Genomic DNA, 56,471 nt, shown 5'->3' with positions numbered 1-56,471 from the left:
TTAAACTGTAGCAGCAGCATGACACCTGTAAAACCTCACCATAATGCTGTACGAACAAGTAATACATGTTACATAGTTGACGTAAGTCTAACAATGCCAAACCAGTATGTTTTCTCCATTAATTTTTCATGTGTTTCTGCCTATGATGCTTATAGAAGCAACTTTGATGAACCATTTACACTGGAAAATCACAGTTTGAAAAGGTGCATGTATGGATATGTGCCTGTAGTTAACAAAAGCACTCCCAGATTAATAAGCTGCCTGTCTGAAAACCTATTCCAAAAACTGGGAGAAAAAAAAACCTCAGAGTTAAATTTACAAGATGACACAGCATTTCTGAATATTGTGGTCTTCCTAGAGTATTACATATAAACCACACAATCCTAGTGAGCACATCAAAAACAAAGTAGCTGCACTACACTCTTTTTCCAGTTGCATGTACACTGAAGTTGTGTTTTAAATACTAGTCAACATTAAACGTAATGATATCTTTGTAAATGACATTCTAGCTTCTTTTCATCTTGCAGTGAGTGACTGACCTGCTTTCTGGGGCTCCCAAACAAGGCAGCTAGAGCTACCATACTGAATCTGATAAAGTGCTTTTCCAACCTTACTGATTCTATGATTCTATGAAATTGTCACTCCTGTTGTTTCTCAAGCCTTTCCCTGGACTGCTGCACCACAGGGGTCTAGAACCAGTTCGAAGTCTAGTATCTCCTCAACGTGGTTATTGTTGCTTTCTTGGATGATGGTACTGCTTTCAGGTCCCAGCAGAGACCTGAGGCCACTGTACAAGGCACTGCACAAACATACAGTGAGCATCAGTTCCTGCTGGAGGAGTTTTCACTCTCAATAGAGGGGATGAACAATGGGGCTTTGTCGTTCTGGCTCTGAAGAAATAAGGAAAAGCAAAGCAAAGGGCTGGATCCGTGAAAGCCTTTGAGGATCTAGCTCCGCAATGCATTTAAGCAGTAACCAGAAAAGTACTTTTGTAGAGATAAATTATTTGCCCAAGCGCACAGGGAACTGGGGAACTGAATCTGAAGGCTACGCTATTGCCTTAGTTCTAGGGCTAGTCTTCCTGTAAACATCCATTAAAACAAAGGATCTCTAATGCCCTACAAACTGCAAGACAAGTTCACTTACTTTTTCCCTTTCAGTATCACCACAGAGACAAGCAGTTGCACAAGCAATAGAGTTAGTGAGACTTGTTTTCCTGAAGATTTGTGTCCAATGTCCCCAGAAACTTCTTTACAGCTGTGTAATCATAGAATCATAGACTAACCAGGTTGGAAGAGACCCACCGGATCATCAAGTCCAACCATTCCTATCAAACACTAAACCATGCCCCTTAGCACCTTGTCCACCCGTGCCTTAAACACCTCCAGGCAAGGTAAATCAACCACCTCCCTGGGCAGCCTGTTCCAGTGCCCAATGACCCTTTCTGTGAAGAATTTTTTCCTAATGTCCAGCCTAAACCTCCCCTAGTGGAGCTTGAGGCCATTCCCTCTTGTCCTGTCCCCTGTCACTTGGGAGAAGAGGCCAGCACCCTCCTCTCTACAACCTCCTTTCAGGTAGTTATAAAGAGCAATGAGGTCTCCCCTCAGCCTCCTCTTCTCCAGGCTAAACAACCCCGGAGAATGGCCACTCTTCCCCATCCATGAGGCCTTCAGCTCTTCCTCTTCCATGACTGCTTGTTTCCAGCTTGTGCATTTATTCAAAATCTCTTAAAGCTGCTCTTGTGATTGGGCCATGCTGCAGATGTGCTGGCTGCCTGACAGATGTGCGTGGGCTTGGTAAGAGCAATGTGGTGGGCCTCTCCCCTGTCCTGCTATTTTATTTCTCTTTTTATTTCAGAATCCACAATATTTCTGAGATCTTTTTTCTTTTACCTACTTTGTTTGGCGTTTCCCACAAAGGGTCTGACTGACAGACAAACAAATGGATGGTCCAGTTGCACGTGTCTTGTTCCCTTAGGAAACCAGGCTAGAAACAGAAACATCTTGGGTGGTTGGGTGAGATCTGTGGTTTCTAAGCATTCCCTCCACACACACTGGAGCTGTTGGTCATGCATTAGCTTACAATAGCTTCTTTATCTTGCAATGAAAGCTGCGTGTTTCAACCATGGCAGCATTTCAGTATGGTGGTTACAGTGTCAGCTAATTGCAAAGCAAAACAAGCCCATTAATTTCTACAGTCTGGATATGTCTGTTGATCCTGTTTTCTTGTTTCCTTATGTGCACATGTAAGATAGTGAAAAACTGATTACATATATAAACACACATTATCTATGCACTCTATTTTATGCACCACAGACTGCACTATGGGAATACGCATATGCAAATAAACACATACATATTCATGGACATGTTCAGATATGGTTTAATATATAATGTTATATACAACATTATATAAATGTAAGCATGTAATATTTCATATGTACCTATACATATGTGTGTATACATGTGTATTTGCAGATATGGTTGTATATAGGCATATACATATAGGTATATAAACACACACACATATATATGCTATTTTAAGATGAGCTAGAATGAGAACATAGGATTTCAAGTCATATTTACAGGATATGACTGAGAAAGAGGTCCAGTATGGCTTCTATACCAAGCACCTCATTAAAAAACATTTTCCCTTTTGGAAAACATTGTCACCTTCTTTGCCAAGGCCTCCTTTTCATGTATTCTCATGGACTTTTTTTTGCCAAGTCATGAAATTTAAAATGTAGTATGCAATACGCTCAGTCTTGCAAGTACTGAGGTCTCATCTGGGTGGAGGTATAAAGGTCAGATGTAACTTCTCCTGTTACATCATCCAGGCCAAAGGCAGTCCTAAGGCTGAATCTTCTAAAATGCTAGTGTCTTCAGGTTCATTATCAACAGAGGAACAAACAGGTGAGGAACTTTGCACCTGCTCTGGAGCATGCAGACAGGAATCACCCTTCCTTTCTGCCACTGGGGATTTCACGGAAGCTTCAAAAAACCCAAAAAACTGTCAAAGATTTGAATGACCTAGCTCTATAAAAAATCATGTGCCAAATACTTGTATACAAGAACAGATGCTGTTGAAGTTAACAGCTTTTAAGATCTACAACATTTCTCCTAGACGTGTTTACATAGGGACTGCATTATTTTCAGCTTGCTTGCATGAAGCTTTTATTTGTGAGAGCCAGAAAGATTTCTGCCTCCTGGGAACTAATCTAACTTCCTCTGGAATATCAAGATGAAGACAGATAATTCAACAGCTGGAACTAAAACAAAACAAACGACTGATTTTAAACGGTTGCATCACACGAATTCCAGTCATGTACTGGTCCAGTCACCAGAACATGTATTACTCAGTAGTTCTGGTACGCCAGCGGGGATTTTGGAAGTAGTTGCCCATGCAGAAATACATTTCTGCTCTCCCAGTTGAAGCAACAGCAAATGTGCTATGGTACATGGGTGCTGTACTAAACACTTGTTGGAGAAAACCTACCTCTGTCATCCCTCAATGATGATAAATTTATTGTCTGGAAAGGTAATGACAATTCTTTTCTTCTCTTAGCTGACACTTGCATGTGAAACCACTTCTGCAGAAAATGTTTACATTGATGTTTACTTTAAGTAGCAGCCCAGTTGCAAATGATACGCCAGAAGCTATGGCAAGGCCTGTCCTCTCCTTCTGCATCCATTCATGCACAGAGCTGATGGAGAACCTAAAACCTGTTTTCTCATTTAGCACGTGTCTCTTTCATTTACCCCAGCCAGTATATGTCACTGGCAAGCTGGCGGTGGGAAACACGACCTGCATGCTGGTAACACCACATGGAGGAGGAGGAGGAGGTGGTGACCCCCATGCACAGATCACATAATTTTTATCTGAATATAGTGTCACATGAGGTATTGTCATTTACCTCTCACCCGGCTCTCCATTTCATCCTTCAGCCCTGCAAAGCTAAGCTAGGAGCAGTATGTAGTCCATGGACAAGAAGATCCATTCTGAAAATGTGAGCTTTGGGGTGACCATTTTGGATTCAGAACATTCAGGCACAGAGGATCTCACAGAGGCAGTGAGACAAGGACTCCTTAAACAGTTATTTCAAGAGAAGCCATTCATTCTTCCCATGAATTTCACCACGGGATGGGATCTGATTGAGAACCACAAAGGAGGAGTTCTATAACTAATCTCAGTGTGACAGAGATCAGAGTCAAGTCCCCAGGGTCAGTTGCATCAAAGACTGAACTCTAATGTTGAAGAAAACATATATGCCGATGCTCATTCTCCAGCCTAGACCACATTATCTAAGAAATGACAGTAAAGTAATAGTGTCTGAAGCTCACGTCTAAGCTATTGACAGCCATACTTTTGCTGTCATACTAGCGTACCATTCTTTCTTTTGGGCAAATAAACAAATTGCTAGCCTAATATGTGGCAGCACCGACAAATCTGTCATTTAAGTTCTGGAATCTGTGCATAGAGTAATTTTTGTCTGTCATTAATGGATGGAGGTCTATTAGAGTTGAAAACCCTGGTTGTTCAAGACCTCTCCAAAAACAGTGTGGAAAAACAAGGAGATTTAACATCGTAACTGAGGAAAAAAACAAATTGTACATTGGCAGTGGATGAAAGATTCTCCTTTTATTTTAAATCCTCTGTAAAATCAGAGCAATGGGTCAATTTCTGCATTCAGCCAATGTAATTAGTGATCTCAGAGTAATCGTGGTAATGAGCCAAGTCGGCAAAGATTTCATTGGCATACTTGCAGTTCAGGTTGCAAAAACATTGCATACAATTATACTCTTTCTTTTCCAGCCTGCCAAGCTTGCTGAAGCTTTCAAATACTTCGTTCAGGGAATGGGATACAGTAGGTATTTTTTTTATGGAACTTTTCACCTGGCCACCAATGTTTGGGTATCAAAGCACCCAGAGTCTTATGATTCCAGATGTTTGATCTCTTCCCTGTTGCATATCAATTTGCTGGGGTTGGGGAGGGACCTGTGGTGTCTGGGCAAAGGGTTTTCAGAGAAGATATTACTAAATAGTAGAGAACATTCTAGGCTGCTTAGGCCCACAAATGCCTGTTTTGATATTTTTAATTTGGATATCTGTAACACCATCCCCTTAGGCATCAGGACATGATTCATGTGCTGCACACTTTTAAAACCTTATTAGTCAGGGACTTTAATTTGTATCTGTTTGTCCTTCATGTGTGTGCTTCTCACAGCTGCTGTTGTGTAGATGCATTGCTGGCCTGGGCTGTCAGCAAAGGTTCAACATTTGAAAGTAGTGGGAGGTCTAGTGGGTGTCTAGTTTTCCTCTGGCTCATTGCAGCCACAGCGCCACGCCATGAATCTCTTAGTCTGAGCCACCAATTTTGCCTTAATTTGGGCTTCTTAACAGTATGCCTGGAGCAGTAGTACTACTATTGCATGTGAAACCACCATGAAAAGTCTGAGTTACACCACTCGGTGCTAGAAGCTGTCCCTTGCCTAAAGCTGCACTCCTCTTGTGTAGATATGAGTCTGATACATGACTACTGTGTGTAAGAGTCGGTCAAAGGATTGATTTCTGTCTCAACATTTTCTCATTTTTAGCCTCAGAACTTGCCATAAATCACAAATGCAGGCCTCAGAAAAATGGCCAGAGCTGGTACAGAGCGAATGCTTTGTACCTAACTATCTGTACCTGCCTCCTTATCTCAAAAATGTTTTGCACCTGTCTTCAAGCCTCCCTGCTCCCTACCATTGTGAAAGATCCATGAAGCAAGGAGGAAAAGACAGGAAGATTAATGACGGGACTTAACACAGACCCATAGCCAACAGAGCATGCACGCAAGGTGATGATGACTACTGGCCTTCATCAGGAGACCCCAAGTCGACCACCGCCACCAGAAGGAGCACATGCACAAGGGGAGGAAACCTGCAGACACTCCTCTCTTGGCATGTGTGGCCTGCCAGGTGGAGACTGACACATCTCCACAGGCAAAGGCAGGTCACAGATATATTGACTAGCATAAAAGACAACTCCAGAGCAGCTGAAATAGAGTGGGTCTTTAGTTTTCTCTCCACTGTAGGAGTAGATTCACAGCAACCATGACCTGATCCATACTTACCGTCAGCATATTATTAATGATATGAATCAAACCAACCTTCATCTCTTTGTCAACTCTTACAACAGGTAAATACATTTACCTGATTTCTAACTGGAAACTGTTTTAAGAGGCTGTCCAGCTCTTAGAACCAGTATTGTGTGGTGGAGGTACTTGTGTTCCCCCAGTATAAAGTTCTGCTTGACAGTGCCTTAAGTCATCTCAAGTGATTAGCTAATGGGAAAAGGACCTTGTGCATTAGTGGGGAGAAAGATAGATAGTACAATGGGACTGAGCTAAGATATTGGTAATTCACTCTGAGAATGGTTCATCAGTTGTGGAGGCTAAAACATATATCAGAACAACTGGAGTATTTAGTGGGATAAACCAGACTACGGGCTTCTTGTTAACAACAGGGAATTTCTCAGCTGTACCATTTTTAAATACTGGAGGTGAGACTAAATGCTCAGTATTTCACTAACATATAATCAATTTGACTAGAGCTTTCAAAGTTGTTCTTGAGGTATTTGGAAAGCTTTAAAAAAGCCATCAGCAGAGTGGAAGTGCAAACCAACTCATTCTGTTCCTGTGCTTGCCTGCCCCTCAGCAGCAACATCAGATGAATATAGACAGCTGATCTATCAGCCAAAGTTTTGTCACCCTGCCTTTTATGTGGACACAGTTCCTGGGACATCTTACTGTTGGAAATTATTTTTTTCCCAAAAACTTGATAAAACGTGCTTCCAAACAGAAAAGGATGGTGCAATGGCTTTGGCTGGATACTTGACATAAAGGCTATGGGTGCAACCTTCAGCTCGTTGCTGATGAAATAAAATGCAATGAGTGTAATAGCATGCCACTAGTGAAACAAGTTTAGTCATTCTTCTGCTGGGAACTCCTTCTGTATCTCTTTATTGAACTGTAATAAACAATGATTTTTTTTTTTAAAGTGCTTTTTCTTCCTAATATGGAGGAGTTAAACTGCTGACCTACCACATAGACATGGCAGACTAAACTTAAGAAAAAACCTGACCCTATCTCAGATTCTCAATCAGTGGCCAGCCTTTGCTCAGTCTGGGGATAAGGCTGATGCTGGATCCTGCTACAGACCTGTTTTGCTGCTAACTAATCCTCGATAGGACTTGGGGTTTCCTGTAATTTACAGCTTGACTGTTTTCAGCTTGTAGTGTTCCTTGGAACAGGAGTGTTTTTGTTGGGTTGACTTTGAGGGGTGGAGTGGCAGGAAAAATGAAATGCTCTAAAAATATTGCATGCACTCAAGATAGCTCTTATAATTTGGCTTTCCCTGCTTCCCTTGGCAAGTCAGGTGGATTTGCCATCCACAATCTCAGCAAATCATTTTTTCCCTCTCACCTCTGATGTTTAGGTGTTTGTTCTCTCTCCTTTGTTTGTCATTCAGGTCAATATCGAGTAACACTATTGAAATTTAGAACTGAACTTGTAACTGGCTCTTATCGCCTTGTTTTTAAGAAGCTAGCAACCGCTGCCTAGCAAAAACATTTATTTGTAGCTCTAGCTGATGCTTTGCTGGAGGGTCAAGGCACTGGGTTTCTGGGGTGCAATCATAGCATTATAAACATTTAACTGCTTACTTTGATGCATTCATCTATGTGTACTTTATGCACATAACTAAAGGAAATGTTTTCCTGCCAGATGTCTAAAAAGGTCATTTTAATATATCCTGAGCATATATTATTTCCTCTGGCATTATGCTAACTGGCTGGTTCTACATATTTTTAGGTAGCCTCCTGATACCTTGGGTTACTTTGATGCTAGTGGCTCAATACCTTTCCACCAGACAGATTTTTCACAGCTGGTTGTTCTGAAGACAAATAAATTTGTAATTTGCAATGTCTGGTGTCTTCATGTTTTACCAAGGGTACAGTAGTCTTTCTTGGTGGGAGGATATTCTTGTCACTTTATATCAATGAAATCTTCTTCCTGTGCCTCATATTTCTGCCCTTCCTTACTTTTGTGCTAAATGTTTTGGTTTTTTTTCACTCTTGCCTGCTAATTCTAGTAAGAAAATCATAGAATGATAGAATCATAGAATGACCAGGTTGGAAAAGACCCACTGGATCATCGAGTCCAACCATTCCTATCAAACACCAAACCATGCCCCTAAGAACCTCGTCCACCTGTGCCTTAAACACCTCCAGGCAAGGTGACTCAACCACCTCCCTGGGTAGCCTGTTCCAGTTCCCAATGACCCTTTCTGTGAGAAAATTTTTCCTAATGTCCAGCCTAAACCTCCCCTGGTGGAGCTTGAGGCCATTGCCTCTTCTCCTGTCCCCTGTCACTTGGGAGAAGAGGCCAGCACCTTCCTCTCTACAACCTCCTTTCAGGTAGTTATAAAGAGCAATGAGGTCTCCCCTCAGCTTCCTCTTCTCAAGACTAAACAACCCCAGCTCTCTCAGCCGTTCCTCATAAGGCCTGTTCTCCAGCCCCCTCACCAGCTTTGTTGCTCTTCTCTGGACTCACTCCAGAGCCTCAACATCCTTCTTGTGGTGAGGGGCCCAGAACTGAACACAGGATTCGAGGAGCGGTCTCACCAGTGCCGAGTACAGAGGGAGGATAACCTCCCTGGACCTGCTGGTCACGCCGTTTCTGATCCAAGCCAAGATGCCATTGGCCTTCTTGGCCACCTGGGCACACTGCTGGCTTATGGTCAGTCTGCTGTCGACCAACACCCCCAGGTCCCTCTCTTCCAGGCAGTTTTCTAGACAGACTTCTCCTAGTCTGTAGCACTGCACAGGGTTGTTGTGCCCCAAGTGCAGGACCCGGCATTTGGCCTTGTTAAACCTCATGCCATTGATCTCTGCCCAGCAGTCCAGCCTGTTCAGATCCCTTTGCAGAGCCTCCCGACCCTCCAGCAGATCGACACTTCCACCCAGCTTAGTGTCGTCCGCAAACTTGCTAAGGGTGCACTCAATGCCTTCATCCAGGTCATTGATAAAGACATTGAACAGGGCTGGACCCAGCACTGAGCCCTGGGGAACCCCACTTGTCACTGGCCTCCAGCTGGATTTCACACCATTTCCCACCACTCTCTGGGCCCGGCCAGCCAACCAGTTTTCCACCCAGGAGAGTGTGCGCCTGTCCAGGCCAGAGGCTGACAGTTTCTCAAGCAGAATGCTGTGAGAAGCTGTGTCAAAGGCTTTACTGAAGTCCAGGAAGATACATCCACAGCCTTCCCCTCATCCAGCAGCCGAGTCACTTTGTCATAGAAGGTGATCAGGTTAGTCTGGCAAGACCTGCCTTTTGTGAACCCATGTTGACTGGGCCTGATCACCCGGTTCTCTTGCATGTGCTTCATGACAGCACTCAAGATCACCTGCTCCATGACTTTCCCTGGCACTGAGGTCAGACTGACTGGCCTGTAGTTTCCAGGATCCTCCCTGCGACCCTTTTTGTAGATGGGCACAACATCAGACAGCCTCCAGTCCAGTGGGACTTCCCCAGTCTTCCAGGACTGTTGGAAGATGATGGAAAGGGGTTTGGCCAGCACATCCACCAGCTCCTTCAATACCCTTGGGTGAATCCCATCCGGCCCCCATAGACCTGTGGGAGTCTAGTCGGGCTAGCAAGGCTCTGACCACCTCCTCTTGGATCACAGGAGCCTCTAAGTCCTGGGCTTGTACACAAAGCGAACAACTTTCTTTACAATTAAAGACTGAGGCAAAGAAGGCATTAAGTACCTCAGCCTTTTCCTCATCCTCTGTCACTGTTGTTCCTTCTGTGTCCAATAGGGACTGTGTGATCTCCCTAGTCCTCCTTTTATTATTCATATATTTATAGAAAGATTTTTTGTTATCTTTCACAGACTTTGCCAATCTGATTTCTAGCTGAGCCTTAGCCCTTCTGATTTTTTCTCTACACAATCTCACTTAACTCCTGCAGTCCACCCAAGAGGCCTGTCCCCTCTTGCAGAGCTCATAAACATTTCTTTTCTTGATATCACTCAAGATCTCTCTGTTCAACCAAACTGGTTATTTCCCCTGCCGGCTTTTTTTCCGGAACATGGGGATGGCTTTCTCCTGAGCTGCTAGGATTTCCTTTCTGAAGAGTTCCCAGCCCTCATGGGCTCCCTTGCCCTTAAGTACTGTCTCCCAGGAGACTTTGCCAGCCAGCCTTCTGAAGAGTTCAAAGTCTGCCCTCGGGAAATTTAATGCTACTGTCCTGCTAACCACCCTCTTCACTTCACCTAGAACAGAAAACCCTATCATCTCATGATCGCTTAGTCCTAGGCGTTCCCCTACTGCCACATCCCCCACAAGGCCTTCTCTGTTCACAAACAGCAGGTCCAGGAGGGCACCTTCCCTTGTTGGTTCATTCACCAGCTGTGCAAGGAAGTTGTCTTCCACGCACTCTAGGAGCCTCCTAGACTGCTTCCTTTCTGCTCTATTGTACTTCCAGCAGATATCAGGAAGATTGAAGTCTCCCACAAGAACAAGAGGCATTGATCTAGAGACTAATCCCAGGTGTTTATAGAAGAGCTCATCAGCTGCTTCTCCTTGGCTTGGTGGTCTGTAACAGACTCCCATCACAAAATCTATCTTCTTGTGGCCTCCTCTGATTTTAACCCACAGGCATTCAATCTCCTCATCGCCACACTCCATCTCAATGGTGTCCAAGTCCTCCCTTATAAAGAGGGCTACCCTGCCTCCTCTCCTACCCTTCCTATCCCGCCTGAAGAGTTTGTACCCCACCATAGCTGCACTCCAGTTATATGAGTCATCCCACCACATTTCTGTGATGGCAACAACATCATAGGCTCCTTACCCTACAGCAGCTTCCAGCTCTTCCTTCTTATTGCCCATGCTGTGTTCATTGGTGTAAATGCACTTCAGCTGAGCTGCTGAGCCTTCAGCCCTCTTAGAGGGAACAGAGTTCATTCCCAATTGCCTGGTAACTGGAGTAGCTAGCACCAGAGTGCCTGTATCTCCCTTAGCACTCCAGGGTGTGTTCACCCCCACTTTCTGTGTGGTGATGTACTGGTGGTCCTCTCCAGCACACCCTCTCCCAATCACCAGTGCCCCATGTCCAGGCTCACTCCTGTCTAGCCTAGTCTCAACCCCCTCCCCCTTCACATCTAGTTTAAAGCTCGATTTATGAGCTTAGCTAGGTTTCTAGCAAGGGCTTTAGCCCTTGTCTCCCTAGGAGACACACATGTCCCATCCTTAGTAACAAATTCTGGGGGTGTGTGAGCCACCCCATGATCCAAGAAGCCAAAGCCCCTCTCCTCACACCAGGCTCGGAGCCAGGCATTAATTGAATTCTTCTTCCTGACTTCCCGCTCCTCTCTATTACAGCATTGGGATGGAGCAGAATACTATTTGTGCCCCAGAGCCCTCCATCATTTTCCCAATGGCCCTGAAGTCTTTCTTGATGGCTTTGGTCTTTCTGTTTACTAGATCATCATTACCAGTTTGGACTACTATCAGAGGATAGTAGTCTGTCTCGTGGACCAGGGAAGGAAGTTTTCTAGCTACCTCCTTCCCTGATGCCCCCGGTAAGCAGCAGACCTCTCTGTGGAGCGGGTCCGGTCTGCAAGTGGGTCCCTCTGTTCCTTTTAGGAGGGAGTCCCTACAACAATCACCCTCCTCTTCTTCTTAAAGGAGGATGTTTTTATCTTTTTCTGAGGATGGTTCCGCCTAGGGAAAGATTCTAGGCTGTGGGAGCCAGCATCCTCATGCTCTCCGCCCCCTGCCTTCTCACCCTGCCCACTCAAACCACCGCTCTACCTGCCAGTGCTCCCAGGGCACTGTTTAAATCTCCCGCTATCCGCCGGGACCGCCCCCTCCCGTCAGGCCCCGCACGGACCAGCCTGTGGGGCTGTCAGGAGCCCCGCCCCCACCTGGGTTTTTCTGGGATTTTCCCGGCTCAGGGAAGCTCCCACCGCCTCAAAAAGTCCACCCCACCACAGAACTCATCATCCTGCTGTCAGGTGCTGCCGATAAGTGCAAAAAAATTGTATTAGATGTGACTGGCTATCCAAAGTACTAAAGGATAATTTGCTTTATCAGATGTGTAACAAAATTGGGGGCTTGATATAGAGTGTTATTTGTTTACTGTTTGACGTTTTCTTTTTCTCCCTTGGTACAGTAACTGTCTAGTGTGTATAGCTGTGGTCTGTACGCTGACTTCTTCCCTGGAGTTGGTGCCATGCTTGTTGCACTCTCTGTTCCAAACCTGATCTGTAAATCTGTTGATGTGCAATATGTTCCTCAACAACCTCTGGAGGTATCAGGGCCTCTTGCTTTTAAATTGCAGATGCCACTTTGAGTTTATAAAATCTGTTCTTCTTGGACCTTTTGCAACAAGTAACTTCAGTAAAGGAAGGAAAAGTTTAACCATTCACAAATACAATTTGAAAAGACCCTGCAAATACAAGGAGATGGATGCAAAGGAAGGACAAGTTTAACCTTTCACAAATACGATTTGAAAAGACCCTGCAAGTACAAGGAGAGGGATCTAAAGGGGCCAGCAAGAATTAAAACTTTCATTTCTGTCCTTAAAGCAGCATTACAGTTGTCCTTTTTCACCTTAAGCCTGTATTTATCTCAGTGGTTTAATGTTTTTGTAATGAGCAGTATCTGCCCTCCATGGGGAAGCATCCGTCTCCACGTTTAGAGGCTCCTTTCCTTGTGTTATGAGGGAGCTGGAACCACTGATGCTGTTCAGTGTGGGAAGCAGTGAGAAAATAACAAAGTTTGGTCACTAAACTGGCTCTGCTTTGCTCTCTGCATGGGACCTTAGTTAAGGAGATGATGCTCCTACCTAGTGACTGATGCAATATACTGGGGTTTTCAGGGAGGGCTGGGTTTATAGCTTTGCTGGAACTATTTTGGAGTGTTCCTTCCTCCTGTATGTCAAAAAAATCCTGTGATAGGAAGAGCCAAAAGCAAATATTTGGTGTGTCTGAGCTAGGCCTCTGCTAGATGTGCTGATTCAGCAGTCATGATTGGTCTGATACCAGCAGAGGGCTTAATTTGGTTAACCACAGCCCATGCCACTGCAAGTGGGAGGAACCTGTGCCAACTCATCTTACAAAAGAAGGACAAAGTTAAGTTCTTTGCTGAACTTTTCTGGGAATGGCTAATCATTCCTTTCACAAGGACACCATAGTGTGCCTGTCAAGCCTAGGCAGTTTATTTTTGTTTAACAGGGAGGAACGCATCCAAGTGTTCTTGCAGCACAAAGGGATCTGCAAGCACTTCTGAGCAGCGAGGGGAAGCTGCTAGGGCCACTATAAATGTCAGCTTTGCAACAAAACGTAATTATTTGGCAAGGAACGGTGTGTATCTGTACAGAAAAAGCTGGATGATAGTACAGAGAAGTGGTGTTTTACCTTTTATCGGGAGTTATGACTTCTCTTTCCCAGCAGAACTGGTCTGCTGACATCCTTCATTTGGTCTGTAACAGAAGAGATGCATGTGGCTTGCAGATTTATTAGAAAATTCTATAAAGCCTCTTCGTAGAGCTAGCAAATTCTGAGTTCTGCATTATTCCTTGAGACCGAGTTAGCCTGGGTATGGCAGTGTCATTAAGCCAGAAAAGATGAGATGAGGTTCCACCTTCTTCCCAAAGAACAAAAGGCATGGAGCAAGGAGCTCTTGTGGCTTAGAGGAGATTTGAACTGGATAAGGGGAAGTTTACAAAAAATAAACAGTTTCCCCTCACAGTGCTTTTGGCATGTTATAGGGTAGAGGAGGAGAATGGGCCCTCAGGGACCAGTGGGATTCCCGATTGCGTTAATGTATCTCTATAGCAAATATTTGCAGTAGTGGTGCTTTTCAAAACCATTAGTAAAAAGGATGTCATTGCTGAAATATGAGTTCATTCCACCTCTGCCTGGGCCTCAACATCTACTGTAAAAAATCTGGCAAAGCTTCAAGGCTGCTTTCCCTTTCTCTGTCCTTGCCCAGGAGGAGTAGGAGAGGGTGTGCCAATACCATGTCGTCACAGCGGGACTTTTGTGCTGAAGGATGCTCCCTTCCTCTTTAAAGATCTCTGACGACTAAAGAGCTGGAAACTTTAACCTAGATGTGTTTTACGGGTTTATGATTAATGTGTGTTGCAAGAAATAGACTGAGCTAGGGCGAAAACTGTTCATAGCAAAACTGTTTATTTTTTCTCTCTAGTGCTGGAATCCTCCTCCTGTCTGTTTTTGCATCTTAGGCAGAGTATCTGTTGCAATCCTCAATGTGCTAGTAACAAGGTCTGTTGTTTCTACCAACACAACGCAATGAGCAGTGGTTGGTACGCACAGCTTACAACCTGGTCCTCCCCCTTCTCACATGCTGTCTGCTTCATTCTTGCCCTATTTTGTATTTTTTGCCCTGTTTCACAGTCACTGGAAAGGAAAATCTCTGTGGGTCTGTATATAGGAACAGCTGTTTTGATGTGTGGATTTAGTGTTTCCACTGAGCCAAATACAGGCTTTATGTTGATGGCTGATCGCTGCTCTGCTTAATGTTTAAATAACTAAGAGGAAAAAATGTCAGGGTATTTTAAGAGATCAGCCCTTCTCCCCCAGTCCTTTGTAACAAACAGACACAGCCTCTCACTGTTTCTATCTATTGCTTTATTGAGACTTCCATTCATTTTATAAACAACACAGCTGCTGACCAGTGTTGAGGATAAAAAGAAGGAAGAAAAAAAAAAAAAGGCTTCTGATTACAACTGCCAAACAGCTCATTGTCTGTTCCCTGCAACCCAGGGTGGGGATTGTTTTCGCTCCCAGCACCTCCTGGGGGCTGGAGGGGAGTTGTCATTTGGATGTAATTAAAGCAGCAGCCCCTCATCCCATCTAACTGGTATATTTTTGCCACTGGTAGCTGTGGGAGGTACATAATGCGCTGAATGCAGACACCACTGGGCTTCTCTGGAAGAGTCCATAGGTTTGGAAAGGTGATAGTAGGCAGTTCTTCATTCCCAAGCAGCACCACCCTGGAGAGCTGTGACATGCAGCAGCACTGGAAAAAATATCCTTGGATGACCTGCCACTCTCTGAAATTGCTTATGGCTGAAGTGGATTATGGTATTCAGGTCAAGGCCACAGCACAAAGGGGACTGGGGGAGGGAAGGGCTGTTTGCTGAGTGGTTGCACTCGGGAAGGGTTAGGGCAGCTCCAGCTGAAGCCTCCATGAGCAGTGGCGCTCAGAAGAGAGCAAGAGCTGTCACCAGCCTGGAGTTTGCAGACCTTGGCTCTCAGTATGCGCATATGCGCAGGTTGCATGGAGGCTCAGCACTCTTCACACAGCAAGATAAGCAGCGAAGGTGTGGTTGCCAAGCTGTGGTTTCACCCCATGTTTAGGACCCAGTGTTGTCATGGGCCAGGACAAGGGCTTGGTGAGCCTGCCCTAAGCAGACATGCCAGCCCCTTGCACACTGGTGGGATGCATGCAGTTCAACCCCTTTGTCTTACCTCACACCTACACTTGCACTTCTCCAGCTGGGAAATTGTAGTTTATTGACTGATTGCAATGTGTTTTCACTTATTTTTCATCTTAACCAGTGACCAAAACAAAGAAGATGATAGCTCTTGACCACCAGCTGCTAATGTTGAACTTTGATTCTGTGGCGAGTCCTTCCATACCACTCATATAGGCTCAGTAAGGTGGGAGGTCTCGCAGGGATGGAGCCTAGCACACTTGCCACAAGGGCAGTACATCTCTTGGAAAGTTCAAAGTAGCCAGGAGATGATGGATTTCCCTGCCTAGTCCAAATGTGGTGGCTGAGAAAGCAGCCAGGAAGCCCTTCATGAAAGACAAGTGTGCTTAGTGGCTGCCACATGTGCAAGCAGAAAGCCAGATGAGATTTCTGGTGCCTGTAAACATAGCAGGGAAATGTGCTACTTTTGCTGAAAGCCATTGCCGAGAGGCATGGTTGGCTGGAATACCCTTAAAAATATGGATGACTTCCCAGAAGAAAGAACGCACCCTGAAGGAAGCAGCTGGGGAGAGGGTGCTTTCTTGCCTAATGCCCCAGTAGCCACAAGCAAGCCTAGAACACAGACCCATCACTGTGCAAGACAGGAGGCCACTAAAAGTATTCAAGTTCCTACTGGGGCCGGTAACCTACTTCAGACCTGAAGGTGAACCTCATTTGTGGGAAAATGCAAGCAACAGTTTGATGGATTTTTTTCCCTAGAATTAAATGGTAGAATACGTAACTGGGGTTAGCCTTGAGGATATGTAAATACAGGGTTATGGAATAACGGTTCTTTAATTTAAATGCTTTTCTACATGTTTGATAACTTTGAACAGTATCTGTATGGCTGTTGCAAACAGGTTACTCCAGCAGTGTTTCAAAAGAGGAGATAAAGAAGGCATGGTTATACAGATTGGGTAACACGCTTCACTTTGCTCAAAGACTGTAACAGTCTATCCCAAGTCCCATAAGAGTGTGAGGAAAGAAAAAACCCACCAAATGCAGAGCCAGAAACAGACCAGCAAACAAGGGTATGTGAGTTGGGGAACTGCTGACTTTTCCAAGCTGCCAAAATGTTCACACTGAAGGAAATGCTCTCAGAGCATCTTTGTTTTTTCTTACCACGTTACTGGCTTTTTCTTTTTATGTGTCTTCCAGTTCAGGGCTTTGTCACACATTGCAAATGCATGCTTGGACATTGGCCAGGTGAGAAGATTTGAAAAGGAAAAGAAATGTCAGTGGCAAACATATTTCACATTTTTTTGCTTGCCTAAGCTTCTAAATGAGGTGTCAGTCATAGAATCATTAATCATTTACCACTTAAGAGGTTATTTAATATATTTAAACTGTAGCAGCAGCATGACACCTGTAAAACCTCACCATAATGCTGTACGAACAAGTAATACATGTTACATAGTTGACGTAAGTCTAACAATGCCAAACCAGTATGTTTTCTCCATTAATTTTTCATGTGTTTCTGCCTATGATGCTTATAGAAGCAACTTTGATGAACCATTTACACTGGAAAATCACAGTTTGAAAAGGTGCATGTATGGATATGTGCCTGTAGTTAACAAAAGCACTCCCAGTTTAATAAGCTGCCTGTCTTAAAACCTATTCCAAAAACTGGGAGAAAAAAAACCTCAGAGTTAAATTTACAAGATGACACAGCATTTCTGAATATTGTGGTCTTCCTAGAGTATTACATATAAACCACACAATCCTAGTGAGCACATCAAAAACAAAGTAGCTGCACTACACTCTTTTTCCAGTTGCATGTACACTGAAGTTGTGTTTTAAATACTAGTCAACATTAAACGTAATGATATCTTTGTAAATGACATTCTAGCTTCTTTTCATCTTGCAGTGAGTGACTGACCTGCTTTCTGGGGCTCCCAAACAAGGCAGCTAGAGCTACCATACTGAATCTGATAAAGCTCCTACAGAAAGCTAATGGCTATGGTCAGTGGAGCTAGCTGGAGTCCTGCCATTCTTATCAGCATGAATTGAGCCTGAAAATTCCGTCCTCCACCCTTATACCAGACTACCAAACCAACAGGATGATTTGCATGAGCAAGATATGTGTCAAACTGTCTTGGCTTAGCCGGGACTGTGAAATCTGGACTCGATGATATGGTTGTGCCGGATGATAGGGTTGGGCTGGATGATCTTAGAGGGGTTTTCCAAACTTACTGATTCTATGATTCTATGAAATTGTCACTCCTATTGTTTCTCAAGCCTTTCCCTGGACTGCTGCACCACAGGCGTCTAGAACCAGTTTGAACCTAGTATCTCCTCAACGTGGTTATTGTTGCTTTCTTGGATGATGGTACTGCTTTCAGGTCCCAGCAGAGACCTGAGGCCACTGTACAAGGCACTGCACAAACATACAGTGAGCATCAGTTCCTGCTGGAGGAGTTTTCACACTCAGTAGAGGGGATGAACAATGGGGCTTTGTTGTTCTGGCTCTGAAGAAATAAGGAAAAGCAAAGCAAAGGGCTGGATCCGTGAAAGCCTTTGAGGATCTAGCTCCGCAATGCATTTAAGCAGTAACCAGAAAAGTACTTTTGTAGAGATAAATTATTTGCCCAAGCGCACAGGGAACTGGGGAACTGAATCTGAAGGCTACGCTATTGCCTTAGTTCTAGGGCTAGTCTTCCTGTAAACATCCATTAAAACAAAGGATCTCTAATGCCCTACAAACTGCAAGACAAGTTCACTTACTTTTTCCCTTTCAGTATCACCACAGAGACAAGCAGTTGCACAAGCAATAGAGTTAGTGAGACTTGTTTTCCTGAAGATTTGTGTCCAATGTCCCCAGAAACTTCTTTACAGCTGTGTAATGGCCGCTGTTCCCCATCCATGAGGCCTTCAGCTCTTCCTCTTCCATGACTGCTTGTTTCCAGCTCGTGCATGTATTCAAAATCTCTTAAAGCTGCTCTTGTGATTGGGCCATGCTGCAGATGTGCTGGCTGCCTGACAGATGTGCGTGGGCTTGGTAAGAGCAATGTGGTGGGCCTCTCCCCTGTCCTGCTATTTTATTTCGCTTTTTATTTCAGGATCCACAATATTTCTGAGATCTTTTTTCTTTTACCTACTTTGTTTGACGTTTCCCACAAAGGGTCTGACTGACAGACAAACAAATGGATGGTCCAGTTGCACGTGTCTTGTTCCCTTAGGAAACCAGGCTAGAAACAGAAACATCTTGGGTGGTTGGGTGAGATCTGTGGTTTCTAAGCATTCCCTTCACACACACTGGAGCTGTTGGTCATGCATTAGCTTACAATAGCTTCTTTATCTTGCAATGAAAGCTGCGTGTTTCAACCATGGCAGCATTTCAGTATGGTGGTTACAGTGTCAGCTAATTGCAAAGCAAAACAAGCCCATTAATTTCTAAAGTCTGGATATGTCTGTTGATCCTGTTTTCTTGTTTCCTTATGTGCACATGTAAGATAGTGAAAAACTGATTACATATATAAACACACATTATCTATGCACTCTATTTTATGCACCACAGACTGCACTATGGGAATACGCATATGCAAATAAACACATACATATTCATGGACATGTTCAGATATGGTTTAATATATAATGTTATATACAACATTATATAAATGTAAGCATGTAATATTTCATATCTATCTATACATATGTGTGTATACATATGTATTTGCATATATAGTTGTATATAGGCATATACATATAGGTATATAAACACACACACATATATATGCTATTTTAAGATGAGCTAGAATGAGAACATAGGATTTCAAGTCATATTTACAGGATATGACTGAGAAAGATGTCCAGTATGGCTTCTCTACCAAGCACCTCATTAAAAAACATTTTCCCTTTTGGAAAACATTGTCACCTTCTTTGCCAAGGCCTCCTTTTCATGTATTCTCATGGACTTTTTTTTGCCAAGTCATGAAATTTAAAATGTAGTATGCAATACGCTCAGTCTTGCAAGTACTGAGGTCTCATCTGGGTGGAGGTATAAAGGTCAGATGTGACTTCTCCTGTTACATCATCCAGGCCAAAGGCAGTCCTAAGGCTGAATCTTCTAAAATGCTAGTGTCTTCAGGTTCATTATCAACAGAGGAACAAACAGGTGAGGAACTTTGCACCTGCTCTGGAGCATGCAGATAGGAGTCACCCTTCCTTTCTGCCACTGGGGATTTCACGGAAGCTTCAAAAAACCCAAAAAACTGTCAAAGATTTGAATGACCTAGCTCTATGAAAAAATCATGTGCCAAATACTTGTATACAAGAACAGATGCTTTGAAGATCTACAGCATTTCTCCTAGACGTGTTTACATAGGGACTGCATTATTTTCAGCTTGCTTGCATGAAGCTTTTATTTGTGAGAGCCAGGAAGATTTCTGCCTCCTAGGAACTAATCTAACTTCCTCTGGAATATCAAGATGAAGACAGATAATTCAACAGCTGGAACTAAAACAAAACAAATGACTGATTTTAAACCGTTGCATCACACGAATTTCGGTCATGTACTGGTCCAGTCACCAGAACATGTATTACTCAGTAGTTCTGCTACGCCAGCAGGGATTTTGGAAGTAGTTGCCCATGCAGAAATACATTTCTGCTCTCCCAGTTGAAGCAACAGCAAATGTGCTATGGTACATGGGTGCTGTACTAAACACTTGTTGGAGAAAACCTACCTCTGTCATCCCTCAATGATGATAAATTTATTGTCTGGAAAGGTAATGACAATTCTTTTCTTCTCTTAGCTGACACTTGCATGTGAAACCACTTCTGCAGAAAATGTTTACATTGATGTTTACTTTAAGTAGCAGCCCAGTTGCAAATGATACGCCAGAAGCTATGGCAAGGCCTGTCCTCTCCTTCTGCATCCATTCATGCACAGAGCTGATGGAGAACCTAAAACCTGTTTTCTCATTTAGCATGTGTCTCTTTCATTTACCCCAGCCAGTATATGTCACTGGCAAGCTGGCGGTGGGAAACACGACCTCCATGCTGGTAACACCACATGGAGGAGGAGGAGGAGGTGGTGACCCCCATGCACAGATCACATAATTTTTATGTGAATATAGTGTCACATGAGGTATTGTCATTTACCTCTCACCCGACTCTCCATTTCATCCTTCAGCCCTGCAAAGCTAAGCTAGGAGCAGTATGCAGTCCATGGACAAGAAGATCCATTCTGAAAATGTGAGCTTTGGGGTGACCATTTTGGATTCAGAGCATTCGGGCGGCTCAAGATCAGAGCTGATTGAGAAAATGTGAAAATGTCCCTGGTGCAAGATATTCCAAGAGATCGATGGGAGTTCAAGGAGAGCAGGGCACAGAGGATCTCACAGAGGCAGTGAAACAAGGACTCCTTAAACAGTTATTTCAAGAGAAGCCATTCATTCTTCCCATGAATTTCACCATGGGGTGGGATCTGATTGAGAACCACAGAGGAGGAGTTCTATAACTAATCTCAGTGTGACAGAGATCAGAGTCAAGTCCCCAGGGTCAGTTGCATCAAAGACTGAACTCTAATGTTGAAGAAAACATATATGCCGATGCTCATTCTCCAGCCTAGACCACATTATCTAAGAAATGACAGTAAAGTAATAGTGTCTGAAGCTCACGTCTAAGCTATTGACAGCCATACTTTTGCTGTCATACTAGCGTACCATTCTTTCTTTTGGGCAAATAAACAAATTGCTAGCCTAATATGTGGCAGCACCGACAAATCTGTCATTTAAGTTGTGGAATCTGTGCATAGAGTAATTTCTGTCTGTCATTAATGGATGGAGGTCTATTAGAGTTGAAAACCCTGGTTGTTCAAGACCTCTCCAAAAACAGTGTGGAAAAACAAGGAGATTTAACATCCTAACTGAGGAAAAAAAACAAATTGTACATTGGCAGTGGATGAAAGATTCTCCTTTTATTTTAAATCCTCTGTAAAATCAGAGCAATGGGTCAATTCCAGCATTCAGCCAATTTAATTAGCGATCTCAGAGTAATCGTGATAATGAGCCAAGTCGGCAAAGATGTCATTGGGGTTCTTGCAGTTCAGGTTGCAAAAACAAGCATTGATCCACATGATTTTCCAGGAAAACTCAGTTCCATCTGGGCACTGAAACCTCACTTCAATAGTCTTGGACTTGTAGGGTGTGCAGCACCTATTGTCTGTGCAGATGCCACAGTACTTAGGTCTATATGGACTTTTGCTGACACATCCTGAGATGGTGTAGTTCATTGGTTCATTGGCCCTGTAGACAGCCAAGCACTTCTTCCCAGGCTAAATCAGAGAAGAGCAGAAAAAAATAGTCAGGTTAATATTCATGGTTTACACAGGTAGGACATGCAAACAACCTTCCCAACACACTGGGTTTTGAAGGCATTATGAGGAATTTTAGAGTCCTAATCTAGTGGGTGCGACAGATTAACACGTTTAGATCATAGAAGCCAGAAGCTGCAAGGAGGATACTTTCAAAATACATAGCCACAACAGTAGTGCACCACCACTTTTCCACTAGCTGAATGACAGCTCTTTCTGAACTTGCAGTAAGCACAGCAGGCTTGGTTTGTCTTTTTTGGCTGAAATTAAAGCTCTCGGGAAAGTTTTCATACTGGCATGTGGAAGCACAGGAAGCACACGTTTTTTCACCTTTCTGCCAGACAGAAAGTCCACATATACACTCTAATAGCCTCCAAGGTTAGAAGTGCAGCCCTCAGGGGCCTGAACACTGCCAAACAAAGGTTGACCCCATGTCCAGGCAAAGCTCAAGAGGCATGTGGAGAAATAGTCCTCACCTTAATGTGCTGGGTTATATCCACCTCACAGGGCCGCATGTTGCACAGGCGGCTTTCCTTCAGGAGCCGACACTGATCATTATCATTGGAAATCCTGGTGGAGATGCCCAGCCCACAGGTCTTTGAGCAGGGACTCCAGGATGAGGTGTGAACGATGCAGTTCTTCTGCCAGGCTTCATCCTCTCCCTCATAAGCTGCAGAGACCAGATTAACCCTCTATTATTATTCAGCCAGGGCAGCTTTCCATATTAAACACCCTCTCCCCAAGTCATTACACATTCAGGCCCCTAACCCAAATAATTAAACCATGGCAAAGTTGTTCAGCATTCCTTCAAGCCTTCTCATCCCATCCCCTTAGCTGCTGACCTACTTGTGTCAGACCCTCCAGCGTTGTGAGCACTTGGGGCCAGCACTCATTTCTTTATTTCCCTTTGCAGCTTCACACAAGGGGGTCCTTGTCTGGGGCCCCCAGGTGCTGCCTCAATACAAACACTTAATTACAGCAGCTTGTGCCAGCCTGTGCAGAAGAGGGAGGAGACATGATTCCACGGCCCCCGGCCCCCTCCAAGTTTTATTTCTGAGCCCATTCAATTGATTCCCTGTAGCAAAAAGCAGTTGACAGTCTTTGCTGGATGGCTGAGGAGCTTGGGAAGCAGCCACAGCCTTTCACTGGGAGGAAGAGCAGCTTGAATAGCTATCAGGGAGCTTGGCAGCCACTTGAAGAAAGGGTGGGCTCTGTTTTGAAAGCAGCCCACAGTGCCATTTCAGGTTCCTTCACAGCCCAGACCAAAGTCACTAGTTGTCTGCAGCTTACAGAGCATCCCACAGGCAAAACTCTGATAGAAACTCTGCTGCAGTGAGCTTGTTCACTATTATATTTGTTATTATACTAATTATTATATTAAATGTAATAAATTCTAGTCTCATTTCTGTAATATTTCTGCTTATAAGAGAAAAAGTCAGGAAAGGAAGGCTGTGTTAAGCCCATTTTGGGACACAAAGCATGAAGACACAAGGCCAATTTCTACTGCAGATGTGAATTTGAACCTACCTCACAGTTCAAAGCTACCAGCAACAGAAGCGAGGGCTAAACTCTGGTGATTTTAACCCAAAGAAAGGAAACTGCAACTTTGTTTTGTGCAGCAAAATTACAGACCAAGGACTGGGAAAAAACCTTTACCATCAAGGAACAACAATCCTGGTCTACAACAAGCAGCCTATTTCTCCTTGAGCTCTGTATTTGTGAGACAGTCTTTAAAATGGGACTAATGCAGGTAACATCTCTACATTACATCACAAGGTGTTAAGAGGATAAATTTAAGACATGTGGCAAGGCGAGCCCATCTTAAGTATTTGGAGCCATCTTTGTGGCAAACGGTACCCCTGCTGTGCAGTGGGATATATGATCCCCATTATGAATATGACTGTGAGGGAAGAAGACACCTGACGTGATAGATAAAATAGGTAGTTCAATATTGTCATCAGTCCAGAATTGTTAATACACTATACTAACACAAAGACAATTTAGTCCAATTGCCAGTGAAACTTCTACCACAATAACTGTTTTCAAAGTGTTACCTAGGTCTGGGACTAATAAGGTACAAGAACTTTAAAATCAGACTATTAAAGCAATATAACCCAGGTAGAAAGCCTCAGTCTCAAATTATACTGAGCCCATTCTGTTTTCCAGGGGGGCTAAACAGAAAAAAAAATAATATGTTGTGAAAAGTAAAAAGGACTTGTGGCATCTTAAAAGTGCCAGCAGATGTGTGCTTCAAAGGGGGCTTTGTCACACAAGCATGTTTGATGAATCTCATTTTGCTACTAAGGAGTTCAAGCACGTCACTGGTGTTTGCATGTCCTGTGCTTCCCTACACCGTGTATAGGAGTCTCTGTGCCTTGTTGAGAGACATATTAGATGCTTGCCAGACCTGGCAGTACAAGTGGATGCTTTGATTAAAGAGACTGATTTCAATTCCCTGACAATGAAGGAGAGGTCTACCTCACTCCCGCCATACCTGCAGAGGAGATGTGGCGTGGAGATGTCTTCCTGATTTTCTTGGAGTCATCACAAATCCACTGCTCACAGCACTTCCCTGCCATCTTAATCAGCTTTGGGTTTGGGCACCATACAAGGGGAGGGCGTGAATTTGTGCACATGGGAACACATCCCACAGCCCCGTTAATGCATGTGCAGTTATATTTGCAGTTGGGCTGAAATGTGTCCCCATTGTTGTACCTGACTCCATTGAGGACACATCCAACACCGACAATCTCTGAAAGAAAAGAAAAAGAGAGAAAGACACACAGAGCACCATTAAAATAATGCTGACAACAAACAGCACTGATATGTTTCTTTACCAAGCTGTTCCCTGGTCTAACGGAGCCAATGTGGAGACACAGATGGGCTGCAGGGCGTTGTATTTAACATGATGCTGAGCCAAATGTGGTTACACTGTCTGGGAAACTGTTTTCATTCTGAATCATGGCAAAAAAAAAATCTTTTAATGCTTCATGGAAAAAAAAAAAGAAGTTAGAAAATGAAACAAGTTTTATCCACAAATGCTCACTTTAAACTCAATTCATGGCATGCTAGTAAAATCTATTTCACAGTACATGCAAGCAAATTAATTAAAACAGATACTGAGTGAAATTCAAGGTTTCCAGTGAGAGAGCTACGTGGAACTGCAAATATGACACAGCTCTTCACAACACTGGTACCCATTTGAAACAGAAGGAGGAGCACAGCCAGGGTAGCAAAGGAGCATGTAAAATGGCATTGGATTCCTATATTTAGGCAACCAGGTCCCACTATTCAGTTTATCACAAAACAACTTTCTTGGAAAATGAAATAACACACTGTAAAACCATGAAACTCAGTATTTGATGTATATTTTTAAATAAAGTCACCAAAAAAATCAAGGGTTTTGATTGCCTGTGAATAGGAATCACATTAATTCAGGAAATATGATACAAGTTGTATAAAGCAGAAACTTTTTTTGTTTCGAAGTTATGGTCAGTTACTTGGAATCAGTAGCGGAAAACTTGGAATGGGATATTCAAACTTCAATTTCATGTTTGGTCACATGGAGGCAGTGCGCATGCACTGATCAGGTTGCTCAAGCTTTAAGTCCGGTCAGAAGTCAAAGTTACCATGTAGCTGCTTTGTTTCAGGGCCAATACAATTTGAAATGCTGATTGCAATTCCGCAAAAGCTTCCTAATGTTAGAATAGGCTGAATGAAAACATCAAACACAAATTCTTTCTGCACAGAAATGAGACTTATTGGAATTTTAAGCACAGATCTAGATCTCCAATTTGTTCTCAGTTCCAGTTTTCATAATGCTTTAGCCTACATGTTGAAGAGACATTGCTCAGTGCTGAGGCTGGAGCTGAGGATTCAGTTAAACTTCTAGATGTCCACAGGGATTATGAGAGTTTAAGAAAAAGCTGTATTTCCTGGTGTACCAACATGTCCCTCCTGGACTGTGGTAACTTAGCCTCCTGCAGCTCTCATGCACAAAGAGGTTCATCATGAGAACATCCTCAAACGTAGACAAAGGGGCTGTTGAATGCCTTCATGCAGAACCATGATGAATCTGCATCTAAGTCAGGTTATTTGGGAGCGTGTCACAGTTCCTGACCCCACATGCACAACACCTGCCTTCCCACCTGGGCACGAGGTCTGCACGTTGCTCTCCCTGCTTTGGTGCAGAGAAAAGCCAGCATCCAAAGGAGATCTGTAATGTCCCAGCAAGCTCCCATCTGACGTCCAAGGGACCAGATTCTGGGATATGTCTCAGCATGCCAATACAGATACAACCTGGATTTCCAATGGTTTCACTCCATTCTCTTTGTAAATAACAGTTCCTAGCTCTTTCAGGTTCTTTATTTTTCACAGATTATATTGATTCTTTAGTCCTGCACATACAGGATTCTCTAGATTCTTTCGGCATCCAGCTGCAAAGCAAATTCCTCGCAGCAGTTAGTCCCAAACACCTAGCACGGAAGATCCTCTCTTGCCTCCCCCCACCCTGTGGTCAGAGCAATAGCTGGTGTACTCAGAGTGGACTGATGCACCCCATATATTACCCAGCGCACAAGAAAGGACGTGTCTGCTGATCCTTGATGCTGAAAGCAAGGGGTGGAACGCAGCTTTCTATAGCAGCCAGAGACAAGCTGCTTCACTTCTGAACCATGGAAAGAGCTGTTTTTCATGGCTCTCAGCTGTGATCACCACAATGCCCCCTACCATATAACCATAAATGTCACGTAAGCGTGGATATGTTGTTGTGGCAGTACTCATGCAAAAATGCCCTGGATTGGGAATACTTCCAGATGTCACTGGGGAAGCTGGGGATCAATCTTCCTACATCACAGTGCTGTTGACACAGGCATATCAAATGCCTGTGATGTGTGGGAGGACTACAATAAAACAAAAAAAAATCAACTAAGAAAACAAACATTTAAGTAAATAAACATAAAGCAATGTGAAACTCTTTAAAGAGGCCTAGGAAGGCTGAGGTAGTTTGAGACATCATTTATATTGTTTTCCTTTCCCAACAGAGGGCTAGCTGTAACGACGTCATTCTTGACAGATATTTGTCTAATCTATTCTTACAGACCTCCCACGAATGCTCCACATACACTCCAGACAATACCATTGAATGATCTCATATCCTCTTTTGTTAACCTTGGATCTTTTTTTAATCTTGAAAAACACTGTTTAAGCTCCTTACAGATACCTCCTATTTTGCCCATATCCTACAAAAATCTGGTTAGACTGCAGTTTTTGCATGCTTATTTTTGTGACTGAGCTAATGCAAAGCCAAGTTCATTTCTTACTGCAATGCCCATCCTTCTGCTGATGAACAGCAAATCCTACTATCATTTCTGCGAAAAATTGCCATCTACCCTGAGCCTCTTTACTGCTCAGACTTGCCTCTTGTAAAATGTCTGCTGATTTTCTAAGTTTATTGAGGCTTACTGTTTGCAATCTTTCTTCTTTCCTGTAGATCAGTTATTCTGTCTATTCATCTCACAATCAGGTCACCTCCAGGTTTCCTTCCACCTTTACTATTTCTGTTGGTACTTCATATTCTAGCCTAGAAGATCCTCCATCTAAATGACTTTTTGTGATTTATGAATCTAAAGCCACAATTAATATGTTCTAATAACTTGATAGACAATGTCCTTTCTAATCAGCTATCTGCGTGGTTGCATTCATGATCCTTTCCTTTTTGCTCATTCCCAGAGTAATGATTTTCAATCATTTATGACATTTATGAGCAGATCAAACTCCTATCACATTCTGGATCTCAGAACAAGTGGATATATCCTTGACATACAAAACATTGCTTTATTTCTTTCTTGTCTTCTTCTGGAATAAAAACATTCCAGTCACATGAATTATCCCACCAAGAGTTTGTTATGTCAGGCAGGAAGAAATCCTTCTGCTTCATGGCAGCCAACAAAACAGAAACCACTGTAATATTAAGGCTCAGACCTCAATTTCTCTGAGAAACTTTGCTAGGAGATGACTCATCCATGGCCTTCTTGACAGGATACCAAGTGTTATCCTACCTAGAGATCCACTATTGGGAATAAAACAAAATCATCTCCTTATTGTCATGGTTTTCATGTAGATATCCATTTTGCTTGTCTTTAAAGCCAGCTGCATATCTGCTTCCTTCATCCTTATGCCACTGCAGCAGCTCCTCCTGTTATGGGGAATCATCTACCTGCAAATATAAAGACCTCCAAATGCTGGCTGATCCTTGCTCTTGGCTGCAGCCAGCTCAAAGACATGTCATTTCTCATCCAGCCGACTGCACTGAGAATAAAGACAGCTATAACGAAATGGAAGATGATGGATGGCAGAGTTGATGAGCGTACAATCAGGTATCTAACGAAATACCAGGCACTGTTCAAACTGAGGAGACCTACCCATGTGTATCTATGTCAAAAATATATGTACATCACTTACGTGCACATACTCCTATTTCGTACCTAGGTCTGTCTCCACTGTAGTCACAGTACAAGCCCCTGTGGAAATCGCAGGTGTCGGCCTCAGTGCAACTTTCTCCACGCTGTTTGGCACATGTCTTGCAGCAGTCGCAGCCGTCTGTGACCAAGCTGACGCCTACTGAGCACCGAGGTGGGAACTTCGGACACTCACACGGCCACTTACAGTACTGAGTCCGTGTGTAGGCCTCTGTCACGGCAGGGATGGTGGGGCTCATGGTGGTGGAGGTCTGGGCAATGGCCTACAAACAAAGAAACACAGCTTGGAGAGCATTCCAGAGACAAGGGGGCTGTGAACCCTGTGGGGATTAGCCCTCAGTAAATCCCCACTCACGTCTAAGGAGACTGCAAAGAAACCAAAGAATAAATGTCAAATAGCTATGGAAAGGGAGCAGTCACTGCTGTCTTGTAAACCCCTTCAGATACCAGCTGAAGGCAAATGTTCTGCAGCCTGGACTAGCACCTTTTTCAGACCTCTCATCACTTAACAGAGATCTTTCCCCATGTAGGAATAAAGACACATACGTCAAGACCCCTCTGATACATGAGAAGAAGGTGAGATATATCTTCAGTCTGTGTCACCCTGTGGTGCCTGGCTCTGGCACAGGATAGTTTGACCCCATAGCTGTCATACCCATTCACCGAGAGAGAGATGTCTGTAGGGCCTCTTGGATACTCAAAGGCTTCGTCAGGCAGCAGTCACTGCCTTTCAGGTCATCAAGCCAGACAAAAGTCATCATGTTGCAGTGTGAAAGCATGTGGCATGTGGCCCTGTTTAGCCTTGTCTTCCTCAGTTTTATCCATATTGGAGTAGATGTTGCAATCAAAACATGGGACCCCATAAATACATAAGGGCACTGGGAGCAAGCCATCCCCACAGACACTCAGTCATGAACCTCTGCATTGTGAGGATGAACTGAAACGCACAGCCCTAGCACACCATCATGGACTTCCTGAGGAAGTCTTGGACATTTTGCCTCTTCTTGCAGTGCACCAATACCACAGTAACTTCTGCCTTACAGTATTCCAGCCCCTCAACTTGAACAGAGATGAGATTAAAGACAGGAAAAGATAACCTCTGAACTCAAAATCTGCCTAATTATCCATGACTATTTTTAAGTAGAAGTTCACCCATTTCTGTTTGAAAAATTTTTTTATTGTCTCCACACCTACAACACAATACACATTCAGTTTAGCTCCCTGACAGTCCTAACCCTAAGCAACAAAGCTACACTGTGACTACAGCATTTTAAAAAATTAACAATAATAATAATAAATAAGCAAATTAAAAAGTCATGCATTTCCTATAAGCACTCTGACAAGTATCCTTATCCATCCTTTGCAGAGTCTGTACCATATTCAGCTGAAATGCACTCTGTGAATCTGAAAGTAGTCATGAGGTTCTTAAGTCTGTCTGTGATGGGCTCTTCCAGGTCTCACACTACAGTTCCCATGATGTTGCACTGGCTCACACAGCCAGACAATTAAGATATTTCTGCAGTCATTTTCCACTTACACTTTTTGGCACATGCATTTATCCTGCTTGGAGTCACCGTGGGACCTATAAGTTGGATGAGTGTAAATGAAGCTTCATAATTTTAGTATTTCTCCCATTAGTCATGCACAAGTATTTGCCAGCATGGTGAGCAAGGAAGGAAAATTCTTACAAGGAGGATATAGCCAAGTTTCCATTTCCTGATCTCCGTTTCCTTGGCAAATAAGAAAAAAACAAACTGGAAATTAATTAAATTTGACAATCAGATAATAAAATTGATCAAGGTAAATCAAGGTAGAAAAAGGATTTTGTTTAATGCATTAATGCTACTACGGTAGACACATTCAGATCACTATTACTGAGATAATGGAATGCTGCGGTACCCTAGCTCATAGAAAAACCCACGAAGGGCAGAGGTTCATTGACTTCTGAACCCTCCAGTCCCTGCAGAGCAAACTCTGGATGACTAGCTATGCTTATGGTGCAGGAAGGGTGCAAATCACCACGATTACAAAGCAAAGGTATGCATTTTCTACTAGGATCTCTGCACAGAAAACCTGAGCTGCACATGGAAGTCAAGCAGGGCACAGCAGCGCAGGCACAGAAACAAATGAGTTTATTTACAGGCTATCAACAGCAGCCAGAACATGACCCGGCTTGGGCACGTGTGATCCAGAAGCTCTTTCTGGTGACAAGATGTAAGGGCTGCAAAGATTAATTGTGTAAACCTACATAGTTCAGAGAAGGAAAGTCAAGGTCTAGTAATTACTAAGGCAATCCTATCCATTCTTGGGTACTTTGTACAGTGCTACATATTCCTCAGTATTTTGTCCTCTTTACAGTTTCAGATGTCTCAAACAAAAGGCTTTCCACCACCTGTCCATAAGAAAATGCCCCATCCCAAGGCTTTGTAGGGAGAAGCAACCCCAAGAACCGCAAAATCGCAGCTGATGAGCTATCCATCAGGATACCTCTGCAAAGCTCTTGTTTTATTGTCTTCTATAATTTCCATACCAGAAGACTTAGATTTTGTTAAAATACATTTGCAAACCTGCTGTTGCTGTATCTGAGGATGTATTTAAATACCGTGGTAATTAGTTACCCTGTATTTAGAACACTAAATTGTTACCACATTGCTAATCACTGCCAAATAGGCAATGTGTTTGCTCTGGGCACAATTCCCAATTCCATTAAGGCCCCCTTTACAAACAGTTGGCCTTAAAGTTGGCTTAAGATCACATTTAAACTCATGTTTAAACAAAAACATACCAATATAATTTACTCCCACTTTAAGACTCCTTGATGCTGCCAAAGTTGTTAAAAGAGGAACATTCAGATCAATGAAAAGCCCTGGTCTTTTAATAGTGGTGTTTTTCATTCCACTCACAATAATTTGAATAGGTGCAATAGTATTTCATTTCAGAAGACAGGTCTCTTCAAGTGCAATAAATCTGTTTACTTTGTTGATGATCATTAAAAAAGTGCTTAATAATCGAATCGAGATACATGGACAAAAGTCACACAGCTATTTAAAGAGCCCATTGCCATGGCCCAACCCTTTAAGTAAATCCCTTTACACTCCTTAGCTTCTATTGTCAGCATGAGCAAGCAAACAGCTTCTACCCTATGCAGATACAAAAGTGTCTGTGAATCAACATACAGCAAAGAACTTTTGTAAGAACTTCAAAATGAGAGTGAAGAGAAACTCTGCACCAAAAAGGACTGTGCTAGTGAATTGACAAGTTTATTTTAAAGTGTCAGAAAGACAAAAGACTGTGCCTGCTAGGACATCACTTTTCCCAGGTACTGGTAATTAACTCATTCTTTACAACTACTTTTCAACTTGGGGTCTTCAGGTTTGTTATCTTGGATGCAAATGTCAAAATATTCCACCAGAAGTTATTCACGAGCTCTGATTTTTCTACTTTTGGAGGTACAAACCCATTCTCATTAAATCAAGACAAAGCCTTTCTCATCCTGACATAGGTGTAAAATCTTTATTAAAGTTGCTTCTGATTTATGCTTGGCAAACTCCAAAAATACTTTCTTTTTTCATCTGCAAAGGATAATATTTCACTAGCAACAATTTTCAGCTAATTTTTGTGTTCACAATCAAGAAGAGATAAGTAGAAATTAAAAAAATTGCTCACTGTCTACCACAGCCACAAACTCAATATTTTTAATAGCCATGAGTTTTACTATCAAAGTCTCAAAGATATGAAGTGGATACCAGCATTTTAGCAGTGTGTTCTACCTACTGGCAAAGCATATTTTCAGTTTGGTAGAAAACACTGTAATTGTAAGGGGGGTTGAGTTTTGAAAACTGAGAAAACTAATCTACAGTGTTGAAATTAGTGCATAAAGTCCAAATTGCAAGCCAGATGGTAAAATAATAGAACTTTTATATGATGTATGAGGAAAAATCTACCTTTGCTTTCAAGCAGCAAAGCCCTAGATGCATTGCAATATATTCTTTTGCTTCTGGTTTTTACAGATGTCTAAAAATATATTAATGTGTATTTACTTCACTGTTTCTGTGCTGCAAGATTTTACTCTTAAAGCTTTTTTCTTTCAAGTATTTTTCCCATCACACTGAGCAGGGTGCTCTTCCCCTCCACTTTCCTGACAAGAAAATGTCCAGGAAAGATGTTGACTGCTAAATTCAATTCCTCTGCTACTGGTAGAGTTGGAGATCTGATTACGAGAAATTGGCAGATAGAGGTCTGCTCAAATCATAGTACCTTGTCACCTCCTGCTGTTCTGCTGTTTTATCCCTGATGGTAATTCAGTCTAAAAGAAGGACATTTGAGCTCACTCTCACCTGCACAAGCTGTATTTTGCAGGACACATGCCATTGAGCAGGCTCCTTTAAATTTCTCATGGTAGAGCACATTAAAGGAATACTTTTAACCTACATTTCTGATACTGCCTTTCTAAGCAAATGCCAGATGTCATTGATGGAGGGATACAACGTGATCTGGATTATCCTCTATCCTGCATCTTTGGCACATTCACAAGAGAAAACAGTCAGTGAGGAAATCTATTACAATGCCCTTCTTAGTACTATGTGATCAAATCAGCTGATTTGTAGACTGATAACAAACATCCTCCCTGGAGGATGTTCATGCACCAGTGTTCATGCCTGACAGCATCAGCCTGTCACTATTAGAAATAACTCCAGAATTTCAGTTTGTCTGTCCTGAACAGGGATACTGAAGGTAAAACCACAACTCTACTCCGACACCTAGGGATGCATCTCCCAGGAAAGGGCTAAGCAGTTACACTGTCCCTCTGCCAGATGACGCATCTGCTCTCTCCTGGTTCCACCTACTGGCTGAACTATTTAGACTGCACAAGCAGAAGCGTTTGTTGAACCAACTCCAACACCACGTACCCCCTGCTAAATGTTCCCATTAACCAGAATGATTTTTAAAAGCACCCCTGGAGGCTCATGTTCACAGTCACAGAGTTGCAAACATCCTAATACTAATCTGACATAGCACAATTTCCAGAGGAATGGAATATCTGGAGCTTAATAAAGAAGTAAATGCAAAAAGGCAAAATAAAAGATAAATAATAGATTAAATAAGGCCACATATCCTTCCATCCCTCAGCTGCATCTTTGGGCAAGGACAGACATTGCTTAGTTTCATAACAGAACAGACAGAAGTTAACAGCTCATAACGCATGTCAGAGAGATGGGCACATCAACAATGGAAAATAGAGCTTGGCTTACATCAGTGGGCTTAAATCACACCCTCAAGGTAGAAGTTTGTTTCTCGATCTCACTCAGTTTGAATATCTGAGCTGAACATGCCTGTATATTTGCACTGTTATTAAACCCTAAACTGATGGGTCAGCAAAGAGCCAGTTCTTACAGCAAGATCACCAGTAATCATGGTGCCATTGGGACTTCTGCACTGTTATACTCCTGCTACAAATCCCTAAGTCCCCATAAATGCTCATAAAATATCACAAGGTAGGACTAGTGACAAGTAGGCTAGCATCAGAACAGAGATACAAATCAGATTCCACAGGACACGTAATGTGAAGAGGAAAATATGGTTACTCAGGGCTCAGCTTCCCCAGAGCACACATGAGCTTCTAGATGCCTCATTAAAATTGATCCCAGAGATGAAATCTCCAGAACATATTGTAAAATAACTGACTCCAAACCCAGAAAATGTAAGACAGTTTCACAGATGTCAGACGCCAGTTGGATTTATTCTTACTGTGCACTGCAGGCTGAGCAGAAAAGAACATTCTGCATGAAGCATAACATTTTATAGCCTAAGAATATAAAATATTCACAGTGAATTAATCATTAAGATTTCTGTGTTTCTGTAAGTGATAAATAAACAACTTCCCATAACTTTATTTTGGGAAATATATCTGTGGGAAGAATGTAGGCAGATGTTTGGAATAGTCTTTTCTAACTCAGTTTAGACAAGTAAAGTTAGTTTAGAGTAAAGATTACATATATTCACATCTTTGCCAAAATATTGCTGACAAACTCAGTGTGGCTTCCCATTTTCTTCACATTTTTCCATGGAGTGCTCAGAGGAAAATAACTTCACCATTAAAAAGCAACCTGATGTTTCCTAAGTGTTGTCCCAGGAAAAGTAGAAGTTTCTTAGGATAGCGTAGCCTAAACATGTTCAGGCATTATTAACAAGTCGACACTGCCATCGCGGACTCTGCTAACCAGGTATTAAACACCATATTTGCTATTCTCTCATTTTGCTAGTGTTAAATAGTTTGTTTAGCCAGAATACAGACAAGAGTCTGGTCTTGGTGAAACCTTAATAGCTTAATTCACTGCCTGGACTAGAGTTTTGAGCCCTCACTTTAAACAGAATATCAAGGAATTGGCAGTCCAGAGGATGGCAACCAAGATGGTCAGAAACATGAAGATCATGACTAGGATAAGATGCTGAGGCTTCAAAGAGCTAAGCTTTGGCAAAAAGGCTAATGGGTAATCTAACATCAGTTAATTCTTCTCAGAGAGGGCAGCAGTCACAAACTGTAGCTGGGGAGGTTTAGTCTGAACACCAGGAAGGTGACATCTTCACTTGGAGAGAGGTGCAGCACTGGGACAAGACACCAATTCTCTGTCCTCAGCTGTTGGATTAAAGACCTCCAGAGGGCACTGACAACTAGCCTTTCTGTCAGCCTGTGACTGCATACTTTGCCGAAACCCCGTGTGGACTATGGCCATAAATCAAATGACCAACAAGATGTCTTCATCTGGTTAGTCCTATGTTTTGCCACCTAAAGTCTGGTTCTGGCACAGTGAAGCAAAACCCAATATTGTTCTATGGTGCATTTAATACAGACAAGAGGATCCTATTTTGCAGATGCATCCCGTCTTATACCATAAGGACAGACAAAAATGCTATTTGGCAACTAATTATTATTTTATCTGATAATAGAAAATATACCAGAAGTCTGGTTTTGTAGCTGGAAGATGTTTGAGATAATATAAGGAAAGAGAATCTGCTGCTATCGCTACTGCTACTGTAATTCCTCCTTTGGAAAATATGATATGTGTAGATTCATAAAAAAAATTCATAAATGCCATTTAATATATCATTGTATCATTATATCAAAAACACTTCAAGATTCTCCATGAAAGATGAGCAGTAAGACTGTATTACTACATCCATGTAGTTAAGTAAAAAAAAGATGAGCCGACAACTCTTAAAATAACCAACAGCAATTCCAGGTAGAGTCATGTCAGGAAAGAATATTTCTGCTCCAGGTGTGGCATTTTTGGGAAACTGTAGCTTAAGGTATTATATGAGATCTGCTATATGGAGAATACAGATGGAAGACGTGTAGGTCAGCAACATCCTTATAGGACCAACAGAGGACGCTGGAGCTTTGCACACTCTAGGAGGACCTGAAGCTAATTTAGGGCCTGATTACAGAGCATTAGGACTCAGCTTGAAGCAATATACTTTATGATATCTTACCCTTTGCCAGGCAAAATCATGGCAAAAGTCTCTTGGAGCATTGGAAGTGAGTTTGCTCTATGTGTGCAGAGAGATCAGTAAAGCAGCATTAGTACTTTTGAAGTAAAGGCACACCAACCCACAGCCTGGTCATCTGATCTGGGTATAGTCTGTTCATACTTTTTCAGGGAAAGCAGCTTTTCTCCACAGAATCATGGAATCCTAGTGTTCAACCAGAGCCTGACCAGTGCCTGAAGCTGTTGCTAGAAAACCAAATCAGGAACCCACTTAAATCCAGAAAATGGGTATCATCAGATTGGATCTGAGCAGTGGCAAAGAATAGTGGTAATACTGCAGTTCTAAGTACCAGCAATGCCAAACCCCATGCACATGATTCCTGTGCTGTTCTTTCAAAGGCAAATTCTACACCTCTATGTCCACCACTCTGTGCACCCAGCCTAGCTCTACTGCACTTCTGGCTCCATCCTCTCTTCCACTTCCCATTACAGAGCCAACCTAATTTCACTGAGAATGAGTACAGCTTCTCTGCTTCAGCAGTGAAGTTGTGCAACAATCAAATGTGACCCCTTCTTTCTTTCTCCTGGACTATGACACTTATTCCTCTTCCCAGCCAAGTGCCAAAGCAGATCTGCAGTACATAGAGTTTACAAATGATGGGAGAACATTGAAGATTTTTTGGTTCAAAAGAGAAGTATTATTACCAGGAAAGTGGGAGGAAGAAGTTGCAGGATTCACCACTGGATAAATTCTCCTTTGGTCAAGATCAAGTCTCATTCAAACCAGAGAGAACAGGAACAAGAGATCAAGTGAAGGATGAGAGATGGGGAATGAAAACCCCCTTACTGACCTTTGTTCAATATGTATAATAATATCAATAATATCACTATACTTGGAGACCTTATGATGCTTTCAGATCCGTATTGTGAAAAATTCAGCTGGTATGACCCACCATGAGATCCCATGAGAATAAACAGATAAAATTGCAGAGATCATGGACTGATGCTTACTGAGCTGAAATTTCCATCCACAGAAACATCTGTGCAAGAGGCTACTAAATCATCTGTGCTCACTGCACGCAGGTAGAAATGAGTACATGATGTACCAGACAGTGGAAAACAAGTTCCCGTGATTAGTACAGATGACATGGAGTTACTGATAACTTTATGGGGAATACAGAAAGCTTAGCTTTTTTATAAGGCCATGGCAGTATAAAAGAATCTTAACTGCTGTATATGAAAATCAGACCCTTTTTTTTAAAAAAAATGAGGGTCATTACATAAATTATTTTTATAAAAGTAATTTTGACAGACATAGGGAACACTGAAGAGATGGTAAAAGCTGCACCCCTCCTCATCAGTGACTGTGCACAGTGTGAAAAGTCTGACAGGACAAAACTCAAGGAGTTAAAAGGAAGTATTTATAGTGTTAAAAACTTAAGAGCTAGGAACAGTAGCATTTAGGGAAGGGAAACAGGACTTGAAGATGCATCCAGACAGCAAGAGGTTGTATATAGGTTCTGACCAAGTGCCAACCATCTGGAAATCTCTGAAAACAGGACTGTAGGGATACTAGGATTTATGGGAAGTGAATGCATGCTGTTAACACACTGAGGCTGCAGAGTCAAGAGTCTTACATAGTCAGGAGACAAACCACAAAACTTCCCTGCAAGTTAAAGTCATATAAAATGGTTAAGGGAGTGTGGTGGGGAAACACAAACACAAAATAAACTGAGTGCCCATGTTGTCAGAAAGAGGAAAAAGGAACTGAATGCCTTCTTCCTCCTCTCCCACCAAGTTCTAGTGACATCTCATCACATTAGCAACAGGACAGAAACAGTGCTATAGCGTATGCTATTGCCAGCAGTTAAGTTCTCTGTCTTCACTATATACGTGAGTCTAGAAAACATTCCCATTACATTTCTCTGAGTGCTATAAACTGATTCACACGAACAAGTGCATATCAAAATAATCTAATACAGGATCAGGGATCTGAAGATAAGGCATAAAACAATTCACAGCACAGAGCAGATGCTGCTTTGAATCACTTTCTCAAGAAATTCATTATTGAATTCCCTGGGAACACATTACCTTCTTAATCTGTTTTCTTCCTAAAGCTGATATCAAGCTTTTGGCCATATCACAGGATATCAATATAAAAAAAAAATGCCTCTTAAATGCCCCTTCAATGGATTTAATTACACATTTTGTCACTGTGTTTTAGTTTGTTCTGAAAAGAAACTCTAAAAGGAAATGTTAAGTTCTTTGCAACAGTAATACCCAATGTCTTGAAAGAGAAGCAAGCAGCAGAATGCTAAGCATCTACTTCTGAGCATTTTTTCTTCTGACTCAAATGCAAAAATCCACAGAATAAGAACACACATAAATATACTCACAGAGGAAGACTAAAGGCTTTTAAATAAAATCAGTAAATTCAATAGAAAAGTAGATGCAAGCTCTGGAGTTCAGACACATAGGACCACTCAGAACATGACTGGAAGGGACTCTATGCCTGTGCACATTGAGTAGACAACAAGCCAGAGACATGGTGACCCATAAGCTAGAGAAATAATGAATCACTGTAAGATCTTATTAAACATTAAAATGAGAACAAAGCAAAAAACGTTGCCAAATTTATGGTGAGATTACTTAGCAGGAGTGTGATGATTAGCTAGAGGCCTCCTTTTCCCAAGCTTTGCTGAGCTTATCTGCCCCAAATCCCTGGAACAAGGCCAGCCTAAGTGAAGGAATTTACTAGCTCAATATGTGGAGAAGAGACACTGCTTGCCAAAACATGTATGCAAAGACCCCTTACACAGATGATACTGGAAATCATGAGGGCTAAAACTATGGGGATAGAAGAAACCAGTAAACAAATATGGAATTTGTTTTCTAGGTGATAGTCAGGACCCTGAAGTAGATTGAAGTACAGGTTTTGTAAGCAGAAAGGAGGAGGCAATAAATTGAGTACATTCAATGTACTTGTCAGCAGATGTACTAGATCCAGGATACTCCTGTGCTGAGTTTTTTATGACCTGTTACAGGAGACAGGCCTTGCAAATAGTTTACAGTCTACCAAAAGGAGAATGAAGGAAAGAAGTATCCTCTTTCTTTGACATCTTGAAAGCTGAGAGTTAGTGATATTCTTACCCAGGTCCTCAGCTCAATCTCAGTGGAAGTCAGGTGTGCAATGCAGCACAATACCTGAGCCTAATAGATATGCAAAAGGACATTAGAAGTCCACAAACTGAATGCCAGCTAGCACGAAACTAATTTCTTAAAGCTGGCCCCAATCTGAGTACTTCATATGAAACTATAACATATCTAGGGAAAATAGACATGTTGAAAATAGACACCATCACTATCTCAAAGAGAACATCTAATAAAACATGGAAAACCATGAAATGTTTTTATATTAGTATTCATTTTCTGAATGCTGTAATTAATTTCACCTGAGCAACAGGCCCAACCAACCAACAAATTAACCTGCAATCTTTTTAAGAAAGGGGAAAAAAATCCTGCTTCCAGGACAAGTCTATCAAGAGGGCAATGTTTTGGAGTACGCAGACATTTGAGAGTCAATTCTTCCAATTAAAGAATCATAGAATCATAGAATAACCAGGTTGGAAGAGACCCACCGGATCATCGAGTCCAACCACTCCTATCAAACACTAAACCATGCCCCTTAGCACCTCTCCAGGCTAAACAACCCCAGCTCTCTCAGCCGTTCCTCATAAGACCTGCTCTCCAGCCCCCTCACCAGCTTCATTGCTCTTCTCTGGACTCGTTCCAGAGCCTCAACATCCTTCTTGTGGTGAGGGGCCCAGAACTGAACACAGGATTCGAGGAGCGGTCTCACCAGTGCCGAGTACAGAGGGAGAATAACCTCCCTGGACCTGCTGGTCACACTGGTCATGCAGAAGAACTTCTTTTTTCTCAGTGAATGTAGAAGCTACTAAGTTCTTACACAACCAAGAGGATATGTGATCAGCTTTCCCCTAGAAAATGCCAGAAATAGAAAAGCCCTGTCACAAGATATACACAGATTTATTTATCTAGGAATGTAGCTGGAGAGAGGAGGAGAGTGGGAGGAAATCAGTTTTTATTGGGATTTGGAGATGCCAACGCAGTAGGACATCGTTACAAATGAGACTACTAAAATGAGATGGTGTAAGAAGCTTGCTTCTAAGAGGAGTTGCTTAAGAGAAAGGAAGTTTCTTTCTAATACAGACTACATATCCATGCTGTTATTGCACATGGATGCACCTTGTGTGCTTCTCAAAGTCACTACAAAGGATAAATAGCATCCAGAACAGTTTGACTAAAATATGAATGCCGTAAAAGAACATTGAAGCTAATCAGTGTCAGATGATTTGCAGTCAAATTAATTCAGAGCCAGTCAACAAATAAAAACTACTGACAATCAAATGTATATTCACAAAGGCCCCAAAAATGTGCCTAAGCAAATCATCAGCTCACTGTCCAGTGTCATAAAAGATTGCAGGAAAAAGACAATGTTTCTCCATTTTCTTTACGTAAGGGGAACAGTTATCTGACAACAAGCATATTCCTCATCCTGGATATACTTGCAGCTCCACACACCACCAGCAGAGAAATTTCACTCAGGATGCCACAGCCAGATGCAGCCAGATCCCTATCGATGTGTGTGATGCCACCAATACCATCAATTAAATAGCTCCAGCAGAATGAAAACAGACACAGATATGATGAAGATTTAGGTCTGGTATGAAGAGCTGGAATACTCTTGGCATGTAATTTATCCCAAGAATTCCAGTAGACACTTTCTCATCTCATGCAATAAAAATTCTGTTTACAGAATTTTGGTACACTGGTCTTCTGCTGATGCCTTTGCTGGGGAATTTATTTGCTGAATTTTAACTGTTTTCAGTTACACTTTGAAGGTATTATTACTTTCTCCTTTAGGAACCCAATAGCAGAAAGTGTGGGCTGCAAAAGAGAGAAGTGTTTTCACCTAAAGCAAGAGGAAATCCTGTTCTTTCTGAATAAAGTGTTAAACCACAACAGGATGTGAAATATGTGGCGATGTGCAGAAAAGAAGGAGAGAAAAAAAAAAAGGCTGCTTTGGACAGAGACAAGAGGGGAAATTTTCTTTAAGGAGAGAAACCAGTGATGCTGAAACAACACAATTGCAAGATCTGAAGGGTTAAACTGTCTATTTACTGAGCCATCGAATAGGCAACACAGCTGTATCAACAGGAAAGTGGAATCTGGAGTCAGAAGTGCATTTTTTAACTTGTCCTTTTCATTCTCAAATCTACCAAAGAGATTAACAGTTGAGATTTAATACAAAAAAAAAGACCTTGACTGTGTAGGTTCTGCAGCAGTGAAGTACAGAGAGGGGAATGAGCAGGCTCCATTGTGCTGGCAGCTGAACAGCGCTTATCAGCAACAGCATCCACTTTCCAGGCCACCACGAAGACATAAAGCCTATTCAAGGTTGAAGTAAGTCTCGCATGATGGGAATTTACTGGCTTGAGGATGACTGCCAGGCTCTAAGGTCGAGCTAAGCCAGAAGCAGCCAAAACACTGTAGACCAGACCTCCTGTGACTGTCCATCTCTCAACATACACACCCACATTTTGCCTTATCTCTAGGTCACTTTTCTGCTCTCTGTACTACTCTCCTTGGCTATTTAACCTACAAAGTTGTAATTTCAATTTCCTATTTCTCCATTTTTTTTCAGCCAAGCTCACAGCTTCAGGAGTGTCTTAAGTCTCACTGGTTTCAATTTGGATTCAGACACAAAGCAGAGAAAAATAAAGAAATATCAGAACACATATGTGGATGTAGTCTGAGGATACTGACCCTATAAAGAGCTCCCATTAGCTTTCCAAGAAAACAGTTGAATTCAGGATTTTGATTGTAACACACAAGGGCTTTTCTCCCCACCCCTGCCCTCTCCACCTTTCTGTTACAGAAAATACCTGCTAATGTACTGTGAAAGCCTAGGATAACATGCATTTTCTGAAATCCCTCTAGCTCATCAGGACAATAGAAAAAGGCAGAGAATACATTTGGCTTTATCAGAAGATGAGTAAAAATATGTCAGTTTGGCTACTCACATGTCATTTGTGGGATCCTGCCTGCTCAGCCTCTATTACTGGGAAATACAAACACACAAGCAAGGAAACCTTTTATACAGAACCTGATGCAAAATGAGAACAAGCAACACTGATTTTCCAAATGCACTCATTTTTTTTTTAAGCCAACAACCAATAATTTCAAGCCTGCTATGAACTGCACTGTGAATGAGGGCAGTTTAGTGTTCACCCAGGGCTCTGAGGAGACCTTGCAGCAATCTTCTAGTACCAGAAGGGGGCTACAAGAAAGCAGGGGAGGGACTTTTTACAAAGGCTTGTAGCCATAGGATGGGGCCTTGGGCAGCCTGATCTAGTAGGAGATGTCCCTGCCTGTGGAAGGGGGGTTGAAACTAGATGATCTTTAAGGGCCCTTCCAACCCAAACTATTCCGATTCTATGACCCTTCAGGACCACTGTCTCACACCCCATATTCAAAGACGCCATAAAAATTAACCCTCCAAAAGAAGCCAACAGATACTGTCTGCCTTTTTAATGGCTTTTCAGAAGAGGATGCCTGGGGTTTACATTCATTCTGCTACATTTTTGTCTTATTTTTCATCTTTAAGACTGATTTAGAGCCAGATCCTGTATTTTTTCAGATCATTACCCAGTTCAGTGTATATGTTGATCTATCATTTCATGCAGTAGATCTTAAGCGTATCAGATAATCCACTCAGGTAGTAGTTTGAGGAAAAAAAAATGTGTGAAAACTGTAGGAAATATGCATAATTTAAACTTTAATAGCATTAAACGGAAATAATCACAAAATAGCATGAGATTAAAAGATACAAAAAAACACTGGGGTTTTCCCCAGGCACAGGCTGAAAATCCAAGGCAAGGCAGCAGGTGCGTTCATAACATTAAGATCATTCAGAATGATTACTAGTCAATATCTCATATTGATTTGCTTGACATTAGTTAGAAAGGAATAGAAGAATGGTTTTGTTCCACAACAGTGCTTCTTCAGAACAGAACATGGGGTTCGTGAATAAATTCCCATCCACCAATGCTCTGAGATCATACCTGCATGACCATTACATTGCAAAACAGTTTTGCAGCAGGCATTTGATCATCTCATACTCTGGAGACCCATATGAAGAGGAGAACATCTGAGTTTGTGGGTGCATGGGCAATGGGGTCACTGGTCCTGGTTGAACTGCCTTGGCCAGTCCCACCCACACTGTAGCCCCAAGAAACAATGTGCCCCTGATGCTGACAGGGTAACAACACGGGGTGCTCTCACCCATATTTTGGCTGCTCGTAGCAGTAGCTGAATAGAGCATCAAGGATGAGGAGCCAGCAGGATCACAGGGAGATACAGCCAAGGGGAGCCTGGAGAAAATACCACCCATGTAAGTCTCCCATGTGAGGCTTGAGAGGTGGGCTGATCCAAACAACTTTTCCAAAGGGCATTCACTTTTTTAGCAAGAATCACTACAGGGCAGCAGTCAGCAGAGTGATGGCTACAGACAGCATCTTTTCCCATATGTTCTGAAAATGAAGGAGGGGGTGGTGATGAGTCCCTGAAGAAGGGGAACAGGCTGTTCTGAAGAACTGGCCCAAAACCAGCAAAAGAGCAAACTCAGAAGAGGCCGGAGCTAGCTTTCAAGCCAACCTAAGGTTTGCACAATAAACACTACTCCAGACACACTTGAAGCCCAGATTCTGTTTTAATAAGCAACAGAAAGCCCCTAAAAGCATCTGTAACTTCCCTCCTATTCCCAACAAGAGCTGACCCATTGCAAATAAGGAAGGAAGAAAAAGAGAGAAGCCAGTGGATTTGCCTTCAGCTTTTACAAGTCTTTGGGAACAAAAGCACTGCTTTCAAATTAAATACAGTGGAAACTACAAGTTGGGAAACTAGAACACCTCCTGGCACAAAATCATGAAGAAAAAAGAAAAAGAGTGAAGTCATTAGTATAGGAAAATTATGTATTGTGCTGGAGAATGAATCCTCCTGCCCCTTAAGTCAGTGGAAACAGAACTGAAATAAAGGGCTTTGGTAAAAAAACTGCCAGAAAATGAACTTAAAATAACTGGTGCAAGCAGTAAATGTGAAGGTTTATATACTCAGAGGTATCAGCTCTCTGGATGGGAATGCACAAACAGCACTTGCAGGGGCAAGCAGACCATGTCACAGGCTGCTTCTAGGAGAGATTGCTCATGGTGGAAAGCAGTACCTTTTGTGACTAGGAAATTGTTGAATAACTCAATTCTAATGTGGGTCCCAAGGGCTGAAGTGACTGTCCCAAAGGCAGACAGGATGTCTGTGGCAGAGCCAAAAATAGCAGCTAGATTTCTTGTTCCTACACTGTAACCATACCATGATCCCTCCTCCTACACACAGCTAATAAATTACATTGTTTAGTTCTTACTGGATGCGAAAAAGAAATCGTTCCACTAAGCAGACTCTGTCAATTCAGGAAAGTCATGTAAATGTGAAACATTTTATCTTTCAGCCATCGCATTCACCTGATGCCTGCAAAAGGGCAAAACTCTTTCAGCAGTTCATAAAGTGATGCAACTGTGCAAAGTAATTAAGTGGGTTATGCTGTGGTACCTGCTGGGACACAGCTCTAAAACAAACAGATAACAAAACTCTTGTTTCTGATCCAGAGGTCTGCTGACACCATGAATAGCATGAAATACCAAAAACAAAACCCCAAACAACCAAACCCCAACCCCCTTGCTTAAGCCAAGGTATTGCTGCATCTCCACCAAAACCCACTGACACTGGGAGTCCTGGAGTGTGGCACTGAAACACTTCGGCAGGTTACAAGGAGAAAGTTGCTTAGACTTCATGCCCATCAGCACCCATATTGCCTCCCAAAAACTACATCATGCAAATGCTGTCACATTCTAAACAACCTAAACAACTCCAAAGTGGAAAGTGGCAGCATCTCAGCTTTTCAGCTGTCAACACTGCTGCTTTCATACACAAAGGAAGATATTGGCTATGTGCTTTGTCTCCAGGAGGATGAAGATGTATCATGTATGATACTTGGCTTGTATCAAAAATGGTGTGACCAGCAGGTCCAGGGAGGTTGTTCTCCCTCTGTACTTGTACTCACCTCTCTCACTCTGTACTCTCTCTCTCATTCGCTCCTCGAATACTGTGTTCAGTTCTGGGCCCCTCACCACAAGAAGGATGTTGAGGCTCTAGAGTGAGTCCAGAGAAGAGCAACAAAGCTGGTGAAGGGGCTGGAGAACAGGCCTTATGAGGAGCGGCTGAGAGAGCTGGGGTTGTTTAGCCTGGAGAAGAGGAGGCTGAGGGGAGACCTCATTGCTCTCTACAACTACCTGAAAGGAGGTTGTAGAGAGGAGGGTGCTGGCCTCCTCTCCCAAGTGACAGGGGACAGGACAAGAGGGAATGGCCTCAAGCTCCACCAGGGGAGATTTAGGCTGGACATTAGGAAAAAGTTTTTCACAGAAAGGGTCATTGGGCACTGCCCAGGGAGGTGGTTGGGTCACCTTCCCTGGAGGTGTTTAAGGCACGGGTGGACGAGGTGCTAAGGGGCATGGTTTAGTGTTTGATAGGAATGGTTGGACTCGATGATCCGGTGGGTCTCTTCCAACCTGATTATTCTATGATTCTATGATTCTATGAAGATAAATTTCTCATTACGTGGGTGCTGACATTTTTGCTTGTCTCTGCACAACTAGCGTTGGCTGCCTGGAGCCCACAATAAGCCAAGCAGAAGTGGGAGCTTTTCGCAGAGCTGAAACGCAGGCACAAGTTTGGTCTCTGAAGCCACCGACACGCGAGGGCAGTGTTGGTGCACAAATGACAAGGCTGTGGTGCTCCCTCGCAGCCCTGCACAGCACCCAGCTTCTGCAGAGCATCCCCACCTGGGCCAAGGCTGCTCCACAGGCACCATTTGTGCCAGAAAAAAAACACGTTTGGGAAGTGTATGCGGAGGGAGGTCTTAAGCCAGAATATTTATATTCACACAGCACCCACTGCAGAGGCAGTTTTTCTAAGAAAGGTTCCCTTTTATTTTACAAGGTGAACAATAAAACCAGGATCAACACATTTATGGTCATACAGTCACAAGGGAATGAGACAAATGCAGTTCTTTAATTACTCCTCTATAAAATGGTACAATCATCAAGGAGGCAGGGGTTTTAAAGGGATCTTAACTGTGCTCCTGTCACATACATTCATTCCTCTAAACAAATACTCTATCTTCTCAGATGATACTCTGGAAAGCATTTTAATATTGCTGGGAGGCTGGCGGGAAACAGTCAGAAATGTAGCATGAACATCTCCTCAAGTGCAAACAGACTGCCTGTATGATATGCATGGATCAACTGACACAAAACATAAAAATACAGGGGCAACATGGGCATATGTGAACATGCATTATATGTATGTCTATGTAAATCACACAGAATTAAGCATATGAACTAAAAGAAGCAGAAGGTTCTTATCTGAGCCTGAAACCAGGCATGTAATGCATTGTTCCACTGCAAACTCAGGAGCTCACCCACACCCAGGCAGCTTTGGTGGGTGAGGAATTCACCAGCCTGCACCGGCTCAATCACACCACCTCTTTGGGGAACCCCAGTGCACCGAGGAAGCTAAGTACAGTTTTTGACACAAAATCTGGAAAAATAAGTCAAGTGACCCTCAGAAATCCACTACCTCATAGACATCAGCTTGTAGCTTCTCTGACCCTTACATATTTTTAAATGTAATTTTAAATATATATGCTTGGCACTCTAATAAAAAAGTGAATATTAATAGCTACTGATCTCCATAAACGAAGTACAATGGTAGATAACAATGATGTAATCATATAAATGAACTACAGTAATTGCAATACCTAGGGCCGAATATGAAAGAATAAAAAGAAGCCAAGTGAATTTGCTTTCATTCTCATATAATACAGTATATCAGCCCACACACAGATGCTATAGGTATGACCTAGTCCTCCAAGACTAAGATCCAACAGGAAATATTGCCAGCAGTGCTTATAAATATATCACCTGCTGAATGGCCAGAATAGTTAATGGAATCTGGATATTTTCCTAATTAATTTTCCACCCTTTTTTTCTCATAAAACTGTAACCAAATAGTTTTATAGTGTAATCCACTTGCAGATTCTCAGCACTGGCTACAGTTTTTGTGGTTTGGTCCTTCCTTGCTAAACAGCTAAAAAGACCCAGCTGTTACTCTAAACCCAAGGAATTCATAGTCTGTGGGGAGCCAAGTACATTTACCAGCCATTCAGAGGAGCACTTAATTCCCCCCATATGGATTTTCATGTCTCTACCTTCTTATCAGTCCAGATACAGAAGGTTCCCTTTTTCATAGCAGATATAAGGTGGTGAACATGCATGTGAGTTGTAGTCTGCTTGATCATAATACACATCCAGGAATATTTTGGTGGGCTTTAAAATCCAGAAAGGAGATCCACAAGTCTAAAAAACAGAGATGCAGAGTGACCTTTTGCACTACAAATGCAAGAATGACAAAGACACCATTTATCAGGTATGGCAGTGAAAAGATCATAGAATCATAGAATCATCAGGTTGGAAAAGACCCATCAGATGCAAGTGTTCAGAGCACAGTCACAAAATGCTTTAAGATAGCAATGGCATTTTAGGGGGGAGTTACCAGTCTCTCTGCAGAGCTCTGGTGTATTAGTCATCTGCCTGGTGCAAGAAGGCTGGCCCCTTCATGGAGTAAAACAAATTCATCAGAGTCACTGCTTCAGGTGCTTAGTGTTGCCCCCAAATGGCACTAAACTGGTTTTCAGCAAAGCCATGCTACCTTTTTTTGCTCTATAATATTCCTTTCACAGGTCAAGTATGGCTTTACTGTGTTCTTTCCATTTTATATATCTACTACATATAGTAGTTCCATGCTTCTATGTCTAATGTAGCTACTAACTCTGTCAAGTTAGACAGCTGCATGCTAGAGATGTAATAATCAACATAACACTTTATATCCACTTGAAGCCTTTCACTGGAGATTTGGTCCAGAGAAAAGGAGGCTGAGGGGACACATCACTCTTTACAACTACATGAAAGGAGGTTGTAGCAAGGTGGGTGTTGATCTCTTCTCCCAGGTAACAACCAGTAGGACAAGAGGAAGTGCTCTCAAGTTGTGCCAAAGGAGGTTTAGATTGGATATTAGGAAAAATTATTACACTGAAAGCGTTGTCAAGCATTCAAACAGGCTGCCCAGGGAAGTGGTTTTGTCACCATCCCTGCAAGTATTTAAAAGATGTGTAGATGTCTGTGGAAAGGCTGTGGATGTAGTCTTCTTGGACTCCAGAAAAGCCTTTGACACAGTTTCTCACAGCGTTTTGCTTGAGAAACTGTCAGCCTCTGGGCTGGACAGGCGCACACTCTCCTGGGTGGAAAACTGGTTGGCTGGCCGGGCCCAGAGAGTGGTGGGAAATGGTGTGAAATCCAGCTGGAGGCCAGTGACAAGTGGGGTTCCCCAGGGCTCAGTGCTGGGTCCAGCCCTGTTCAATGTCTTTATCAATGACCTGGATGAAGGCATCGAGGGCACCCTTAGCAAGTTTGCGGACGACACAAAGCTGGGTGGAAGTGTGGATCTGCTGGAGGGAAGGGAGGCTCTGCAAAGGGATCTGGACAGGCTGGACTGCTGGGCAGAGTCCAATGGCATGAGGTTTAACAAGGCCAAGTGCTGGGTCCTGCACTTGGGGCACAACAACCCTATGCAGTGCTACAGACTAGGAGAAGTCTGTCTAGAAAGCTGCCTGGAGGAGAGGGACCTGGGGGTGTTGGTTGACAACCGACTGACCATGAGCCAGCAGTGTGCCCAGGTGGCCAAGAAGGCCAATGGCATCTTGGCTTGTATCAGAAACGGCGTGACCAGCAGGTCCAGGAATGTTATTCTCCCTCTGTACTCGGCACTGGTGCGAATACTGTGTTCAGTTCTGGGCCCATCACCACAAGAAGGATGTTGAGGCTCTGGAGCGAGTCCAGAAAAGAGCAGCAAAGCTGGTGGAGGAGCTGGAGTACAAGTCTTATGAGGAGCGGCTGAGAGAGCTGGGGTTGTTTAGCCTGGAGAAGAGGAGGCTGAGGGGAGACCTCATTGCTCTCTACAACTACCTGAAAGGAGGTTGTAGAGAGGAGGGTGCTGGCCTCTTTTCCCAAGTGACAGGGACAGGACAAGGGGGAAAGGCCTCAAGCTCCGCCAAGGGAGTTTCAGACTAGATATCAGGAAGAAATTTTTCACGGAAAGGGTCATTGGGCACTGGAACAGGCTGCCCAGGGATGTGGTTGAGTCACCATCTCTGGAGATATTTAAAAGACATGTAGACGAGGTGCTCAGGGACATGGTTTAGTGGCAGATTGGAATGGTTGGGTTCAATGACTCAAGAGGTCTTTTCCAACCTGGTGATTCTATGATTCTATGTGATGCTTATGGACATGGTTTAGTGGTGGATTTGGCATTGTTAGGCTTATTGCTGGAATTGATGAACTTAAAGGTCTTTTCCAACCTAAATGATTGTATTATTTCAGTACGCTAGGAAAGGAAAGGACAGGTTCACCTTGAGTTGACTAGGAGTTTGTTTGAGCTCTAAGTAAAAGGTATAAAAGCAGCCAAAGCATTAAAGGTATTGTGAGTTCTGTTCATCTGAGTGTCAGTGAACTGCTGGACCAAGTGACCTTGCTATGCTGTCCCATCACCAAGGATGAGATATTTTTTCTTATAACTCATTCTGAAACTGCAAGGCAAGCTCTGAGGGAAGGTCATTTTGCAGGGCTGGAATTGCTCCATGACCACAAAACTCTAACTGTGTACATGTCCAGCAACATCAGGATCCAGGAGACTCACGACCCTCCATGGATGATGCATATGCCCACGATTATTTCTACAAATACCTCTCAGGTTCCCCTTTGGGCTGACCACATGCCATCCTCGAGTTCATGAAACTTGGCCTTCCAAGTTGCTCATACCTCATTTGCTTTATAGGTTAAGTAGAATGACAGACTAAGTCTAATAAAACAGACGTGGGAGACACTGAGAAAGAGAAGAGGAACACAGAGATGACCACACAGTCCTGGAATGCATTACCAGCCCAAGTATTAGAAATTCATTATTTAAATTGTGCTTAGCTTAAGTGTTATCTTCTTCCATAGCTGTTTCAGTCCAAAGGCTCTCCTTTCCTTCCCCATCCACAAGAGGAATTACTTGTGGAGCAGAGCCAGCTGTTGGCTCCCATGGAGGTAAAAATGCTTTTCCTTCCTTCTGCTTTTCCATATCTAGCCCAGAAGCAAGGATTACACGTCAAAGCCCAGCAGTAGTCTGTTAGAAGGCACAAGGGATTAAGAGGACTCTAGAAGCTTCCCCCAGGATGCCAGAACAAGCTGCAGCCAAGAGGGAAATAAAAAAGGTTTCAGTATGGATGAAATAAAGAAACACCAATGGAGGTACCTCCCAGAGTGGGAAGACAACCAGGGTGCAGGAGAACTAGTGATCCTCACCCACAGCCAGGAAATCCAGAGAACATTTGCACAGAACTGCTAAAGCAGCAGAGTCAAAATCCCTTGACCTAGGTATGTACCTGTAAAAATAGAGTCCTGTGATTACCCTGCTAACCTGTGGCAATGGGAGGCTGAAGGTAACTCATCCCAGGATGCAGCAAAACTTGGATGGGACAAAACTTCGAAGAGGGAGTGATGGAGGATTAGGTGATGTAAGCCCAGTCCAAGAAACTGTGCCTGAATTCATGGTGGACACAAGAACACAGAAAGAAAACATATGGGTAGACTTAGTTTGGGGCCATCACTGCCAAGCCAACGGCTGTCAGTAAGAGTTTCTATTTAATAGAAACGGAAAATTCTGCTTTTAATATAAACACCCAAAGAATGATGATAGTTGAGCTGTGTTTTAGGAAAGCAAAGGGAGAATCCAGGGGAACAGTTTAATCCAAGGGAGCCTACCTGCAGTTCTCAGTGACAAATCTGAAAGACTGAGGAAGCCTTACTTTGCTTTCTGATCTACAACATGAGATACTGTCAGGATTGATATTCAAGTTTATCTTCAACTGAAGCTGTGGGCATTCATCTTTCACCAGGCCACAGCTGCCAGTGTTCACATACAGGATACTATTTCTTCTTTTAAAAACAGATTCATTTCCACTTGTGCATGAGAGCCAGGGCTGTCCAGACAGAAATGTTCAAGACCTCTATGGGACACTGAAACCATCCAAAAAGAGCAGTTCTTCATAAACTGAGCCCTGCCAGAATGCTACAGCAACTCTTAACATCCCAACGTGGGAGCCTAGAGCTTCTGAAAAAAAAAGAAGTCATTTGTCCCATGTGGGTATGGAGGACTGCTGAAATTTTTGACTGATGTCATTTCGTAGCACTTGAGGGAAGGTAAGGGAAGCTAAGCATACACAAGCCTTTCAAAGGACAGATACCCAGTATTATCACGTAAATCTCATGCTTTTGCTAAAGCCCACAGTTATCATTTTTAACTAATGCCTTTCCCTAGAGAAGCTCCACTAACAGAATACTTGCAGTGCAGGCAGGACTGTCACAGTGTGAAACGGGGAGAGGACCTGCCCGAGGCGACAGAAACAGGCAGTGGCACAACTGCAAGGAGGGTGAGGGAGCCAGGTCCTGTCCCCAGCTCTGTTTTGGTGAACGCTGGCAAAAAGACTGTTGCACACTCTCAGCTGATGGCTCTCAAAGCACATTTAGACACTGACAGGGGAAGTTATGAAGATGTGTAAAACCCTGCTGCTTTCAGCAAAAATTCTGTGTGTGTGTTTGTGTTCTTAGGAAGTATCCTTTCTTCATCAGAAATAGACTTGGATTTGAACCTCTGATCCATCTGAAGCACGTTCAGTGCTACTTTCAAGATTTTGCCTTGGAATGGTTTCATTCTGCAAGTGGATTTGTGCAGAGGGACTGCAAAACGAAAGACCAGCTTTGGGAAAGCCCCAGAAATGATCCAGTCATACCTTTAGGGATTATGTCTGCCAGCTGTGAGCCACAAGATACTCATATGCACAACTGAAGGTTCAGCTGCTATAACCAGAGTAATTCTAATTGACATTTACAATATGAAAGTGGAGGATAGAAGCCTCTCTAAAGAGAAGTGCATTGACCCTGTCTCTGATAACCAGATGGTGTCAAGCAACAAGGAATGGTGGGAAGGTTAGAGGGACAAGACACATCCACTTTGAGCCCATGTTGCCTAAGGTTGTCTGTGCATTATTATTCACGTTGCAAGCCTGTAGCCTTCTGTTAAGAAGCACTCAGTCGACAAGCCTCTGCTCACCTTCCTTAGAGAGCCATGGGATTTTTTCAGGCAAGAATGAGGTGTCTGGAACCTTCAGCATTAGACTATATATGAGCTGCTAGCAAAGCAAATACGTAAATGAATAAAGCAATCTGTAGCCTTTTGTTTTTTTCTTTTTTTCTCTTTTTTTTGGTTCAAGTCTGGTCAGAATGTGGTTTCACCTGGAATAGCCCAAAGAAATGTGATCATGTTTTCCTGCCACCAAAACCAAAATTCTTGACCTCACATCTGTGCCAATAAGTCTTATAAAAAAGAGAAGTTTAAACTCCACATTATGGTTCTCAAACCGCTTTCCACACAGCCTGAGGCTGCCCCTGATCTTGGGTCATTATTAGTGACTATTTAGTGAAATTAATGCTCACAAAGGAAATGGTACCTATATAAAACTGTCATCAAACATCTCTCTGCTTCTTCCCTCCCACTAAAGGCAAAAGCCTGGTGATAGTGTGCTGTGACTGCCATCACATCAAATAAAAGTGTCAATACCTGTCTACTAGTTGATACTATTTACTCTTTCACCTGTTGATTACCACAATCATTAAAGGAAAAGTCTGCAGATTAGTGTTCATCTCTGTTCCATGCACCACCCATTCCTCTACTTCAAAAGCTTTAGAAACTTCCAATGCTCTTCTTCCTATACTCATTATGTACAAAGTGCAGAATTGCTTTTCTAATGATCAGCCTTCATTGGGATATTTTGTCCTGCTTAAATAAGGACTCTCTTATCTGCTGGGTCATCAGGACTAAAGGTTGAAGATCCTGGCTCTGATTCCTCAATGTGCAGCACTGAAAGGGGACAGCACATTCCTTGCTGCAAAATTCCTTGCTGCACTGATGAGTCAGGCACTGAGGAATCTCAACCTAGTTGACAGGACTGCACTCCCATGGTGTCTGTCCTTACATCTATGAAAGAAGTATTTTAAGAAGTATTGGAAAACTTAACGCCCCAAATTCCTACTATTTTTCTCTTCCCAGGCCAATCACCTTTGCAATTATGCCTTAATTAAAACGAAACTCATTGATAAAACTCAGTTGCTGCCTGCAGCTCAATACAGAACTGGAGGACAGGTGACAGGTGCCCTTTGAGACCTGCCTGACCTTCCCATACCAACTCCTCTGCCTTTCTCTTTGCAACAACTGTGTATATTCCAGATAAATTCCAGATAGTCAACCCTCCTCTTGGAGTATATTTTTCCATCTGTATTTCCTCGTATATGTGAATGGTGACAAGCCCACAGTGGGATTATAGATTCTTGCCTGTGCACAGTGACCTGCCAGTAATACCACTCTGTGGATGCCTCTGCACGGAAAGATCTTCCATACTATTGTGAAGATGCCATCAAAGATGCAACACAACAGACAATGAGGGGGGCAGTGTCAGAGCTTTATGAGCATTCATCTTTTATGACTTAGCTAAGACATCTCTCATGAGTAGGGTGGCCAGGCCAGCTAAATACTCACAATATTCCACACCAATCACAATATCCCTTGCTCCTTCAGTCATCCTACCCTAAACACACCTAACTAAGCCTGCTCTTCTCCCAGAAGTTCTTTAAGTATTACATAGGCTAATACTGCCTCCCAGTTGCTCTTTCCGGCCCCCTCTCATCCCTCCATGCTTTACATCCCTGTTCCCTTGCTCCCTTATGCATGTCAGACAGAAATCTGCCCTTCATCAGTCTACCAACCCCACATTCCACTCTAGTTCAGGTATGGAGAAAACCGACAGCAATTCAGGTTATTACTTGAGAGAAATTGTTCCAACTCAATGGTTTCTAAGCACAACCTTCTAAGGTCCAACTCTGCAGGTTTGTTCAGGAGGTGACAATATCCCTGGGACGATCCAGAGAGACACAGCTTTGCTTGCCCCGTTCAATGAAGAGCTTGAACTAAATCAGTCAAGACTCAGGACTCCTTTCAGGGTACTTTTGACATGCTTTCAAACACTTTTAGATACTCTTTAAACCGAATATGTTGCCAGAAATATTTGGATTGCACCCACTTGCTCACCTCTACTGCAAGCTCATATGTATGCATGTACTCACACGTCCTTTCATACTACAGCAGCTTTTTCATACAAACAGGGAGTATGAAGGGAATCTGAGACAACCACTGTAAAATTTTCAAGGCTTGCACAGATCTCCTCTAGTAACACTATTTGTGCTGGGATGGGGGGAGGAGGGTTTCCTCTGCATGACTTTTGATTTGTTCAACAAAAATCAACTAAGGTGAATTAACTTACCTCAGAGAGCCTAAGAGATGCATTTTATTTGTTTGCTTTTAGTTCTGTGTTTTGGTTTGTGTCATATTTTTTGCTAGAAGTGGCACCATTATCAGTCCATCTCCACATTCACGCAGGGCTTATCGCGTTATCATCTGCTTTCACGCAGGTGCGCCTAGCGTACTGTGCCATGCCTGCTACTTTCTTGATTTAAAGCCTCGCCTTATCTCACAACACACAAGCCAATCCCTGATGCCAGCAGCCATGCAAAGCTAACCCCCCCCCCGCGCAAAGCAGTTGTTGTTACCCCCTTTCCGAACAGACGAGATGCTCAGACATCGCTTCACACGTGTCTGGCTAGGGGAATGCTGCAAGTCAGGCAGCTCAAGAGCATCCCTCAGATCTCTTGTACCTCTCTTTGGGGTCCCCAGGGATGCCCGATCCCCCCGTCCAACGTCGCCTCCGGGTGTGGGGATGAGGGTGAGGGATACAACAGGTCCCTCTGGGAACAGACACTCCTGGCACCCACTGTCGCGGTGGTCACCCCCCTCGGTAGAGCAGCTCTCAGCAAGCACCTCTCTTCCCTGGGGATTTCACGCAAGCCGCACGCACCGTGAAGGGAAAAGCAAAACACACGCATCTCCTCAAACAAGCGGGTTTCCTGCACAAGTTTCTCCAAAGGGGGAGGGGAAGGAAAGCAGCTACTGCCTGCGTGGATCGGGCAGCTCCAGAGATCGGGAGAGGGGGAAACAAACCCGTGCTCCTCTGCTGGTGAGCACCTGCCCCGCCGGCTCCGCTCCCGCTCCCGCGCCGGCACCGGCACCGGCGCTGCCCCTCGGGGACCGGCCCTGCCCCTCCGGCCCGCTCCCCCGGCAGCCTCACCCTGCCTGCTTCGGGCAGGAACGGGTCATCTTGTCCTACTTCTTTCCACAATACAAGCGGGACAAATAAAAGGAGGGGGAAAAAAGTAAACAAAGTGCTCACTACTGATTTCTGTGCAGGTCCATCCGGATGCTAAGCAGAGATGGATTCATTCAGAGACGCTTCTGCACCCTCTCCCTTCTCCTTCCCTTTCCCTTTCCCTTTCCCTTTCCCTTTCCCTTTCCCTTTCCCTTTCCCTCTCCCTTTCCCTTTCTCTTTCCCTCTCCTTTCCCTCTTCCTCACCTTTCCCTTTCCTCACCTTTCCCCTTCCCCTTCCCCTTCCCCTTCCCCTTCCCCTTCCCCTTCCCCTTTCTCCCTCTTTCCCTCTCCTTCTTCCCCCCTTCGCCCCTTCCCTCCTTTCCCACTTGTCCCCTTTCCCTTCCCCTTTCCTCCTTTCCTTCCCTTCCCGGCTCACCTTTCCCTCCCTTTCCCTCCCTTTCCTTTCCTCCCTGGCTCACTTTCCCCTCTCTGCTCTCACATCTCTCACCCCCTCAAAGCTCACTGGTACCCATGCACCACACTCGGCTCTCCCAGCCCGCTGTGCACTAAATCCAAGTGTGTTTGCAGAAGTCTCTCCTGTAGTTTCCAAACTCACCTGCAAAATGCTGCTTGTTGCTAGAATCCAGGGCAAAAGCCACCTCATCCCTGGAAGCCGGGATTAAATACATTGATTGAACCCAGATTTAGAGCCGTTTTGAACAAGAACACCACTTTGGGGAATGCAGAGCAATCCTGAACTGGCAACCTACCCTAGGCAGTCTGCCTTTTTCTCTTGGCTCTTTGGGGATTTTATTAAAGACAGATCTGACGTCAGGGAGAAGGACAAGCCCTGCATTTTTCCTCTGAAGAAACTTTTCCTGCCTTCACGTCTTCATTTTTGTGTGTGGTGTTGTCCCACCTCCTGCATTGCTGTTAGCCAAAGGGCTCTTAAAGGGAAAGCTGCAGCACTGTGGTCCCTCGCACTGCAATTTCATCACTGCAACAAAATGCTCAGGGCTTACACCTTGTGTTGCTCGTGGCATGCAGAGTCTTGCAGTTTAGCTAGTATGACAAGAAACATTTGATCTGGCTTTGCTGATTGTGGTTA

General features: G+C 43.2%; 1 protein-coding gene across 1 annotated transcript; it reads right to left on the bottom strand.

Annotated features, from left to right (window-relative positions):
• Positions 1 to 20,569: 20,569 nt before the first annotated feature.
• Positions 20,570 to 56,251, bottom strand: CCN4 (cellular communication network factor 4). The gene is made up of 5 exons (XM_069854682.1): positions 55,980 to 56,251; positions 28,320 to 28,599; positions 24,352 to 24,609; positions 22,334 to 22,527; positions 20,570 to 21,818 (listed from the first exon to the last, which is right to left on the bottom strand). The coding sequence occupies exons 1-5, from the start codon at positions 56,025 to 56,027 to the stop codon at positions 21,519 to 21,521; spliced, it is 1,080 nt and encodes a 359-aa protein (XP_069710783.1). The 5' UTR covers positions 56,028 to 56,251; the 3' UTR covers positions 20,570 to 21,518.
• Between the last annotated feature and the right edge of the window lie 220 nt (positions 56,252 to 56,471).

Source organism: Phaenicophaeus curvirostris, chromosome 3 (assembly GCF_032191515.1).
Source record: "Phaenicophaeus curvirostris isolate KB17595 chromosome 3, BPBGC_Pcur_1.0, whole genome shotgun sequence".
Classification (NCBI taxonomy): Eukaryota; Metazoa; Chordata; class Aves; order Cuculiformes; family Cuculidae; genus Phaenicophaeus; species Phaenicophaeus curvirostris.
This window is presented reverse-complemented; position numbering and strand designations above follow the sequence as displayed.

Excerpts from the sequence above, each read along its gene's own strand:
- CCN4 (XM_069854682.1), bottom strand. The coding sequence starts at position 56,027 with ATGAGGTGGCTTTTGCCCTGGATTCTAGCAACAAGCAGCATTTTGCAG. Across the intron at positions 28,600-55,979 it reads CAACAAGCAGCATTTTGCAG|GCCATTGCCCAGACCTCCAC; the intron begins GTGAGTTTGGAA and ends CTTTGTTTGTAG. Across the intron at positions 22,528-24,351 it reads ACGCCACATCTCCTCTGCAG|CTTATGAGGGAGAGGATGAA; the intron begins GTATGGCGGGAG and ends TGGTCTCTGCAG.